The sequence below is a fragment of the Neodiprion lecontei genome, chromosome 4, assembly GCF_021901455.1.
Source record: "Neodiprion lecontei isolate iyNeoLeco1 chromosome 4, iyNeoLeco1.1, whole genome shotgun sequence".
Classification (NCBI taxonomy): domain Eukaryota; kingdom Metazoa; phylum Arthropoda; class Insecta; order Hymenoptera; family Diprionidae; genus Neodiprion; species Neodiprion lecontei.
The window spans coordinates 8,209,236-8,281,324 of record NC_060263.1 but is presented as its reverse complement, the minus strand read 5'-3'; the positions used below and the strand labels follow the sequence as shown (position 1 = coordinate 8,281,324).

The 72,089-nt window shown below is 37.9% G+C and overlaps 3 protein-coding genes across 7 annotated transcripts; 1 reads left to right on the top strand and 2 right to left on the bottom strand.

Moving 5' to 3' along the window:
- Positions 1-17,190: 17,190 nt before the first annotated feature.
- Positions 17,191-35,540, bottom strand: LOC107216661 (vascular endothelial growth factor receptor 3). 5 transcript variants are annotated; one of them, XM_046737188.1, is made up of 28 exons: positions 35,306-35,528; positions 33,480-33,607; positions 33,174-33,360; positions 31,441-31,565; positions 30,914-31,067; positions 30,547-30,692; positions 30,080-30,260; positions 29,781-29,910; positions 28,418-28,623; positions 28,160-28,326; positions 27,890-28,031; positions 26,420-26,547; positions 26,114-26,300; positions 25,273-25,397; positions 24,749-24,902; positions 24,382-24,527; positions 23,915-24,095; positions 23,619-23,748; positions 22,348-22,553; positions 22,090-22,256; positions 21,816-21,957; positions 18,968-19,102; positions 18,678-18,845; positions 18,450-18,589; positions 18,124-18,286; positions 17,941-18,047; positions 17,722-17,871; positions 17,191-17,646 (listed from the first exon to the last, which is right to left on the bottom strand). In XM_046737188.1, the coding sequence occupies exons 1-27, from the start codon at positions 35,412-35,414 to the stop codon at positions 17,749-17,751; spliced, it is 4,077 nt and encodes a 1,358-aa protein (XP_046593144.1). In that variant the 5' UTR covers positions 35,415-35,528; the 3' UTR covers positions 17,191-17,646; positions 17,722-17,748. The 5 variants fall into 5 exon arrangements, with proteins under 5 accessions (XP_046593144.1, XP_046593145.1, XP_046593147.1 ...); XM_046737189.1 differs by having other exon boundaries at positions 17,191-17,589; XM_046737191.1 differs by having other exon boundaries at positions 17,191-17,871; positions 17,941-18,038; positions 35,306-35,524.
- Positions 35,541-51,582: 16,042 nt separating this feature from the next.
- LOC107222870 (DNA-directed RNA polymerase II subunit RPB7) lies at positions 51,583-53,770 on the top strand. Its single transcript, XM_015662395.2, has 8 exons — positions 51,583-51,865; positions 51,950-52,059; positions 52,278-52,437; positions 52,519-52,569; positions 52,640-52,705; positions 53,202-53,273; positions 53,346-53,379; positions 53,497-53,770. Exons 1-8 carry the CDS (start codon positions 51,854-51,856, stop codon positions 53,508-53,510), a joined length of 519 nt encoding a protein of 172 aa, XP_015517881.1. The 5' UTR covers positions 51,583-51,853; the 3' UTR covers positions 53,511-53,770.
- A 99-nt stretch (positions 53,771-53,869) lies between these two features.
- Positions 53,870-57,952, bottom strand: LOC107222869. The gene is made up of 5 exons (XM_015662394.2): positions 57,652-57,952; positions 56,420-56,929; positions 56,249-56,337; positions 55,927-56,148; positions 53,870-54,812 (listed from the first exon to the last, which is right to left on the bottom strand). The coding sequence occupies exons 1-5, from the start codon at positions 57,781-57,783 to the stop codon at positions 54,524-54,526; spliced, it is 1,242 nt and encodes a 413-aa protein (XP_015517880.2). The 5' UTR covers positions 57,784-57,952; the 3' UTR covers positions 53,870-54,523.
- Positions 57,953-72,089: the final 14,137 nt, after the last annotated feature.

The window sequence follows — 72,089 nt, the reverse complement described above, 5'->3', positions numbered from 1 at the left end:
TCTAATTGTGAATGTAGCTAATACAGCTTTAACCGTATATTGATTATGTTAATGATCTGTTGTGACACGATCGGAATTAGATAAGCTCTCTAAATACTCTTTTCTAGACTATTAATTTATATCATGTATGTGTAAATGTATATGTCTTTAGTTTATACAATCACTGCACTAGGATTACCCTTGCCACGTTTTATGGTGCGCTTGTGTAATTTGTATATTATTAACCTTACGTTTTACTCTATTTGCGACAAGTTGTGAGTGTTTCTAATTTCTTGGCAATTATTTATGTACATGTATGTGTATATATGTATATGTATACTTATGCATGCGTATATACATATACATATACAGAGAGGTATACACAGAGGTTTTAGTATATTCATATACGGATTTCTCTGTATAGGTATACTTGAACTAAAATATCCTTATCTCTAATACGGAGTTCTTCGTAATTCGCATTTGTTCTTGTAACCCAATGTCCTACATACGATGGCAAAAATCTAGATCCAACTTAACTGAGTCTCAAAGCCCTGTTGACATAAAACCAGCTATTTGATAGAAATTATAGTTTATAGTTTACACAGCCCATTGCATGATATTTCATTATAAATACATATGTTTCAAAGTATTTAGAAATAATTTATCAAATGTACAGAGGTCATGTGCAAATAATAAATGAATTCGACCACAGTTTGATGTATTCATTGGAGCTTTAACAATAAATTTAGGCTTTGTTACTTCTCTTATTTTATTATGGATAATCAAAAACATTTCCGACTATTCGTGCTGTGGAAGCATGGGGATTAAACCAAATGTAGCAAAAGATTAGAAACAGTGTATGTAGAGTACGGGTATTTTTCTAATAATGCAAACACGTGCCGCTAGCTTAGTTTTGACGTATCTAGAATACCACGCCTTGCGAATTAGCTTTCCAGACGGAGATGAATGATGAATTTTAAGGACTGCATTATCGTTGTTGAATACTCTATGCCTCATGGGAAAAGAAAATCTGTAACGATAAAATTGATGCACCGGATCATCGTCGACTTTAAATTTCGAAATGTCCTACCATTTCCGAACACCTCCAACCATCCTATTTACCAATATTACTAGATTAGCTATGACATGAAAAGAGAAGAATTATTCATTTCGAAATGGGATTCTATTCGACGCGCGCTCGATGTATTCCATAACATTACTATTCATAATTATTCCAACAACTTTTCATTTGCTCTCTCGATCTTGAATTTTCATAGGCATAGAATCGAAACGCTGTTTTAGCTGGTCGCAAGTGAAGTATCTGCGTTGGGTGGAGGAGCAGAATCGTTTTTCGAAAAGTATTCGGATGGAAAAAAATTCAGAGTAACTGTAATACATCACGGATGCACTAATTTTGAACGAGATGAAATGGATGCTTCGTATATGAGACAGTATTTAACGCTGCGTAGTGATTTAAAGACCTAGAAAGGTGATAGGGAGAGAAAGAATGACGCTTCTTAACACTTCGAGTGTATTTTAACACACATTTGAAAGATACGAGCGAAATCTTTCATCATCCAACTGTCGCAGAACGACTGCGTTATTAGCTGACCCGTTAACTGAAGGATATATACTTAGTCACCGGCTGACAATGGAAGGGCCTGGCCGCTTGAGTCTGGAATCGGCAGGAGAGATGAAGTGTGTATTTCTTGTATGAAACGTGAAAACTAAAAGCATTATACATCATATCATATCATCATACATCATACATCATACATCGTACATCATACATCATCATACATAGTATCAAAGTTCGAAACCGTAGTTCGGATGTCGGACGTTCAGAAAGAGACGTCACCAATTCAAAATCAGCTAGCCGAATTCCTCAGTCTGGTAACAACCGCGCAGTAGAGCGGACGGATGAGAGTCGCGCTCCGCAAATTTCGAGTCTCGGGTTCTCAACCTCCCGGATCCCGCGCTTCGGGTCCGCTACGTATTTCGAGTACGGGTTCTCAACCTCCCGGATCCCGCGCTTCGGGTCCGCTACGCGGTGAAACTCGACTTCCAGGATAAGCGCTCCGTGGTTCCTGGTTCATGTTTACAATAAATTATTTCAATTCGTTTTTCGCGCAAGCCGAAATTCGGTAGCTGTCAGTCCGCTAATAAAATTTCTCGACTTCCAGGATAAGCGCTCCGTGGTTCCTGGTTTACGTTTACAATAAATTATTTCAATTCGTTTTTCGCGCAACCCCAAATTCGGTAGCTGTCAGTCCGCTAATAAAATTTCTCGACTTCCAGGATAAGCGCTCCGTGGTTCCTGGTTCACGTTTACAATAAATTATTTCAATTCGTTTTTCGCGCAACCCCAAATTCGGTAGCTGTCAGTCCGCTAATAAAATTTCTCGACTTCCAGGATATGCGCTCCGTGGTTCCTGGTTCACGTTTACAATAAATTATTTCAATTCGTTTTTCGCGCAACCCCAAATTCGGTAGCTGTCAGTCCGCTAATAAAATTTCTCGACTTCCAGCATAAGCGCTCCGTGGTTCCTGGTTCACGTTTACAATAAATTATTTCAATTCGTTTTTCGCGCAACCCCAAATTCGGTAGCTGTCAGTCCGCTAATAAAATTTCTCGACTTCCAGGATAAGCGCTCCGTGGTTCCTGGTTCACGTTTACAATAAATTATTTCAATTCGTTTTTCGCGCAACCCCAAATTCGGTAGCTGTCAGTCCGCTAATAAAATTTCTCGACTTCCAGGATAAGCGCTCCGTGGTTCCTGGTTCACGTTTACAATAAATTATTTCAATTCGTTTTTCGCGCAACCCCAAATTCGGTAGCTGTCAGTCCGCTAATAAAATTTCTCGACTTCCAGGATATGCGCTCCGTGGTTCCTGGTTCACGTTTACAATAAATTATTTCAATTCGTTTTTCGCGCAACCCCAAATTCGGTAGCTGTCAGTCCGCTAATAAAATTTCTCGACTTCCAGGATAAGCGCTCCGTGGTTCCTGGTTCACGTTTACAATAAATTATTTCAATTCGTTTTTCGCGCAACCCCAAATTCGGTAGCTGTCAGTCCGCTAATAAAATTTCTCGACTTCCAGGATAAGCGCTCCGTGGTTCCTGGTTCATGTTTACAATAAATTATTTCAATTCGTTTTTCGCGCAACCCCAAATTCGGTAGCTGTCAGTCCGCTAATAAAATTTCTCGACTTCCAGGATAAGCGCTCCGTGGTTCCTGGTTCACGTTTACAATAAATTATTTCAATTCGTTTTTCGCGCAACCCCAAATTCGGTAGCTGTCAGTACGCTTATAAAATTTCTATAACTTTATAATCTTCTCATAATCTTTCTGGTAGATTATATCGATAAAAAAATTATATTAAACCTTACACATTATTTTTGATTTGTTCTCATGCTGAAAATATTTATTACTATTCAAGGTATAACCTGAGGTGGTTGCAGGTGGTCGGAGGTGGACGAGGAGGAGGACGAGGAGGACGAGGATTTGTGCTGGGTGAGTGAAACACTTCAATAATATTTGATGGCAATTGTAATTATATTTCATCTGAAATATTACAAACTTGTCACGTTTACAACGAATTATTTCAATTGATTTTTCGTGCAAGCACATATTCAGTAGCTATGAATAATCTTATACAATTTATTATATTATTAATTAATTAATTAATATTCTTATAACATTTGATGGCAATTGTAATTATATTTCATCTGAAATATTACAAACTTGTCACGTTTACAATGAATTATTTCAATTCATTTTTCGTGCAAGCACATATTCAGTAGCTATGAATAATCTTATACAATTTATTACATTATTAATTAATTGATTAATTACATTAATCCGTACACAATATTTTCGATGTGTTCCTATACTAAAAATATTCATTACTATTCCAGGTATTACCCGAGGTGGTCGGAGGTGGACGAGGAGGAAGACGAGCTGGACGAGGAGGAGGACCAGGTGGACGAGGAAGAGGCGGGGTGGGTCGTGGGAGAGGACCTCTCCTCTCCTCAGAGGAGAGGAGGGGGAGGGGTGGGTCGTGGGAGAGGACCTCTCCTCTCTTCAGAAGAGAGGAGGGGGAGGGGCAGGGAAGGGGGAGAGGTGGGCGGGGAGGGGGAAGGGAAGGGGGAGGGCGAGGGGGAGGGGGAGGGGGAGGGGTGGGGTGGCGGGAGGGAGGGTGGGAGGGCGGGAGGGCGGGAGGGAGGGAGAGAGTGGAGGACGGATGTCGATGCGAGCCCGTCAGAGTTAATAGAGCAGTACCGCTCCCCTACACGCCCGCCCGCCCGCCCTCCCTCCCCGCTCCCCTTCCCTTCCCCTCCCCGCCCTACCCCACCCCCTCCCCCTCCCCTCCCTGCCCTTCCCTTCCCTTCCCTTCCCTTCCCTTCCCGCCTCTTCCCCTCCCCAACCCCGACCCTTTCCTCCCCCGGCCCTTCCCCCTCCCCCGCCCCCTGCCCACCACGCCTCTCCGGCGACCCACCCCGCCTCCTCCTCGTCCACCTCGTCCTGCTCCTCGTCCAGCTGGTCCGCCTCCTCGTCCACCTCCGACCACCTCCGACCACCTCCAACCACCGCCAGCCACCTCGGGTTACTCCTGGAATAGTAATGAATATTTTTAGTATAGGAACACATCAAAAATATTGTGTGAGGATTAATGTAATTGATTAAGTAATTAATAATATAATAAATTGTATAATCTTATTCATAGCTACTGAATATGTGCTTGCACGAAAAATGAATTGAAATAATTTATTGTAAACGTGACAAGTTTGTAATATTTCAGAGGAAATATAATTACAATTGCCACCAGATATTATAAGAATATTAATTAATTAATTAATAATACAAGAAATTGTATAAGATTATTCATAGCTACTGGATATGTGCTTGCACGAAAAATGAATTAAAAGAATTTATTGTAAACGTGACAAGTTTGTAATATTTCAGATGAAATATAATTACAATTGCCATTAAATATTATAAGAATATGAATTAATTAATTAATAATATAAGAAATTGTATAAGATTATTCATAGCTACTGGATATGTGCTTGCACAAAAAATGAATTAAAATAATTTATTGTAAACGTGACAAGTTTTGTAATATTTCAGATGAAATATAATTACAATTGCCATTAAATATTATAAGAATATGAATTGATTAATTAATAATATAATAAATTGTATAAGATTATCCATAGCTACTGAATATGTGCTTGCACGAAAAATGAATTGAAATAATTTAATGTAAACATGACTAGTTTGAAATATGTTATATAAAATATAATCCAAATGCCATCAAATATTATAAAAGTGTTTTACTCACCGAGCACAAATCCTCGTCCCGCTCCTCCTGAATCACCGCGATTACCCGCAACCACCCCTAACCACCCCCAACGACCACCGCCAACCACCTCGAGTTATACCTCGAATGCTAATAAATATTTTCAGCATGAGAACAAATCAAAAATACCGTGTAAGGTTTAATATAATTTTTTTATCGACATATTTGACCAAAAAGATTATGAGAAGATTGTAAAGTTATAGAAATTTTATTAGCGCACCGACAGCTACTGAATTTAGGCTTGCGCGAAAAACGAATTGAAATAATTTATTGTAAACGTGAACCAGGAACCACGGAGCGCATATCCTGGAAGTCGAGAAATTTTATTAGCGGACTGACAGCTACCGAATTTGGGGTTGCGCGAAAAACGAATTGAAATAATTTATTGTAAACGTGAACCAGGAACCACGGAGCGCTTATGCTGGAAGTCGAGAAATTTTATTAGCGGACTGACAGCTACCGAATTTGGGGTTGCGCGAAAAACGAATTGAAATAATTTATTGTAAACGTGAACCAGGAACCACGGAGCGCATATCCTGGAAGTCGAGAAATTTTATTAGCGGACTGACAGCTACCGAATTTGGGGTTGCGCGTAAAACGAATTGAAATAATTTATTGTAAACGTGAACCAGGAACCACGGAGCGCTTATCCTGGAAGTCGAGAAATTTTATTAGCGGACTGACAGCTACCGAATTTGGGGTTGCGCGAAAAACGAATTGAAATAATTTATTGTAAACGTAAACCAGGAACCACGGAGCGCTTATCCTGGAAGTCGAGAAATTTTATTAGCGGACTGACAGCTACTGAATTTCGGCTTGCGCGAAAAACGAATTGAAATAATTTATTGTAAACATAAACCAGGAACCACGGAGCGCTTATCCTGGAAGTCGAGAAATTTTATTAGCGGACTGACAGCTACTGAATTTCGGCTTGCGCGAAAAACGAATTGAAATAATTTATTGTAAACAGGAACCACGGAGCGCTTATCCTGGAAGTCGAGTTTCACCGCGTAGCGGACTCGAAGCGTGGGATCCGGGAGGTTGAGAACCCGGTACTCGAAATACGTAGCGGACCCGAAGCGCGGGATCCGAGAGGTTGAGAACCCGGTACTCGAAATTTGCGGAGCGCGACTCTCAACCGTCCGCTCTACTGCGCGGTTGTTACCAGACTGAGGACTGAGGAACTCGGCTAGCCGATTCTAGATTGGTGACGTCACTTTCCGAACATCCGAAAATTCAAACTTTGGTTTCGAACTGTAATACTAGGTATGATGATGTATGATGTATGATGTACGATGTATGATGTATGATGTATGATGATATGATATGATGTATAATGAGTTTAGTTTTCACATTTCATACAAGAAATACGCACTTTATCTCTCCTGCCGATTCCAGACTCAAGCGGCCAGGCCCTTCGATGGTCAGCCGTTGACTGAAGATATATCCTTCAGTTAACGGGTCAGCTGATAACGCTGCCGTTCTGCGACGGTTGGATGATGAAAAATTTCGCTCGTATCTTTCAAATGTGTGTTAAAATACACTCGAAGTGTTAAGAAGCTTCGTTCTTTCTTTCCCTATCACCTTTTTAGGTCTTTAAATCACTACGCAGCGTTAAATACTGTCTCATATACGAAGCATCCATTTCATCTCGTTCGAAATTAGCGCATCCGTGATGTATTACAGTTACTCTGAATTATTTTCCATCCGAATACTTTTCGAAAAATAAATTCTGCTCCTCCACCCAACGCAGATACTTCACTTGCGACTAGCTAAAACAGCGTTTCGATTCTATGCCTATGAAAATTCAAGATCGAAAGAGCAAATGAAAAGTTGTTGGAATAATTATGAATGCTAATGTTATGGAATACATCGAGTGCGCGTCGAATAGAATCCCATTTCGAAATGAATAATTCTTCTCTTTTCATATCATAGCTAATCCAGTAATATAGGTAAATAGGATGGTTGGAGGTGGTCGGCGCTGGCGGAAGGTGATAGGGGGTGGTCGAAAGTGGCCATTGATGGTCGGAGGTGGCAGGGGGAGGTAGGAGGTGTTCGAAAATGGTAGGACATTTCATAAGTTAAAGTCGACGATGATCCGGTGCATCAATTTCATCGTTACAGATTTTCGTTTCCCATGAGGCATAGAGTATTCAACAACGATAATGCAGTCCTTAAAATTCATCATTCATCTCCGTCTGGAAAGCTAATTCGCAAGGCGTGGTATTCTAGATACGTCAAAACTAAGCTAGCGGCACGTGTTTGCATTATTAGAAAAATACCCGTACTCTACATACACTGTTTCTAATCTTTTGCTACATTTGGTTTAATCCCCATGCTTCCACAGCACGAATAGTCGGAAATGTTTTTGATTATCCGTAATAAAATAAGAGAAGTAACAAAGCTTAAATTTATTGTTAAAGCTCCAATGAATACATCAAACTGTGGTCGAATTCATTTATTATTTGCACATGACCTCTGTACATTTGATAAATTATTTCTAAATACTTTGAAACATATGTATTTATAATGAAATATCATGCAATGGGCTGTGTAAACTATAAACTATAATTTCTATCAAATAGCTGGTTTTATGTCAACAGGGCTTTGAGACTCAGTTAAGTTGGATCTAGATTTTTGCCATCGTATGTAGGACATTGGGTTACAAGAACAAATGCGAATTACGAAGAACTCCGTATTAGAGATAAGGATATTTTAGTTCAAGTATACCTATACAGAGAAATCCGTATATGAATATACTAAAACCTCTGTGTATACCTCTCTGTATATGTATATGTATATACGCATGCATAAGTATACATATACATATATACACATACATGTACATAAATAATTGCCAAGAAATTAGAAACACTCACAACTTGTCGCAAATAGAGTAAAACGTAAGGTTAATAATATACAAATTACACAAGCGCACCATAAAACGTGGCAAGGGTAATCCTAGTGCAGTGATTGTATAAACTAAAGACATATACATTTACACATACATGATATAAATTAATAGTCTAGAAAAGAGTATTTAGAGAGCTTATCTAATTCCGATCGTGTCACAACAGATCATTAACATAATCAATATACGGTTAAAGCTGTATTAGCTACATTCACAATTAGAGATAATATTTTTTATCCATTTTTATAGTTATTTAATTTCTTGTACAACAATTTTTCAAACTTCACCGCAAAATGCCCAACGAGTTCTCGTAGTGCAAATACGAGTCCAATTACCTTACAGATGGCATTACATTGATTTTTGCCTTCTCGCGTCGAGTTATAAATACAGAGAAATCTCAATGAGAGCTCATTTCTATAAGATTTATTGTAGTGCTATATTCGTAGCTGTACCTGTTATTCTATATTATATACTGTCCTTAATTTTAAACACACACCACAACAATGGCTGAAAGCACAATGGCAAGAAGAGAGGAGCAATCTGCATCTTAATAAATCTTTTCTTCTTTATACGTAGCACAGCGATGTCACGTCGGAGGATATGTACTAGTGGATCACTAGGTGGGGCACAGAACTGAAACATAATTATGTTGAAAATCTTCAACATCTCTTACAGAAAGTAGGTACGTTGCCAGAACTTATATACCAACAATGAATATTCATAGAGGCTATATTCATAAATACTTACAAAAGTAAGCTAATATTTTACCCGCAATTGCTTATTACTGATAACTTGATATGACAATATCCCCTTCCCGCCACTCCCCGCCCCTCTCACGTCCCACCCCGCCCTACCTACTTCTGCTCCTACTCCTACTCCTACTCCTAATCCCACTCTAACTCCTACTATTCCTACTTCTACTCATATTCCTACTCCGAGTCCTATTCCTACCACTACTCCTACTTCTACTCCTATTTCTACATCTTCCCCTGATCCTACTCCTGATGCTGATTCTACTTCGTCAAATATTGTAAAAATGTTAAACTCACCGAGCACGAATCCTCGTCCTCCACCCCGTCCAGCTCGACCACCTCCAACCACCTCGGGTTACACCTGGAATAGTAATAAATATTCTCAGTATAGGAACACATTAAGAATATTGTGTAAGGATTAATATAATTAATTAATTAATTAATAATATAATAAATTTTATTAGCACATTTATATCTACCGAATTTGTGCTTGCGCGAAAAATGAATTCAAATAATTTAATGTAAACATGACAAGTTTGAAATATTTTAGATGAAATATAATTACAATTGCCATCAAATATTATAAAAGTGTTTTACTCACCGAGCACAAATCCTCAGTCACCTTCTTCTCCTAGTCTTCCTCGTCCTCCTCCTCGTCGACCTCCGACCACCTCCAACCACCGCCAACCACCGCGGAACACACACACACACACACACACACACACACACACACACACACACACACACACACACACACACACACACACACACACAGGCGGCTTCTTCACAGGGCTCACGAACTCAACGTCGCACTGCAATCCGTTGTCCGCAGGCCGCTCGCCGTCAAGTCGAAACTTGCCGAACGCATTGTTTGTCTAAAATTCGTTCAAGGCCGTGAGAATCTTCTCGAACCTTCTGGAAGCTTTCAAAACCTGATACACGCCAGGATTCCCGGTCGTACGTTCGAGGATCCACGGGGACCGCTCGAACGCCTGAGGATTCACGGAGTGCGCTCGGTAATGCAGTTATCGATCCCGCTCGATGAGTATGATTTTCTTTACCGACAAAGAATACAACTTATCCTACAAGGGGTAACACCACGACAATTTCAGGCATTTTTTACCGACGATCATGGTCATTTGGAGGATTTTTCACCAACAATCATGGTCATTTGGAGGATTTTTTGGCATTTTCACCGACAATCATGGTCATTTGGAGGATTTTTTACCGACGATCATGGTCATTCGGGAGATTTTCTTACCGACGAACGGTCGGCAGAGCACATTTGATCTTGTGAGAGTGGGAGTAACTTTCAAGGGTTTGCGTCTGGGCTGCGCGGAGCGGAAAAGGGTTTGAGTCTGGGGAGAATGTATAGGCGGACTGGTCGGCTCGGTCGGTAAGGAAGGTGTTTCTACGCAGAACTCTCCTTGCTATACTACTCTCCAGGCATTCTACACGGTGAAACTCGACTTCCAGGATAAGCGCTCCGTAGTTTCTGCGGAGCAGGTACGCTACCCGGTGAAATTCGACTTCCAGGACAAGCGCTCCGTGATTTCTGCACTCTAGGTATTCTACCTGGTGAAACTCGACCGCCAGGACAAGCGCTCCGTGATGTCTGCGCTCCAGATGCGCTGTCTGGTGTAACTCGACTTCAGGGACAAGCGCTCCGTAGTTTCTGCGCACAAGGTCAACTACCTGGTGAAACTTGACTTCCACGAGAAGCGCTTCGTAGGTCCTGCGCTCCAGAGCCGCTGTCTGGTGAAACTCGACTTCAGGGACAAGAGCTCCGTAGTTTCTGCACATAAGGTCTACTACCAGGTGAACCTTGACTTCCAAGACAAGTGCTCTGTGATTTCTGGGCTCCAGGTATTCTACACGGTGAAACTCGACTTCCAAGACAAGCGCTCCGTGGTTCCTGCGCTCCAGGTCTGCTACCTGGTGAAACTCGACTGCAGGATCAAGCGCTCTGTAGTTTTGCGCACAAAGTCCACTACCTGGTGAAACTTGACTTCCAGGACAAGCGCTCCGTGGACGTCCGTGGTTCCTGCCCTCCAGTTCCGCTACGTGGTGAAACTCGACTGCAAGATCTAGCACTCTGTAGTTTCTGGGCACAAGATCCACTACCTGGTGAAACTTGACTTCTAGGACAAACGCGCCGTAGTTTCTGCGCTCCAGGTTCACAAGTCGAGTTCAGGGAGAGAACGAGGAGAAGGAGGACAAGGAGAACAAGGCGAACGGGGAGGACGAGGATTTGTGCACGGTGAGTATAATATTTTTATGATATTTAATGGCAATTGTGATTATATTTTATCTAAAATTTTTTGATCTCGTCATGTTTACAATAAATTATTTCAATTCATTTTTCGCGCAAGCCCGAATTCAGTAGTTATCAATGCGCTAATGTAATTTGTATAATTTGTTACAATTTTCTCATAATCATCTTGGTCAAATGTGTCAATAAAAAAATTATATTGATCCTTACACAATATCCTTGAAGTGTTCTACCTCTTACTGAAAATATTCATTAATATTCAAGGTATAACCCGATGTAGTTAGAGGTGGTCCTTGGAGGTGGTTGGCGGTGGTTGGAGGTGGTCGGAGGTGGACGAGAAGAAGGACGAGTAATACAAGGAGAACAAGGTGGACGAGGAGGACGTAGATTTTTGCTCGGTGAGTTTAACATTGTAACGATATTTATTGACAATTGTCATTACATTTTATTTAAAATTTTTCAAACTTGTCATGTTGACAATAAATTATTTCAATTCATTTTTTACGCAAGCACAAATTCATTAGCTATAAATGCGCTAGTGAAATTTTTTATATTGTTAATTCATTAATTAATTATATTGATCCTTACACAATATTTTTGATGTGTTCTTACACTGGAAATATTTATTACTATTCCAGGTATAACCCGAGGTGGTGAAGGGTGGTCGCTGGGGGTGGTTGGCGCTGGTTGGAGGTGGTCGGAGGTGGTCGGACATGATTGGCGGTCACAGTACGTGGCTGGAGAAGTGGGAGAAGGCGGACAAGAAGGACCAAGTAGGAGTATGAGTAGGAGTGTTAGGAGTTGAAGTAGAAGTAGCAGTGAAAGAAGAAGTAGAAGTAAGAGTGAAAATACCCTATCCTACCATACCCTCTCCGTCTCTCGCCCCATCTCTAGCACTTCTACTCTGACTCCTACTCCTACTCCTACACCTATTCCTACTTCGACTCCTACTCCCACTTCAACTCCTAACTCTCCTATTCCTACTCCGAATTGGTCCTCCTTCTCCATTAGTCATATGAATCGCATCTGGAACCAAAAATTTTCAGCTCCAAGAATAAAGAAAAAAGTATGGCTAACCCCTTTGTATTTTTTGCGAAAAATTTGAAAATTTGAAAAAGTGCTGGAATAAATTTTTTCATGTTCTATTGCGACGTAATTTTGAGGAAGAAATCGATTGGGCGCAGTCCCAATACGCTGTGATCAACGCATCAAAAGTTACAGCCAAAAAACGAGAACCTGTTTTTTCGACATTTTTCAGCAGGTGCTTTTTCTTTCGTAATTTCTCTCCTATTGATCTAACGCTCATTCCGCTGTGTTTCCTGAGTTCCCAAGGGTTCAATTAGTCAGGTAAGTGTCATACAAATTGAATCGGAGACCAAAACTTTTTCGCTCGAAAAAACAGCAAGGCTTACCCCTCTGTATTTTTGGCGAAAAATTTGGCTATTTTGAAAAGTGCTTGAATGAACTCTTTCATGCACTATTCCGACGTGATTTGGCAAGAGGAATCGATTGGGCGCAGTCCCAATACGCTGTGATCAACGGATCAGAAGTCACAGCCAAAAAACGAGAACCTGTGTTTTCGACATTTTTCAGCAGGTGCTTTTTCCTTTGTAATTTCTCTCTTATTGGTCTTACGCTTATTCCGCTGTGTTTTCTGAGTTCCTGAGGGTTCAATTAGTCAGGTGAGGGTCATACAAATCAAATCTAAGACCAAAAAATTTTCGCTCAAAAAAACAGCAAGGCTTTGCATTTTTGGCGAAAATTCTCGCGATTTCGGAAAGTGCTGAAATGAATTCTTACATGCACTATTCCGACGTGATTTTGCGAGAGAAATCGATTGGGCACAGTCCCAATACGCTGTGATCAACGCATCAAAAGTTACAGCCAAAAAACGAGAACCTGTGTTTTCGACATTTTTCAGCAGGTGCTTTTTCCTTTGTAATTTCTCTCCTATTGATCTTACGCTCATTCCACTGTGTTTTCTGAGTTCCTGAGGGTCCAATTAGTCAGGTAAGGGTCATACAAATCAAATCTAAGACCAAAACTTTTTCGCTCGAAAAAACAGCAAGGGTCACCCCTTTGCATTTGTGGCGAGAATTTTCGCGATCTTGGAAAGTGCTGAAATAAATTCATCACGGCACTATTTCGACGTAATTTCGCGAGAGAAATCGATTAGGCGCAGTCCTAATACGCTGCGAAAAAACGTGAACCTGTGTTTTCGACGTTTTTCAGCAGGTGCTTCTTTCTTCGTAATTTCTCTCCTGTTGACCCCACGCTCTTCTCGCTGCTATTTGTGAGTTGCTGAGGGTCCAATTAGTCAGAAAAGGGTCAAACAAATCGAATCTGAGACCATGAATATTTGGCTCGAAAAGTGGAAAAAAAGTAAGGCTGCATTTTACGCGGAAATTTTCGCGATTTTGAAAAGTGCTGGAATGTATTCTTTCATACACTATTTCGACGTGATTTTGCGAGAGAAATCGATTGGGCGTAGTCACAATGCGCTATGAGCAACGGATCAAGAGTTACTGCCTAAAAACGAAGAATTTTCATCGTCATATCTCTGTGGTGGTGGTTGGCTGTCATAGTACGTGGCCGGATAAGTAGAAGTTGTGTAGGAGTGTTGGGAGTTGGAGTAGGAGTAGCAGTAGAAGTGAAAGTAGAAGTAAGAGTAGAATTAGGAGTAGTAGGAGGTGGACTAGGAGCAGGAGTAGAAGCAGGAGTAGGAGCGGGAGTGGGAGTGGGATGACGGAAAGTAGGAGAGGTGGGGTGGGTTGCGGTGGCGTTGTGTCAGGTAGGGTAGGGTGTAGGGTAGGGTAGGGTAGGGCATGGCAGGGTAGGGTAGGGTAGGGTAGGGTAGGGTTGGATAGGGTGTAGGGTGTAGGGTAGGGTAGGGTAGCGTGTAGGGTAGGGCCCCACCACCCCGCTATCTCACCACCCCGACACCCTGACACCACACCGACCCAACACCCCAGTCTACCTTACCACCTTCAATCACCTGCAACGAGCTTCTAGTCCATCTCGTCCTTCTCGTCCTCCTCCTCCTTGTCCTCCTTCTCGTTCTTGACCACCTTCGTTTACCTCCTACCACCGCCAACCACCTCCAACAACCATCGATAACCACCTCCGGTTATACCTTGAACAGTAATAAATAGTTTTCGTATAAGAACACTTCAAAAATATTGTGTAAGGATTAATATAATCAATTAATTAATTAATAATATGATAAATCTTAGTAGCACATTTATAGCTACTGAATTTGTGCTTGCGCGAAAAATGAATTGAAATAATTTGTTGTGAATATGAAAAGTTTGAAAATTTCCAATTAAAATATATTTGCAATTGCCAAGAAATATTATAAAAATGTTTTACTCACCGAGCACAAATCCTCGTCCTCCTTCTCCACCTTTTTTTTCTCGTCTTCCTCTTCTTCCTCCGCCTAGTCCTTCTCCTCGTCGACCTTGATCACCCGCAACTACCCCAACCACCTTCGAACACCTCCAACCGCCAACGACCACGGGTTACGCCTCGCATACCAATAAATATTTTCAGCATTAGAACACATCCAAAATATTCTGTAAGGATTAGTATCATTTTTGTATCGACACATTTTACCAAGAAGATTATGAGAAAATTATAAAAAATTGTCTAAATATTATTAGCGCACTGACAGCTACTGAATTTGGGCTTGCGCGAAATATGAATTGAAATAATTCATTGTAAACATTAAACAGGAACCCCGGAGCGCTTGTCCTGGAAGTCAAGTTTCACCAGGTGGTGGACCTGGAGCCCAGGAGCCACGGAGCGCTTGTACTGGAAGTCGAGTTTTCCCAGATTGCGTACCTGAAGCGCAGAAATCACAGTGCGCTTGTCCTGGAAGTCGAGTTTCACCAGGTAGTGGACCTGGAGCCCAGGAACCACGGAGCCCTTGTCCTGGAAGTCGAGTTTCACCAGGTAGTGAACCTGGAGCCCAGGAACCATGGTGCGCTTGTACTGGAAGTCGAGTTTTCCCAGATTGCGTACCTGAAGCGCAGAAATCACAGTGCGCTTGTCCTGGAAGTCGAGTTTCACCAGGTAGTGGACCTGGAGCCCAGGAACCACGGAGCCCTTGTCCTGGAAGTCGAGTTTCACCAGGTCGTGAACCTGGAGCCCAGGAACCACGGTGCGCTTGTCCTGGAAGTCGAGTTTCACCAGGTAGTGAACCTGGAGCCCAGGAACCATGGTGCGCTTGTACTGGAAGTCGAGTTTTCCCAGATTGCGTACCTGAAGCGCAGAAATCACAGTGCGCTTGTCCTGGAAGTCGAGTTTCACCAGGTAGTGGACCTGGAGCCCAGGAACCACGGAGCCCTTGTCCTGGAAGTCGAGTTTCACCAGGTCGTGAACCTGGAGCCCAGGAACCACGGTGCGCTTGTCCTGGAAGTCGAGTTTCACCAGGTAGCGGACCCGGAGCGCAGGATCCAGGAGATAGAGAACCTGGTACTCGAAATCTGCGGAGCGCGATTCTCATACGTCCGCTTTACAGCGCGGTTGTTTCCAGACTGAGGAATTCGGCTAGCTGATTTCAGATCGATGACGTCAAGAGAGAAAAAATGTTGTGTGACGTTACTTTCTGAACATCCGAACATGCGAACATCCAAACTTTGGTTTCGAACTTTAAAACTATGTACGATGTATGATGTATGATGTACGATGATATGATATGATGTACAATGATTTTAGTGTTTACATTTCAGACAAGAAATACGCACTTTATCTCCCCTGCCGATTCCAGACTCAAGTGGCTTGGCCCTTCGATGGTCAGCCGTTGACTAAAGATGTATTCTTCAGTTAACGGGTCAGCTAATAACGCTGCCGTTCTGCGACAGTTGGATGATACAAATTTTTGCTCGTACTTTTTAAATGTGTGTTAAAATCCACTCGAAGTTTTAAGAAGCTTTGTTCTTTCTCAAAAACAAATCGCCAACAATCACCTTTTCAGGACTTTCAATTAGGACACTGCGTACAATACTGTCTTGTATACGGAGCATCCATTTCTTCTGAATCCAAATTAGCGCATCCGTGATGTATTACCGTTACTCTGAATTTTTTTCATACGAACACTGTTCGAAAACAATTCTGCTTCTGTACCCAACATAGATACTTCACTTGCGACTAGCTAAAACAAAGATTCGATTCTATGCCTAAAAAAATTCAAGATCGAGAGAGCAAATAAAAATTCGTTGGAATAATTAGGAATATTGAAGTTGTGGAATACATCGAGCACGTGTCGAATAGAATCCGAGTTTTCATTGTTTTGTGTACCGTCAGGTTTCAGTGATGTCTACTTTCGTCTGAGTGCGTCGAGTGCCCATTTTATTAATCTTTTCGCTGATTTTCGGCAAATGCGGTGGTGTGGAAACGAGTAAAAGTGAACTTATTTTCACTGGTCCAATACTAACATATTGTATTTTTTCAAATGACAATTGTATTCTCGCGTAAATTTAACTCATTTTCAATAAAACTTATGGTTCGATAATGTGTAACGCCTGTGAAATCGTAATACGTTCGGATTTCTCTAATTTAGTCAGCGTGAATTCCACGTAAATACATTTTTCTTCTTGATAAATTTCGTTTCATAATTAAAGTCAGCAAGGTGCACATACCTTTGGCAATTTAGAATTTGGCAATTCAAACATCTTTCTTCCCGCTTGACCTTTCGCAGTCGTCACAAGTTGTCACAATAAAACAGGATATTTGCATACCAAATGGGCACGTCTCCCGTGAAAAACGACAAAGAACAAAAAAAAAACGGTGTTCATTCAAAACCAGCTACTAGAAACGAACGATGTTCAAATTTTGTACATTCGAGGTACGGGTGATCCGCCTAAAATACCTATTGTATAAGATGGAATACAGTAAGAAATTAACTCCCATCTTCGCTTTTAAATCTTTATTGTAGAAAATTATTTTAAAATTTCTATAATAAATGTGTATATTCGCTTGGTTTCTAGATTACTGAACAGAATCTACTGTTAAATACTTTTTTCAAAAAATCATTACATTCATATAAATAAATAGAAAAAGCATGAAAACAAAAATAAGAATAATTCAGGGGGAATAACGGCTGATCCCCGCATCGTCGCCACCCCTAGGCCAGGGCTTGTTGATCTGGGCGTAAATACGGGCCTGACTAAAACATCCATCAATATTCAACACGAATCACCGCTTGACACGTGTGATGTCCACCATTTTGCTCGACAAAGTATCGTATACGGAGTTTAGATTCGTATTGCAAAATATCGTACTTATGGTTTTTTGACAGTGACTTGTTATTCTATATTTTGGTTAATGAAAAGCATATTATATATTTCCCACTTGCTTGCCTGTTAAACTATAATAAAATATCATAGAAATACATATATTCCATAGGTATGCCACTTCAGTTGAGACAGTCGAATGTACGTACCGAGTTTCAAGTTTTCTCGAGGAATTCTTATTTCTTATCTTCAGATAATAACTTGGCTTGATCATCGATGTTCAACTTGGGGTCTCGGCATTCGACCGTCTTTTTCACAAAATAAACTGATCCTGCCTTGAGCAGCTTCTTACTCCAAAGCTATGAAACATGCACAAGATTAATATTTCTCCACGGAACAGCGGTTTCATTCATTCTTTTGATACTCACTCTCTTACGGTTCGCTTTAAGTCCCATGCAAGCAATGATTATGACAATAATTATGACAAGCCCGCAGATCAACCCAAGATGAATTATGTGACTTTGTCCTGAAAACACTACAATTGTTATAGGTCGAAATAATCGTCGAAGATTGAATACATCACATTCGTAATAGGTATTGCATAAGTTTACCTTCATTCACTACAACATCCACGGATCTTTCATCGCTGCCAAAACGATTCACAACTCGACACGTATATCGTCCACTATCTTGCTCGAGAAGGTATCGCATCTGGAGCTCAGATTTGTCTTGCGAAATTTTGTACCCATTGTGTTTCGGCAGTGACTTGTTATCCTACATTTTGGCAGAAAAAAAGCACACATTTCTCGTGGTAGTTGACAAAGACATTCCTAATACTTCCGTAGTGTGATAGTACACATATTCATGAATTAGTATTTTGCAAGACTTCGACGAAGATAATATCAACAAGTTTAAAATGCACTGTGCATTACGTTACCTTCAACCAGGTGATTTCTGGTTTTGGCATTCCGTCAGCTAAGCATATGAGAATTACGTCGTCTTTTCGTTTTTTGCCAGTGTCAATCACTAACTGAGAAGTGTTCATATTCCATTCGTATATTTTTGGTTTACGCCCAGCTGAAACAGTCAAAAAACAGAAGTAATTCATTTAAGTTGATTCGAGTATAAATTCTTTTCAAGCCATGATCAAAGTAATTTTACATACCCGCCACCGACAAGTTATACGCCTGGGGTTTGAAGCCCTTACTCTTGTCGAGAACATCACAAATGTAAATCCCATCGTCCGATCGAGTCACTCTGCTTATTTGAAGTATTGAAAGATGCGTAAATTTTGTTTTCTTTTTCAAAACTCTCATTCTTCCTGTTTCAAGATCTACAAAAATATGTTTGTGTACTTCACGGATTCATGTTGATATTCGTACTGTTACTGACTTCATTCGAAGAAGCAGGCTTGACTAAATATTATGATGAAAAATCAAACAAAGTCATATTTACCCGAACGATTAACGTTCCATTTAAGAATCTCATCGCTACTAAAATTAAGATAACTTGAAATACCACACGTGATATTGATGCTATCACCTTCCGCGACAGATTCAAGAGGCATTATAGCGAACGACGCGTTGACGTCTGAAACAACCACAAATTGATGAAATTATTTTGTTTTTTGATAATAGTGTACTTTGGTATTTCATCATCTAATTTCCTGGCCAAATTAACTGGAGTAATGTACTACGGCAGACGTCTCTACTTCCACATTTGGCTGCAGGTCTCACATACATTATTCGAAATCTTGCATAAGTCTGTTGTCAGATGGCAAAAAGTCACTGTCAGCGAAGATTCTGTATTTCACAAATTTTTGCAACCGAAGACAAAGCTTCTAGGGTAGATATATATCAACAGGGGCATGAAACTCGAGGGGAGCAGTAATTGGAGTGTGTGAAAGTTTTATATAACAGTGAATTTGCAAGCTATGGGATTACTCGAGTCCCGACGGATACCAGGACTGGATATCCAAGGATAGCAAGGCACCAAGAATCACACGCAGGAAAGGCTTGTTATAAACGTAATAACCAACAATTCAACTCCGGAAATGTGGAGTAAATTGATGTCAGTCTACGAGTGGAAATCGGCAACAACCCTACACCTTGAGCAAACGAAATTCTTCTCTCTAAAATGCGAAGGTCATCAGGTATCCGTCTTTTCCGGAAAACTGGAAAAAATACGGTGAAAAATAGCTCAGCTGGAAGAAGTAGTTTCAGAGCGGATGATCATAACAAAGGTGTTAACGTCGCTGTTGGAAAAGTATAAGCATTTCGTTGCGGTGTGGGAGTCTGTACCACTCCAGAGTCAGAGCATCAGGGTCATCACATAAGTAAGTTTAGAACCAGAATACGAAGAGAGTAACCAAGAAGACGACAAATTTGATCACCGATCAGGGAGCAGCGTCTTCGAGAAGTGTTGAGTGTAAGTAATGATTCAAGTGAGTCTCAAGTAGATTTGAATACTACAATTCGTGAGCCGGAAAAACGTAAAATCACAAAACCTAAAAGGTATACCGATTACGAAACAAGCTTCGTAAGTGTACTAAATGAACCAATGACATGTGGATAAGCAAATCAAAGCATCCACTCCGAAAAGTGGAAAGAAACAATGAACACTAAATTGAGTGCATTATGTAAAAACAAAACTTGGACTGTAGTACCTACTACAATAAACAAAAAAAAAAAAAACAAATAATAGATAGTAGAGGAGTATGCATCGGTTGCAGAAGGTTTTTCTATATGGCGAGATAAATGAAAAAGTATATACATGCCCATTTATATTGAGAACAAACATAACATTGTTTGTAAATTAAACAAATTTATTTATGGTTCGAAGAAATCTCCAAAATATTGGAATTCCAAGTTTGACAAAATAATAACAAAAAGAGGTTTTATTCGTTCTCAAAATGATTTTTGCTTTTATACAAAATGTAATTCTGTCTCAAAAATATATCTGCTATTGTTTGCAGATTGACATTCTCGTTGTTGTCACAAAAAATGAAGAAATCTGTGAGTTGAAAACATACTTGAGAAATATATCTGAGACAAGTGATCTAGGCCTGGTATCGAACTATTTAGGAATACGCGTTACACAAAACGTTCGAAAGGGAATTACTGAGTTGACGTGAGCAGTCTATTTCAAACAAATTTTGAATAAATTTGGTATGCAGGATTCTAAATCCATGTCGACACCCATGGAAAATAAGTTTCAGATCATTAAGCCAGATATAAGCTATCCGATACTAGAGACAAAATGTCAACAAATAATAGGCTGCGTTATGTACGCTGTACTGGCAATAAAACGATACTTATGCACTAGCGTAACGTATTTAAGCGGATACTAAAATTATGCCAATAATGGCTATGTACATGGCGCTAAAGCGAATACTCAGATATGTGAATAAAACTTTGCGATATAATTGTGCAATTGCATAGTTGCTTGGTTATCTCGCAAGCAGCAAAGTGTTAGCTGATCGTCAATAGAAGCTGAGTGCATAGCTTCGAGTTTAGCAACAGTCGAAGCCTGCGGCTGTCGAGGAGGGTGTTATAATCTTATTGTATGTCAGGTCGGCAGATCAAACAGCTGGGCTATTTACGAAGCCACTACCAAAAGTAAAATTCGAAAAGTTCGTTAAGGATTTAAACCTACGCTGAAAAAATATTTGTGCAAATAAAATGAAATTCCTGTTAAATCATGTAAGTAGAAAGAGGGTTAAACTAAAAAGTTCTCAAGATTCAGGGGGCGCAAAGTAACTGTAACAGAAATATATACGTACTATGTGAATGGAATTGGCTGGAAAGGAAAGTAAAAAGCTTTATTGAGGGGGCGTATTAAACTGTTAGTACGCAATAAAGCTTGAAGAAAGTCGCAACTTCTCGCTTTGCAATTTTGATTTATCATCCATGATCGATACATCGTACTTCGGATATAACTTTGAATTTCCGCTACTTGATTTCCTTCTTCTTCCCTCTCAAACCTCGCGTGAGAGCAGTCGTGTAAAAATTAAACATGTTTTTGAGGCGAAGCTGCAAATAAGACGTGAATATAAAAAAAAAATCTGTCACTGTACCAAACTTCAAATCCATTTTTTTTAACAATATGTTTGTTTCCCTAGACTGTTCTTAGGTATCTGTACCATCTTTTGTTAGAAATGCCAGATTCCAATAACATTCAATTCGACGCGTTTCAAATCTTGGAAATCAGTTAGTCGGATGATTCTCGAGAAAATCATGATACTATCAGTCTATGTTCAATAACCAGAGTAGATTCTGCGATACATACAATGTAAGGAACATACCAGAAACGGAGATTAATTTGGTATCTTCAACACAGCTAATATAGTTGCAGCTTCTGCATGTCAGATGTCCTGTGTCGTTAATCTTTATGTTCAAATGCGACACCGAAGTCACCGCATCGTGGTTTGTAAATTCCCCAAAATCCTAAGTGGGAAATACGTATTTAAGTATTGCGTACGTCAAACGTAGCGGAATAAGTATTCGTAGGGCTATTAGTGAGTATACATGAATCTCGAGGAAATCTGAAATCAACCAGAAAGATTTATAAGTACTTACCAAAAGAGATGCAGACCTATTTCCATTCAGTGATGGATAGTTAGGCAATTCCATATAACTCCACGTCACGTTTGCCAACGGATGACTGACCGTCATGCAGAGAAAATTTGTCGACTGGCCCGGTGCAACGTATGTCAAGGATGGAATAATTTTGGGAACCGGCGAGGCTAAGAAGTATGAGAAGTAATTAGTAAAGCGATGACGTGAACAAACATACTCAATTGTACGATTGGAAATGTACGATAGAAAATATCTTACCATCAATTGTCAAGTGAAGATTTATTTCACTCATGTCATGTTTCGTTCTCACGCGAATGACATATTCGCCGTTATCGTGCACGTCCGATTTATGTATTTCGAAAAGGTGGTTTAGCCTTCCGTCGATCCGGAAGGTGTCGCTGACCGAGTATTTGCTGCTATTGTTGAAATCGATTTCCGTGGTTTTTTCACCGTTATTCTTGTACCTACATAAAACCAACGTAACGTTTTCCGCTTTAGAGTGACAACATTTAAACTGTGAAATGATCCTTCGCTATCTCTGCAAAGATGTCATGCAGCCCTATGGGAAACGGTGTCCATACAAATACGAGCCGTGGCCACTGCTGTGTTCTACATACCGCATACCGGGACAATCTCTTGAAGCTTGAAAATCAACTGCGCATGCGCCAAGTAATTCAATCTCATTGGTCGGCGAAATCTTCCCGCAGCGATATTTTTGTCTGCGATGCACGCGAGCCAACATACGCAAAATGTGTACATTTGAATTTTCAAAGAGTATAAGCATCAAATTCCAACCGTTCTTTGAAGAATCGACTTTCCGACCCAATAACAAATACTTCCCAAACCTTTCCGAGTCACTACCTCAATTATTTGAGATTCTAACCTCGAAAATTCGTATCAACTGCATCCCCGTCAGAAATAGTTTGACAGCTAAAACTCGGGATCGCCAGCCTGCACGAACAGCCGATGAAACTCGCGCATGCGTAGTTCATTTTCATCAATTGATATGAAACGAGGAACGTGTTTATGTAATTTTTTTTTTAGAATTTGCGTTCATGCAGGTCGTAGTAAGAAATCCATCCAAATATTTATACCAATAAGAAAAGGGTTTCCTCACAATGAAGGGAAATAGATGTACATGTCCGAGGGGAAATTTTATTAGCTTTAAAATTAGCGACATCTGGGACCTGTGCGCGAAGCAAGTCCAGAGATATGAGTGCTCAGCCGTTTTTTTTTTTTACAAATTTCCGTTCAAGTGTAACTCCAAAAATACTGACACTAAAATTTAAGAAAATTGCAGGAAATCTTTCGGTGGCAACACATTCACTAACTCTTGTGAAATTTAGAAATATCGATGGGAATGTTTTCCCCACATGTGTGCAGTGTGACGTGAAATAACTATCCTTATTATTTTTTTATTTACTCTCACAATATAATTTTACAAGAACTACAATTTTTCTGATCGATTGTCTCGACTTATTAGAGCAACCAAATACGGAACTGTTCAATTATATAGAATGAACGCTCACCAGTGCAGCGAGTATTCGGGATATGCGTCAATCTTAATATTCCATCTGGAAGTCTTTCCCTCTTCTCCTACAATTGATCGATAATCGTCACCTTCAACCATCCTTACGTCGACAAAAAAGTGGTTCGGATCTGCGATTGAAAAATTAATGCATTAATGCATTATTCTGTAGAATATGTAAACAATCTCTTCTGTGCAGACCGATCGAAACACTACACCATATCTAAAGACCTGACAATACGATATCGGTCTCACTTTGTGGTATGTACAGCCAGCGTTGACGATGGTGATGCTTACCCCAAAACTTAATATCACACGTGTCTGCTGCTCCATCATCATCGAGAAATTCTTGTATGAAACAAGTGTAGCTACCGCCATCATTTTTCGTCACATTCTTAATTGTCAGCTTGGAAATATAAGATGTATACATAGGATCTGCTGTATCCGTTGTGGACTGTGTTGTGATTAGCCGCTGATGCTGGAATGTCATTGTTATCACATTTTTCTGATCAACACACTGAATGAATCTATGCAACAATTATGTGCATGTACAGCTACACTTGAAATTAAATGAAGTGCCATTATCACGAAGATATATTTCTCTTTATAGATATTGTGTCAGCGGCGTACAATATTAGGTAGTATAATTCGTATTGTTCCTCAGTTACAATAAACCTTGAATTCTTCCACTGAATAAATATACGGCCGAAATTTTACAAATATGCATGGTGTTTATTACTGTAACAGCGTTGTTGAGTACTTACATGGACTGATTCTGGGGCTTTCCATTGAAGTGTAAGATTTTGAGAAGAAGGTACGGTGATTGTGCAATTTATATTTTGATCCCTTCCCCAGACCATGTGGTGTAACGCGATTTTATCAATCTCTGGTTTGGGAATCGGAATATCATCTGCATACGACAAAAAATTATTGTTGCAACAACCAACCACTTGCAGTAACCTAACTTGTTTACTCCTTAAATACTGTCGTCCAAATTATACGAATACAATTCGATCGTAAATGAGTGTGAGACAAAGAATGTTTGAAATCCTTTATTAGAAATACCGTTAATATATTTCAGTACAACATCTCCACGTAATGAGGTCTGAGACAATAAAAAGTTTGGCTTACCTTCCTGATGGGCGAGACGATACGAAACTGACTTCATATCACGTAATGCCCTGGGTTCGTTGATTACGGAACAATTAATTTCCTGAGTAAGCAGGTGATTTACACCTTCCGTCGCAATGAACCCGATTCTTGGATCGAAGTGTCCCGTCAAGTTCTTCGAATTTGATACAAATGTTTAAAAATTGTTACGCTGATATTATCAATTTGTAATTTCAAATTTTCAAAAGATTGATACTGCCTATTTTATGTCAAATTGACTGTTAGTTTCCTAGGTTTACGTTGAGAAAAGTGATATCGCAAGCCTTGTTACTCAAAATGGTGTAAAATTTAACGGTTCGTATAGTTCATAACACCATTTTTCATAGTCAAGTCAACTATTTTCTGGCGTCAATGTTGTTAATTTTGCTTGCATACAAGGAAAATATATCCTATCGCTGTACTAAAATATGGTTACTTTTATTAGGGATCTCTTTGAGTGCGACTATGAAAATTGCACCATTGATTTTGAGTGCATATTCACTTACTTCGTTGCGTGTATGAGCCATCACAATCCAATGAGGTGACGTTGTCCGACATGGAAAGACTGCTGGGCCTCTTTTCGTTACTGGTAACTCTCTGCCCGTGGCCATTTGGGCAAACGGTTCCGTAGCTAGAATAAATAGGGTAAATTTAACAGTTTTTTATCGATGGAAGAAGGTTGATTTAATTAAAAAAATAGAACTTGTTCTAAATAAATGTTTAAAAATGAAGAAATAACACAGAAAAATTGAAAAGTGAGAAGTAATAAATTTTTTTATGAAAATCAGCGTCGCCAACACAATCACTACAGAAATCAAGTTGATATTTATCACAAGTCGTTTGATTGGAAGATGGACACGTTTCTAACGTTTTTTTTTTCTTTTGCCATCCTAACAAGTATAAAACACACGTCTCTGCCTTTTCTGTAAGCATTGTCTTGTGACGATTTGTTTCATTACAATTTATACGTACGTTGAAGGAACTATCGACTTTTTTAATCTCACGAGGAAATCGTCAATTTCAATACAAATCATAAGTACGTTCAACTGAAAGAACATTCGTTCTTGTACCAAATAAATAAATAAATTAAGGATGTATAATTGTAAAAAAATAAGATGTGAATATAAATCATTTGAAAAGAAAATCATTCATTCATCCATCCATTCATTCCCACTCGTCGTTGAATATTACACTGCGATATGTGTTATTTCAGATTACAGCTGGCCATACTGGTTTCCAAGCACGACATGTAAAAATTGGACACGTTAATCTTTCTGTGCAGTTTTACTTGTTTCATCAACTAAGCGCGCAAAAGTGTAATATTTAAACGGAAAAAATCTTGCTTACAATTTACGTAGATATGAATCCAAGCGATGTCTTCGTCAGGGTGTTCGATAGTTTGGTCGGTGTTACGGATTACGATACCCTCCTCCGCACAGGCATACCATCTCGTGTCGCTTCTAGTTGCATTATGGCAAACGAAGGAGGCGTTATTCGGACCGTAATTTATAGTATGATTGCACGAATCTTTATCCTGTAAGGTGTAAAGGTAAGAGTAAAGTTATTAGTGGCAGATAGATACTTGTAGTTTTTCTACAGCGTTATCGAAATATCAGCGCGCGTATAGGCAAGTTGGTTAGAATTGATACTTGCCGATGGAACGTCCATTACTGAAAAATGGAGCTTGCCGTCACCCTCACAGAATATTCTCAGCTCATTTCCTTCTTGGATCATGCCATCTTTCGCGTTGGAACGTATCGTTGGTTTCCGTGCTGCAACGCCTACATGAGTACACGTAGATACGGAATGATTAGACTTGTATAATATAAGCATGGTAGTTCCGTCAGTAAAAAAGTTAACATTCACAGGACCGACGTGTATTATCAGCATTTCGCTATGTATAACGTATCTTCAAAAATGTTTTTCATTAATCAGGTGATCACTTATGTCTAATTCTAAGTAATTGACATCGCTTGCCCTTCTTTCCAACTATCGCCGAGCATTAAGAAACAAGAACATATTCGCAGACTGAAAATGTGTTCAAAATATTTTTCAACCATCAATAAATAACGCGAGTGCTACATTTTTAAGGTAATACAGGTGATAATAGTTTTCGAGGTAATAGTAGTATACGTGCAAAAAGTCTTTTATACTTATACTTCTCTGCAATCGTCATCCAAATTGAGTGAATTGATTCTAAATGTCTCATATGCTTGTGTGAAACTTAAATCGATTTAAAGAGTTTTTGAGGAACCCAATTTCATCGAATCAATCATAACGTTTTACATAAGATATAATATGCAAACCGATTATTGAACGACTGATCAAAAAAACTGGAAACTGGAAATCACACAATTCAATTATTGTGAGAAACAAGTATGGACGAAAAATTCTACGCCAATGCAGGAATCTCACAATAAAGACAACTTTCCGATGTTGCTATTTGCAAACTTTGTACATTCATACATACACAAGTAGGATGTCATTTACCTTTTTTGGGAATTAAATTATTATACGATTTCTTGAAATAAGCGAAATATTAGGAAAAAAAATATCAGTTGGACACAGTTTTATCGAACAACATTACGATTGGAAAGAAGTCTCGGTACGATGACTCAAAGTCACGTGAAAACAGCAATCGCAATCAACACTTGAACATTTCTCTTAAAGCCATTGACTGTGAGATGCGAACCGTGGAAGAAGCGACTGCACGTTAAAACAGCGTTTCCAATATCTGTTAGATCATCATTCGCAAGTGGTACAAAGTAGCCAATCGCGATAAAAATGTGTGAAAATTATTCAAAAAGTGTTCCAATTTTCGCTAAGCGGTTATACAAGGGAAAGAAGAGTATTATATTTAATCAGTTAAAGTTGTTCTTTTCAATTAATTGTGAAAATAATAATAAGCCTTGCGAGAAAATTTTTTTTCCACTCATTATTTAAAAAATTTTTTATCGTTGGATATAGTTTCCACCAATTCAACTGCAGTAAATTCTAAATTACTACACGGCACTTTTAATTCCTATTGAAAAACGAAGAAATTGGTGAATGTCTGTATCCCAGATGGTCGCATTAAACCAAAATCATGATACTATCTGTCTATAGTTAAACGGAGGAACATACCAGAAACGTAGATCAACTTGGAAACTTCAACACAGTTTATATAGTTGCAGCTTCTGCATATTAGATGTCCTGTGTAGTTAATCTTTATGTTCAATTGTGACTCCAAGGTTACCGCATTGATGTTTGGAAGTTCCTTATAATCCTAAGTAGGGAATAGGTATTTAAGTATTATGTACCTCAAACGCATTCGAACAAGTATCCGATTATTTGTGAGTAGATATAAATCTCGCTGAAACCTGAAATTAACCAGGGAGATTTATAAGTACTTACCAAAAGAGTTACAGATCTATTTCCATCCAATGATGGATAGTTAGGCCGTTCCATATACCTCCATGTCACGTTTGCTAACGGATGACTGACTGTTGTGCAGAAAAAATTCATCGACTGGCCTGGTGCAACGTACTCCACGTAAGGAGTGATTTTGAGAATCGGTTGTACTAGGAAATATGAGAAATCATTTGTTCAGCGGTGATATGAACATACATACTGAATTGTACGATTGGAAATGTACGATAGAAAATATTTTACCATCAATTGTCAAGTTAAGATGCAGGTCACTCGTGTTATATTTCGTTCTCACGCGAACGAGGTAGTCGCCATTATCGTACACGTCCGAGTTATGTATTTCAAAAAGGTGGTTTAGCCTCCCGTCGGTCCGGAAGGTGTCGCTAACCGAGTATTTGCTGCTATTGTTGAAATTAATTTCCTTAAGTTCTTGATGATCGATCTTGTACCTGTATAAAAGCAACGCAAAATTTTCCGTTTCAGTATCTAACTACGTAAAGTTTTCATCCTGCATTATAGGAAGCAGCGTTCATACGAACAAGACCCGTGTCTACTAGTATATTCTACATATGAGTCGAAGAACACACTCTCGAAACGGTCAGTTCTTAAAATTCTATCAAAGTTCGTGAATATATTGTATTTGACCTCAGAGAACTTCTCTAATTTCTATTTTTTTTTTTTTATTATTCCAGCGTGAGTGTTTTTAGAGTTACCCGTGATCAAAGTCTGTAAAAAAAACCTTCCCAACAGTCATGCACGGTGATCTTCAAACCAGCTAATATCTCCGGACCTATTTATCCTGGAGCGTCCTGACGGAGGTCTCCTTTTAAGTTCAATAAAACTTCACTCCAGAACCTGGTAATTAATTACGCTTTTCTTGGAATCGAACATGTTTTTCAATTGGTAAAAATATTAAAATCGATATTTCACCCTGATCTACGCGATTTAAAAATTTTTAAAAAATACCAGCTCGTTCCTTGTTCGATTTCCAATAAAAACTAAACCGTTTATAATGAAGAGGTAACGGAGTGCATGCGAAAAAAAACGCGGAACCCGAATATTAGTTAGCGTGCCTTAAACCTAGAAGCGACAGTACGAAATGGACCGTTTTCAAACACTATTTATGACGAATACCGCATTATTTCTTCATCAGTGGACATTAAACGAAGAAAGTGTTTGTATATTTTTTTGAGAATTTGTGTTTATGCAGATTATGGTAAAAAATCTATCCGACTATTCATACCAATAAAAAAAAGGCATCTTCACAATGAAAGGAAATAGATTTTCAGTGCTCAGGTGTTTTTTTTTCTTTTTCTACAAATTTCCGATCAGGTTTAACTCCAAAAACACTGACATTGAAATTTAAAAGAATTGGAGGAAATCTCTCGGTGGCAACACATTCACTAACTCTCGTGAAATTTGGAAATATCAATGGGAATGTTTTCCCCACATGTGTGCACTGTGACGTGGAATAACTATCCTTATTATTTTTTTATTTACTCTCACAATATAATTTTACAAGAACTACAATATTTCTGATCGATTGTCCCGACTTATTAGAGAAACCAAATACGGAACTGTTCAATTATATAGAATGAACGCTCACCAGTGCAGCGAGTATTCGGGATATGCGTCAATCTTAATATTCCATCTGGAAGTCTTTCCCTCTTCTCCTACAATTGATCGATAATCGTGACCTTCAACCATCCTTACGTCGACAAAGAAGTGGTTCGGATCTGCGATTGAAAAATTAGGCATGCATTAATGCATTATTCTGTAGAATATGTAAACGATCTCTTCTGTGCAGACCGATCGAAACACTACACCATACCTAAAGACCTGACAATACGATATCCGTCTCACTTTGTAGTATGTACAGCCAGCGTTGACGATTGTGATGCTTACCCCAAAACTTAATATCACACGTGTCTGCTGCTTCATCATCATCGGAAAATTCTTGTATGAAACAAGTGTAGCTACCGCCATCATTTTCCGTCACATTCTTAATTGTCAGCTTGGAAATATGAGATGTATACATAGGATCTGCTGTATCCGTTGTGAACCGGGTTGTGATTAGCCGCTGATGCTAGAATGTCATTGTTATCACATTTTTCTGATCAACACACTGAATGAATCTATGCAACAATTATGTGCATGTACAGCTACACTTGAAATTAAATGAAGTGCCATTATCACGAAGATATATTTCTCTTTATAGATATTGTGTCAGCGGCGTACAATATTAGGTAGTATAATTCGTATTGTTCCTCAGTTACAATAAACCTCGAACTCTTCCACTGAATAAATATACGGCCGAAATTTTACAAATATGCATGGGGTTTATTACTGTAACAGCGTTGTGGAGTACTTACATGGACTGATTCTGGGGCTTTCCATTGAAGTGTAAGATTTTGAGAAGAAGGTACGGTGATTGTGCAATTTATATTTTGGTCCCTTCCCCAGACCATGTGGTGTAACGCGATTTTATCAATCTCTGGTTTGGGAATCGAAATATCATCTGCATACGACAAAAAATTATTGTTGCAACAACCAACCACTTGCAGTAACCTAACTTGTTTACTCCTTAAATACCGTGGTCCAAATTATACGAATACAATTTGATCGTAAATGAGTGTGAGACAAAGAATGTTTGAAATGCTTCATTAGAAATACCGTTAATATATTTCAGTACAACATCTCCACGTAATGAGGTCTGAGACAATAAAAAGTTTGGCTTACCTTCCTGATGGGCGAGACGATACGAAACTGACTTCATATCACGTAATGCCCTGGGTTCGTTGATTACGGAACAATTAATTTCCTGAGTAAGCAGGTGATTTACACCTTCCGTCGCAATGAACCCGATTCTTGGATCGAAGTGTCCCGTCAAGTTCTTCGAATTTGATACAAATGTTTAAAAATTGTTACGCTGATATTATTAATTTGTAATTTTAAATTTTCAAAAGATTGATACCGCCTATTTTATGTCAAATTGACTGTTAGTTTTCTAGGTTTTCGTTGAGAAAAGTAATATCGCAAGCCTTGATACTCAAAATGGTGTAAATTTTAACGGTTTGTGTAGTTCATTACTCTATGTTTCATAGTTATGTCAACTATTTTCTGGCTTCAACGTTCTTAATTTTGCTTGCACACCTAGAAAATATATACTATCTACGTACTTTCAAAATACTGTTATTTTGTTTACGGATTTCTTTTAGTGCAACAATGAAAATTGCACTGTTGATTTTGAATGGATATTTACTTACTTCGTTTGTTGTATGAAGAAGCACTTCCCAATGAGGTGACGTTGTCCGACATGGAAAGACTACTGAGCCTGTTTTCGTTACTGGTAACTCTCTGCTTATGGCCATTTGGGCAAACGGTTCCGTAGCTAGAATAAATAGGGTAACTTTATCAATTTTTTTCCACCTGAGTAGCAGTTGTGGCCATTCTGCTATCGCGTTGTGACCATCTTTGTTACGTACAATTTGATGTTATAGCTACAGCCCATACAGAGGTGTGTTAATCTGTGTGAAGACTAATTAAGTAGAGTTATTAAAACAATCAATTCGATCGACGCGTTTCTTTGGCACTTGGGCCGCAAAAAAATTTGTAATTGAGTAGAATAAGCCAGGGTAGGAAATGTCATTAGAAATGGGTTCCAAGGACCTGAGAAATGCTCCTCAAATAGTCTGGGAAGCTGCGTTGTAAAATTTCGAATGAAAAAGTAATGCATCAGCCGGTCATTCTGTAATGGAAGTAATTTATATTAGAAATTGAAACTTCATGGTTCTTGCAAATTTTTTCCCATTAAAATTGAAATCGTATGATTATTAGTAATTATTTATCCTTGAAAATTGAATGATTATAGGAAATTATTTACTATTGAAAATTGAATTAAGTGCGAGCAAGAGTAGAGCGTTTGATACTCCACAGTGCTGGCCAAGGGTTAATGGGAGTTATTTTCCATCGAAAATTAAAATTTACCTGCTGAGGGATATATTTTGCATTAAAAATTAGAAATTGTTGGCTAATAAAAACTGTGGTGCATTAGAAAAAAGGAGTGCGTTATTTGCAACCCTGCCAGGAAGCGATCGGGCATCGAAACCTCAGGGGTCGTAAATCTTGCAATCCTCTGATGGCCTGGCCAAATCGCCGGGCTAAGTACGTGGGCGCGGCGCCAGCAACACCCCGAGACGAAGCCCTTCTGGGTGCCTTGGAAGGCGCCTCTCCCACTCGAGGTGGGGAACATTGCTGGGCCCTTGGACCCCTCAAATAAGACAGAACCCTGCCAGCAATGAATATCTGTAAGCATCCCTCAAATAGCTCACGAGTTCCCTCGCATATTAAACGAGTCTTCGTTAATCAGTTTTCACCTTCAATTATTCCATTGTTTGATTATTTTCACACCCCATCAAGCCCCCAACAAAACACACTTCCACCAACCCCGAAAATATGTTTGAAAGTTTACCAAGTATTAAAAACTTCTGTTCGAAACTTGCTCAAAGTCAGATTTTAGTCACGAAACGAGTAATTAGGGAAATAAAAATTTCAAATCAGCGAGTACAGAACTTTGTGACAATGGCTAAAAATAGATGGCATTCACGAATTGCGCATCGATGCTCTCCGCTTTGAAGTTCTCGATGCAATCGAAATAGGGTGTCTACTTTCTGCAAATAATCGATGGACATTACGTCGGTAAAACGAATATGCGTTTCGGATTCTCAAAGGTATTAAATTTATAAATATATGCAGTTTGCAAATAAGCGCATGAAAAAAAAAAACAGATCACATGACTGGTAGAGACACGCAATTTTAGATCAAGCATAAGTCGTTAAATTATACCGCAATATGTGTTATTTCAGATTACAGCTGGCCATACTGGTTTCCAAGCACGACATGTAAAAATTGGACACGTTAATCTTTCTGTGCAGTTTTACTTGTTTCATCAACTAAGCGCGCAAAAGTGTAATATTTAAACGGAAAAAATCTTGCTTACAATTTACGTAGATATGAATCCAAGCGATGTCTTCGTCAGGGTGTTCGATAGTTTGGTCGGTGTTACGGATTACGATACCCTCCTCCGCACAGGCATACCATCTCGTGTCGCTTCTAGTTGCATTATGGCAAACGAAGGAGGCGTTATTCGGACCGTAATTTATAGTATGATTGCACGAATCTTTATCCTGTAAGGTGTAAAGGTAAGAGTAAAGGTATTAGTGGCAGATAGATACTTGTAGTTTTTCTACAGCGTTATCGAAATATCAGCGCGAGTATAGGCAAGTTGGTTAGAATTGATACTTGCCGATGGAACGTCCATTACTGAAAAATGGAGCTTGCCGTCACCCTCACAGAATATTCTCAGCTCATTTCCTTCTTGGATCATGCCATCTTTCGCGTTGGAACTTATCGTTGGTTTCCGTGCTGCAACGCCTACATGAGTACACGTAGATACGGAATGATTAGACTTGTATAAGCATGGTAATCCCGTCAATAAAAAAGTTAACATTCACAGGACCGACGTGTATTACCGACATTTCTACATGTAAGTATCATCAAAAGTGTTCTCTATTCAAATTACTGATATTGCGATTGGCAAACTATGTTTTTTCCAGTACGGAGGAAACGTTGCCATCTTAAAAAAAATATCATGCCAGAATGTCCAGTGGATGTTTCATTGGTTTTTTCTTCAACCAACAAGTTTAAACTACATGTCGTAGCTTTGATGAGGTAGTCGACACGTAGTTTGCAATACGTCTTATCACTCATAAATGTACAGGAAGGAAGTAGACGGTGGTTTCCTGGCAGCAGTATGTGAGGAAATTTTAAGTGGTTAATCAAGTGACAGTAAGCCCGAGTCATTCTGCGTCACATAATTATGGGTGACGATAAAAAGTTCTGTGGCGAACTTCAGACGTCAACTGCCACATCTAATAAAATTCCACTGTAAAAAAGTAGTTCATTCGTCATGCAGTATGTTCATGTTTTTTTTAATTTCAGTATCTTCACCAATGATTGTAATTTCAGCATGTAGTTTTCAACCTCAATAAGTTGAACTTTCCAAATTACAGGCATTATAGATCAGTACGAAATCATACATCTGGATTGTTCAATACTAAAAAAGTTTCAAATTATTAGGCTTTTTGTAGAAAATGAAGAAATATCAGTTAAACTCGGTTGGGCGAATATTTTTTTTCATCAAACTGGCGATTTATTTTGATGAAAAGGTTTCAATAAAATACTACGTCGAAATTTTTAGATTTTTTAAACGCTGAGACATATATGTATACACTAAATTACATCGCTTCCAAAGGCTAGCGGATAAATGATTCATAAGTCTGTCTCAAAATCTCGAAAAAAAACGTAATCATTCAAACTAAACAATACATAATCGGCAAGTAAATGAAGTATTTTATTGTTTTTCCTGACTGTCCACACAAGACCTGCGGATCGAAAATTTACATGACACCAAAAAGATAACATTCATATTCCCAATATCATGGCATATTGAAGAATAAGTGAAAGATATTCTAGAAGTAGTTGAGCAACGTTAAAATAGTTCCGATTTTAACTTTTCCGTGCAATCTCACGTTGATATCGGAAAACGGTTGATAAAATATCCATCACATCTCTGAGCGTATGCAAAGAATGTAAAAGCGCTCAGATTGGATAAACTTTCTTCAGAATTTGTCAGTTTCCAATCTAATATATCGTAATTTTATTTGAAAATATGTCAGACATTTTCTCCCACCTGCAGAGTAGTCGATCTAGCACGGTGACCAAAAATATGTACAGTAGCGCTCAAAAGTATTTTGATAATATGAAATTCGTTATTACTTTAACCAATCGTTTTTCTTACTTTTCTTTATTTTAACTTCATTTTCGAGTAATGGAGAGTTAATTTTTAAAAATTATTTAGAACATCGAATTTGTTTCAACAAATAATATTATTGATTTTTGTAGTTTATTCTTGCATGTAATTAACTCAATTAATATCTTTGTCAAAATACTTTTGAGCGCTACTGTAACTACGTACTTTACAGTTTCCTCCGTACGGTACGTAACAGAAAACCAAAAGACAAGAGTAACAAAAATGTCTTTCAGCATTTGCAGTGTGGTTCGCAATCTTACCTTCACGCAGTCCTGAGACGATGAAAACAACGAAGAACGTCAAAGTGATGCGATCCATGTTGTGCCAATGATTTTGTTTCACAGGATCAGGTACAAAATCGAAATTCATTCCTCTTCTGGCAAAACTGTCTGGTAACAGTGCGATTCCGATTTAACCCCGAAGAAATCACAACGCACGCTTATACCACAAGTTGTCGTGGCTTAATGATTCTGATACAAAATGCTCGTCATATTATATAACAAGAAACGGATGAAACTTGTCTCATTAAAACTCTCCGATGCGATAAGTAATTTGTTCAAGTATCCTCATTCCCCCTCTCTCTCTCATTTAGAAATGGAGAGGACAAACAATCTTGTTCACATTGCGACAATTCAATATTTGTCTGTGAGTACACATACTGATCGTCAGTTTCACGATTTATTTATCACAAGTGAATTTATTCATCATCGCGTTCTCAATCCACAAGCAATTACCCGTTTAGGATTTTCGTTCATTATATGTTCAGAAGAATGTAACAAACATATTACCTACCCTTTTATGGTTTAGTAATGCTCAAAAAACTGTTCTGACTCTGTCGTAACGGTTGTGGTCTTGTGGGACTTCTACAAGATCAGGAAACAGCGGGTTCGCATGTGATTGTGAGTCATAGCCTATGAGCAGTGATTGCTAAGCTGCAGAAAGTAGAAAAATTACATTCCTTGTAACGTTTTATTTCATATTTCTTACTACATTTGGTCCTGGAGATGAAGCTTAAACCAGGTGGAGGAACCAGACAGCTCCAGCAATCTTGAAATTAATGCTCTTCACTCGATTGACGAAGAGAATTAACGGGTCGTAGCACGTACGGTACATCTACGGTCGATAATATTTGACGAAGTTCGTTGAAAGGCTGGCCTGTTGGCAGGTGAACACAGAATGATTCTTAGAGGTACTAAAATTGAAAGAAACGTGAACTTATGTGATGAACGAACTACTTTTATACAGTGAAATTCAATCAAGTGTGTGCAGTTGACGTTTGAATCTCGTATTGAACTTTTCATATTCAGCCATAATGATGCGATGTTGGAAGACTCAAGCTCACCGTCCTTTCGTGAACCATTTCAAATTTCCCCGTTGACTGTTGACAGCAAACCGTCGTGGACTCCTCTTCTATACTTCCATCACTCATTTGTTTGAAAAATTCACAATTTTGAAACAAATAGAGAAGCAGAAATAATTCTTCCTGAATCTTATACTTAACACTGTGAACTTTCAAGAAAATATACAGTCATTGGTGTGGGCTTTGAAAAGTTCAATTGTTTTAAGACTTGAAAGTGAAGAACATTTTACTGGACTAATGCATGCGATAAATATACAGAAACCTATATAGACATTGAAATTTAACATATATTCATTACGAAAAATACGAAGTACAGTGAAAATTTATATGAATTACGCACAAAGAAGAAAAAACAAGCAGAGGAAGTCGGTAAATTACATTAGTCGTGAGGAAACAGCAAAACGGTTACAGATACATCAAAATTACAACAAGTAAACCTGTTTTAGCATTAAAAATACCAAAAAATGATAAAAGACGCAAAAAAAAATCATTCACTTACATAAGAAAATACCACCGATGAGTGAACACAGGGGCTTGTAGTCCGGGAGTTAACGACAGAAATTTCCGGGTCATTTCCGCAAGCTTCATTTTTTTTGTATGAGTTATGTTTGTAACGTATAATAATAATCTGAACGTCTGCCGGCGCACCCCCGCGACAGGGGGTTACAGGAGGGTTACAATTGCAGCAAAAAATCGACAAAAAAAATTTATAACCGCATACGCGAAACTGATTTTACGTATCAGTTGAAACATAAGAAGCTTAGAAATTATCGTCTGCCACATAAATTCCGCAACAAAATTCGTCTGCCACCCACACAAGTAAGCGCAAAAAAAATAGTAAAAAAATTTATGCCCGCAAGGATGAAATTGATTAAAATGCTTCTTTTTATATCAGCAAACACAAAAATAATAGTCTGCCAAGCGTATGAAGTTGCGTTCGGCATGCAGCGCGCGAGCACCGCGGCCGAGATCGCGGCTACGACGCTGTATCTTTATCGGCCTGAAAGACGATCATTATTATAAATTATTGAACGGCTATCATAAAGTTGTTTTTTTTTTTTGTGTTATATGTATACAAATGTTTGTTCAGTGAATTAATTTAAAGTCTGGTAGAGACCTTTTAGTTTAAAAATTAAAAATATATTGATTTGATAAAATGCTTTAAGATAAAAATTAGATATTACTGTTTTACAATGACATTCGGAGATAATTATTTATCCGCAGGTATAAATAGTCCTAATTTTATAGCCACCTTTCGCCTACGGAACTATTTGTTTCACGGCCAACGAGCTTGTCCAGAGATGAGTAGAGAGGTGTAATAAAAGAGATTCATATTGCTTAGTTTATAATGTTAAACATTTTTGCGAATTTCATCACTATATTTAAGCCTCCATTTTCACGGAAAAGATCTAGCGTAACTATCCACGAGAATTTATTAAATTAATTATATTAAACAAATGTATAATATAAAAAAACAACTTCATGATAGCCGTTGAACAATTTATAACAACGATCGTCTTTCAGGCCGATAAAGATGCAGCGTCGTAGCCGCGATCTCGGCCGCGGTGCTCGCGCGCTGCATGCCGAACGCAACTTCATACGCTTGGCAGACGACCTTCGCCGTATCTTATTAGTGGCAGACTATTATTTTTGTGTTTGCTGGTATAAAAAGAAGCATTTCAATCAATTTCATCCTTGCGGGCATAAATTTTTTTACTATTTTTTTTGCGCTTAGTTGCATGGGTGGCAGACGAATTTTGTTGCGGAATTTAGGTGGCAGACGATAATTTCTAAGCTTCTTATGTTTCAACTGGTACGTAAAATCAGTTTCGCGTATGCGGCTATAAATTTTTTTTTTCGATTTTTTGCTGCAATTGTAACCCTCCTGTAACCCCCTGTCGCGGGGGTGCGCCGGCAGACGTTCAGATTAATATTATACGTTACAAATATAACTCATACAAAAAAAATGAAGCTTGCGGAAATGGTGCAATGAAATCTGTCGTTAACTCCCGGACTATTGGATGGCATGGACACAATTAGCGTTGACTGAAGATTATACAACATCTGTAGCGAAATTTATAAAAGTATACATACTTTCTCCAATAACGTTAAAAATATGTTTGGAAGCTTAATTTCTAAATCTTTGATTCAAGATAACATCATTCTATTAAATAAAGTTGGGCAATAACTCATACACATACGTATATGTAGTCTTTATTGGAGAACAGTATATCACGAGATAGATGAGATAGATGACTTTTCATCCAATATGTACACAAAAATATGAAATTAATAAAATCAGCTCGTGGCTTTTTCAAAAATAAGAGGACGAAGAAGATAAAATGGTGTAAATAAATAATGAGTACGACGAGATATAAAAAATGGTATAACGGTGCATTATACCCTGAGATTTCTGTACATTGGCCACTATAAACGAGCAGATCGATAAGCGAAGCTACATTCCGTAATAATGTATATCACTAGAACTACCGAAATTAAGACGAAGCTATTTCAACCAAAACCAGTGAAAAATTCATATCATATTGATGTAAACATATTCTCTTATTAAATATTTTTAAAGACCAGTAATTTTGACTGGTGTGGTAGTTCTAGTGATATTCGTCTTTTAGCTCCGGTTGCCTATTTTCTGGCGCTGAGTGGCTAGGGAGTTTCACAGAATCCTACCGATACACGATTGTAGTAATACATTAGATTCGTTTTTTTTTTTAATTTTACTCGCTATGACGACGATTCATACGAATTTCTGAATACTTCATTTGAACTTTCGAAAATCTGCTTCAGTTATTCAACTTGCTTCTCACGTCGATCCAGGCTTTTCTCTCTACCGCCAGTGCGAGTAGAATGCACGCTGTGACTACGGTTGCGACTATGACTGTTACTGCTTTGACTTCTGCTGCTGTGCTCGCTTCTTTCGGCGTTCATCTCGTTTCTGGTTCTACAGTCCAAAGCCAAGTTATCGGGCTCGAGAGTCGGGTGGCGTTTGCCGCATCGCCTTCGTCGGCTTCTCCTCCTCCTCCCCTTTTTGCCGCACTTTTCTTTCCGCCGCCTCCGGACACAGCCACGGGCGCACCGCCGTGTCTTCTTGCACTTCCGGTACTTGCGTCGCTTCCTTCCGCAGCTCTCAACCAGCCCTCCTTCACCCCCCATCGTCATTGGAACCCTACAGGCATCAGTGCTCAGGGTATAGTGGCCGTGTTGACGCGTCAGTATTCCGTACTCTACTCCTCGCTTCAGCGCCGCTTGCAGCTGTGTAGATTTTGGAAAAAAGTTGCCGTGAGAATTTGTTGTGAAAATTTGGTGCTGTGGCATCTCGTTGCAAAAATACATTGCTCTAACTGGATCATATTTAATTTTGAAAGACAACTTTCACCCTAGTTTTTGCAGTATATTGATCCCATGTAAAAAAACTAAAGCCTCTGAGGTTTAGCACTATGATGTCTGTACTTTTCTATTCCCATAGTTGACCCACAACCATTTGCCAGTAGTCTAGATCTCGGTGCCATATTGCTTGGCCACGATTTCACATTTTTGCCAATAACACAGGTCTGCAACCAAAAAACTACACATGTTTTTTTTTTATACTGTTTCTTATAGGATTCTACTCACCGAAACCGGGAAGAATAATTAAAAAATTACATCACGTCAAGTTTTTTATTAAAACTCGTTTGTAGTTTCATTTAGCGTAAAACTCTCGTTCAACTCGAAATCTGGTATTCTATTCTTGATTCTAAAAAATCCATGCAAAAGTAATTTCTCACTTCGTTTTAATATGTATTAGAGTGATACTAGAGAATAAATACAAACAGGGAAACAGAAAATAGAGAGCAGAAACGTTTTAGGAGGAGTAACAAAGAGATGAAAATGTGGAATAGGCAAAAAGAATGAAAACGAAATGTTGCGAACATTCCATGAAGAGATATTCTTTAGTTTATTGTGATGAAATGGTAGTTTTTGATTATTGTTATGCTTTTTTGATGCAACCACCTTGTATTTTGCAAAAATACTGTACGCAATGGACCGAAATGGAAGTCATTTTTGGATTCGGGACACTCGAAAACATAATATTTATCAAAAACATCCTCTATGCAGCTGAAACAAAATATTTTTTAGCAAGCCTGTGTAATAAGAAACAACTTGAGAGAAGGTAACCGAAATAACTACCACTGTAATGACATTTTTATTTTCTGCCGGCAAATGACTCATACCTCGGGCTTCCGTTCATCTTCATGATATATGACGAATGTTCATTTTTACGTAAAAATAAGAATTTTTACCCTGATTATTTCTTCTTTCAAAGTACATTTCTAAATTCACGAAAATTCACTCACTTGTCGTTTAACTGTCGGCTTGATGACGTCATATTCCGTGGTTATGTAATTCATTATCTCCCGCGAAGTGGAACCTTGGGCCTCTCGCAGTTTTCGGATTGCCGAAACGACGAGCGCCGAGGTTCTTGGCACTGGTTTTCCCATGATTTTAAAAGTAATACAGAACCGCTGGTCAAATTTTTATCTGCAATATCAAAACACACATCGCCTTTATGAGTGACTGTGAATAAATCTACTTGCACTCGATTTTCTCACAACCTCAACTTTATGATAAAGCGCAAACCATTGACATAAAACACAACTTCATGCCATGAGATATTTTTTTTTTTTGAATAGAACTTGACACAGTGCAGATAAAAAAATAAAAGCAAAAATTGTCTCACATTAATGCCTACACAAGATGATACTGCATTATCACATAAGTTCTGGATTAAAAGCGTTTATAGCTATACATATGCGTTGTATTTACCAATTTGTGCAATGGTGGGGAAGTTCCGCCATATCCGACAGCAGTTATTAATATTATACACGAATTAATTTTTCTTTACATAAAAGAAAACTGTACATTATGATATTTGAAAAAATGTTTATCGGTTGAAGCTGTTAAACAAGGAAATAGTCACATAGAGACGATTGTCGTTTCTACCGATTGTTTGTTACTTCCATAAATTGATTTCCCTGTCTCTCTGGTGAGTCATACAGTTCTGTATGCATAGAGACAAGTACGAACTTAATTATAGAAAATTTCCCACCTCGTAATGTTAATAATTGGAGTTCGCTCGGTGTATTCAAACTCATTGAATGGCATCGATTCCAATAGGAAAGTGTATTTTTAAATCAAGTGAGAAGTAGACTTGTTCAACATATTTAAAAAAATATCAATCCATGCATAGCGACACCACTTGGCGCTATATTTTTTATTATTTCTCGGTTTATTTACTGATCTGTAATAAAAATCATGACATGAACGACTGTCTAATCGAAATATCATTGAAATTATATAGGAAGTAGTGTGAAATGCACTAATCGCAATGTATATATTTAAATTTTTTTTCAAATGATAGCACAAAGATTCGTATGAATTTTCGTTTCAAACGTTCCAGTGGTTCCTTAGGTACGCAACTTAATTTCTTCTTGCTTCAACACTAATTTCTATTGCGATGTGAAGGGCATAGAATTCGTTTAGTGCTCGTTCAAATTTTATGACTATAACAAACAAACATACCTCGACTCTCACCGTCAGCTAGAGCTGGCTGAGGAACCAGTGCCATCTCACCAGTTTCGCTTGAGTGTGCGAATGGAAAGGTTGTATGTCCGCGCTCATCGTAAGTTGACCGCCTCGTGTTTACGACGCCGAATTTACATCCGAAGATCTCTCGTTAGGGCTCAGTTTTGTATTTTCTTTCAAATTGAATAAACCATTGATCAAGGTATCTCAGTTCAATTTAATACTTCCCGAACAGCATGTAATCATGTTTCTCCGCGTCCGCGTCGGAGAAACATGATCGACTTTACCTACTTCGTGTACAACCTACTATTCAGCCGCAAATTGGGTTTTATTTCGTTACATTTTGACGTACAAACTTAACATAATCTTCATATCGTAACTAAATTTAAGGCAACGTAAACTTAACGCCTTCTAGCCCAAAATCATAAATTTAAAAATAAATAGCATTTAAGGACTTGTCATTAATACCTTGCGTATGGATTTTGTAGGATCTTATTTAGTTTGTTAGAGAAATGTCAAAAGGGGCTACAAGGGGTTCAAATTATCGTGACTGAATCACTGAAGGCAACTCGATAACAGCTGGATTTGGTGATCACAGTGCGCTTAAACGTTTCCAACAATCAACGATTTTTTTATTTTTTTTGGATAAAGGAAAAGCTTTGAAACCGTTATGCAGCACTAGAAAATCTAGCCATCTAATTCAACGACTTATATTAAACTGATATAGCGAATACGGACTGCAGTATATAGAATCTATTCATAAAATCGCACTGAATTGGGAACATAAATAATATATCATTTATATTTGCTTTGAATTCGAATTAACATATAACGAAGAACCTGTATAATCATTGAATTGAACGGTACATCATTCTTCTTGAGGCAATAACTATAAATTAAAGGTAACTGAATCGTTAACATAAACTATTTTCTTAAAAAAAAAAGCTAAATTCTGCATACGAGAGGAAAGGGGCACACTGCCTTCATACGTTGTTTCTAACAGGCTTTATGTCGCAAAACGTTGGTAACATACCGTCATCATCGTGAAATTGAATAGTTAAGAAAGTCCCGTTCAAGAAATATGTACACCGAAATTATACAGCGAAAAAATGAATTTCAATCAAGTACGTGAACGTGTATCGTTTATATTTACATGAATACATCAAATCTTTTACAGGCAACAGTAGCATCTCTAAGACGTTTAATTGAGTTACTCACGTAGTAAACTTTGAGCTGCAAATATTTTGGAAATATTTTAAAATACTTCATTTTCAGTTCTAATCATTTGAAGAATGCTCCTATGAAGAATTTTTGTTAGCTTTGTTGAGCACTAAGATTATGAGTTGAAAAAATTCGATATCTCAAGTTTTTAAAACATGTGAAAAATTCTGAAACACTTTTTTCTTTGCTAGAAGCACGTTGAAAATATGTAGAACGATGAATCTATTTGATGAGTTTTTTTAAAATTTGGAAGCGATAATTGGGTTTTAATTGAGAGAAATGATACAATTTCTTGATTAAATATAAAAATGTATAATGGAAATTCATGAGGATCCTTGCAAATTAATTTTAATAAGGAACAAAAGTCTTGTGAAATTATTTGAAATTTTGATAGGTGTTGAAGAATTTCGAAAGACTTGATTTCCAGGAGTTAAGATGTGCAAATACATCATTTTGTAAACGGGTGAAGCAAGGCGAAAAACTATAGCCCAAACTTATCAAAGAAATTAAAGCTATTCAATTCAGTTAACAGCAAGTCGATCGTGTTACTCGACTCGCTGTAATCACTTTTGGAGTTTTAGAATTTCATCGAGGCTCTTGCGAGCTCGGCCTCGGCCGCTGCAGCAGGTTCAATTCCCCTATATTTTCAGCAACGTTCTCTACAAGTACATAAATCTATTCCACCTCTTACAAATATGCTTTTATTCCATATTCCAACAAGTCAATTTATAACTCATTCTTTATCAAGTTCCACACCTTGTATTTTCTAAGTTCTAATGACTTTGGAAGTAGCGATTCCATCATTCATCAAGTCTGTGAATCAACTTTCTACGAGGAAAAATTTCACACTCAATAGTGATTGATATTAATTTAAACTAGTTTTGCCATTTAATATTAACTAGCTGTAAAACCCTCGCTCGCTAAACCTCGCTCGGGGGCGAATGCCTAGTGTAGCTGGATGTTGTACTCGTACGCTCGCTGCGCTTGCTTACTCTTATCAGTGTTTTACCAGATGATACAAGATTAATGAGATACCTCATGCCCTCACTGTTTACTGCACTGAGTAGAAACTGCGGAGCACTCGTCCTGGAGGTCGAAATTCACGAGGTAAAGGACGTAAAACGCAGGAACCACGGACCGCTTGTCCTGGAAGCTGGGTTTCACCAGATAGCGGACCCGAAGCGCAGAAACCACAGAGCGCTTGTCTTGAAAGTCGAGTTTCACTAGGTACCGTACCTGAAGCACAGAAACTACAGAGCGCTTGTCCTGGAAGTCGAGTTTCACTAGGTAGTGGACCTGAAGCGCAGAATCCACAGAGCGCTTGTCCTGAAAATCGAGTTTCACTAAGTACCGTACCTGAAGCGTAGAACTACAGAGCGCTTGTCCTGGAAGTCGAGTTCCACCAGGTAGCGGACCGGGAGCGCAGGAATCACGGAGCGCTGATTCTGGAGGTCAAAATTCACCAGGTGTAGGACCTGGAGCGCAGGAACCACGGATCACTTGTCCTGGAATTCGAGTTTCACCAGGTAGCGGACCTGGAGCGGAGGAACCACAGAGCGCTTGTCCTGAAAGTCGAGCTTCACCAGGTGGTGGTCCTGGAGTGCAGAAACTACGAAGCGCTTGTCCTTGAAGTTGAGTTTCACTAGGTAGCGGACTTGAAGCGCAGAAACCACAGAGCGCTTGTCCTGAAAGTCGAGTTTCACTAAGTACCGTACCTGAAGCGTAGAAACTACAGAGCGCTTGTCCTGGAAGTCGAGTTTCACCAGGTAGCGGACTGGGAGCGCAGGAACTACGGAGTGCTTGTTCTGGAAGTCGAGTTTCACCAGGTAGTGGTCCTGGAGTGCAGAAACTACGGAGCGCTTGTCCTTGAAGTTGAGTTTCACCAGGTAGCGGACCTGAAGCGCAGAAACCACAGAGCGCTTGTCCCGAAAGTCGAGTTTCACTAGGTACAGTACCTGAAGCGCAAAAGTTACAGAGCGTTTGTCTTGGAAGTCGAGTTTCACCAGGTAGCGGACTGGGAGCGCAGGAACTACGGAGTGCTTGTTCTGGAAGTCGAGTTTCACCAGGTAGTGGTCCTGGAGTGCAGAAACTACGGAGCGCTTGTCCTTGAAGTTGAGTTTCACCAGGTAGCGGACCTGAAGCGCAGAAACCACAGAGCGCTTGTCCCGAAAGTCGAGTTTCATCAGGTACCGTACCTGAAGCGCAAAAGTTATAGAGCGTTTGTCTTGGAAGTCGAGTTTCACCAGGTAGCGGACTGGGAGCGCAGGAACTACGGAGTGCTTGTTCTGGAAGTCGAGTTTCACCAGGTAGTGGTCCTGGAATGCAGAAACTACGGAGCGCTTGGCCTTGAAGTTGAGTTTCACCAGGTAGCGGACCTGAAGCGCAGAAACCACAGAGCGCTTGTCCTGAAAGTCGAGTTTCACCAGGTAGCGGACCCGGAGCGCAGGATCCAGGAGATAGAGAACCCGGTACTCGAAATCTGCAGAGCGTGATTCTCATACGTCCTCTCTACTGCGCGGTTGTTTCCAGACTGAGGAATTCGGCTAGCTGACTTTCGTCGTCGACGATTACTATAGATCGATGACGTCAAGTGACAAAAAAATTGTGGCTGACTTCACTTTCTGAACATCCGAATATCCAAAATTTGGTTTCGAACTTTAATACTATGTATGATGTATGATGTATGATTCTTTTGCCGACCGTCCATTCTCTGCGCAGAGAATTAGAGAGTAGGCCAGTGGCATGTAATTACATGGAGATGAAACTCCAGTTCAAGGTTTAGTTCAACCCGTCAGTTCGACAGCCGCTCGTCGCGCGTCGGAACTAGTTCACTTGCCCAAAAACACAAATTCAATTGCGAATTTATTTGCTCACTTATTTACTTATAAATTTACATATTTTACGAGATAAAAGTCGTTTTCACATGGAAAGTACAAATTAGCGTTGATAGGCAAGCCAGTACCAACTTGAATGTAGAAGTAAGATATCAATTCTGAATTGTTTTTTATTTCTTGCTTCATGAAATTAGACGTGTGATTATTTTTTTGTTCTCCAAGAAATTGAAGTAGGAATTACTTTTAATTTTCAGAATTATTTTTAACTCCTTAATTCGAAAAATTACATTCGAGATTTGTTTTCATTCTCTTGGTTCGAAACATTGAATAAAGAATCAGTTCTTCATTTCGATAATTAGAAAAGTTTAACTGGGAATTAATTTTTCTTCTTCGATGAATAAATTCGTATTACTGCAATTACTTTCAATTTTTTAATTCAAAAACTCGAAATAACAATTTTTGTGAAAATTTTTATTTCAGTTGCTAGTTAAAAATGAATGCTGTTAAACGTAATTTCTAGATTCAAACTAAAAAATAGCCCTTTACTATTACGATGTATCACGTAATTGTGTAAACAATCTGCAGGCACCGGGCTGCAAGGGCGGAGACTCGAAAATGTCAACAAACGCAAACCGAGGTGTGTCTCGACACCTCTGATGTTTATGTACAGCGGAATTTAACTGTGCGCAGCTTAATTGTGAAATTAATTCGATTTTAAACCGTAAATCGACTCTACAATTTTTTAGAAACCAAATACGCTTTATCAAGAAATTTGCCCACGAATTTCGAGTTCATATACTCTTTGACACGTGAATTAAAAAATTTCTAACCGTTCGCTACTTTATATTCCCTCTGAAATTTACTCACAGAATTAAAATCAGCGCTAATTATCGCTCCGTAGCCACACCAAAAAGCTCACAATAACGTTTTCGGCAATCTGCTTCCTTACTTCGAGAAAATTCTTCTTTTGTTTAGTTTTTGTATTTATTTTTGGAATAGTAAGAACGAAAATTCCTCTGTTCCACTTCACCGCTGTCGACTATCACTCCGCTATCAAGCCGGTGCGTTTGCCGGTCCAAGTGAAGGTAAAGTGGGGTGAGGCTACGGCTGAACATCCTAAGGAAGTAAGAAACTCGCGAAAATCTACGCGCAACGGCTTAACCGATTGTGAGTTCCGGGATTAGCGGCGCAGTGACGGATATTATGCGTCGTTTATGTGAGCGCCGTACGGCATCAGTCGTTTCCAAGGAATCGGAGCGAAATCACGTGCTTTCAGTATCAGTTCAACATTCAGATCGCGTCGTTCGGGTTGTGTCACATTGTTTGATCAGTGCATTTCCGTCATACTCATGTGTATATAATACGCGAGGAGCAGCGTCTAGCCTGAAGAAAACCTAGTTACATAAAAACATCCTGTGCACATTGAAGGTCAATTTCGTGTCTCGAGTTTTCATTGTTTTGTGTAACTTCAGATTTCAGTGATGTCTACTTTTGTCTCAGTGCGTCGAGTTTCCATTTTATTATTATTTTTCGTCGATTTTCGGCAAATGCATGGTTGCATCGTTAGCAAGTTGATTCACCGGTTCAAACAGACAGCTACAGCACAAGAAGTGAGTGTAAAATCGAGTGTTATTGCGGTGCGGATTTTTGGATTATAAGAGATCAGTGGAAATCTGAATTGTGTAAAAAATGCGTCGCTTCACCAATAAACCTGAGATTCTACAAGAACTACTACACGTAAAAATGTGGAGCAGCCCACAGTCGAGGTAACGATACTTATTTTATTGTTGATTGATAATTCAAGGCGGTAAATTTAAAGCCGAAATTTTATTCTTGCATAACATGCAATGCATAAATATGAAACTAGACAACGGTAATAATTAATTTGAAAACTGAAAAGCCAATTTGCTAAATCAATTCAAGTGTTCTATTTTGTTTTTCACAGATTTAAGCAGAGACTTCCGAGTAACTTTTCCATTTCTCGGCAGCGTTGGTGAGTTTGCACGTGTTAGGTTACGGGTATTTCCCTGGGATTCCTCTGTCACGTGGCGTGACGGTAACAATTATTACACAAATCTTCGATTTCTTAGCTGCATGGATAGGCTCATTCGCGATCGCAATGTGCTTGACTTTTAGTCGAATAATTTTTGTTTAGCAATTTAATTTACCGTAGTTTATTTAATCTTAGAAATTTTGCACGTTGCTAAAAGTGGAATGAGCATCGCGACAGGTAACCATCGCTTACACGGCACTCGCGAGATCGAATTGTGTTTCATAACTGTTGTAATAATCTACGTTTGAATTTACCGATGATGTCGTTTAAGTGGTGTGTTCACCTGAGGTTTGAACGTATTCAATTATTAACATTATTCTTGAATCAATAAAATTACAAATTCTGGCATAACGTAACGTAATCAAATTGCATTTTATATTATATATCATGTTCAATCATTTAACATCCAATAAATATCGATCAGCTGCAGGCTTAGCTCGCTTAGAAAAATGCTAATTGGCATACAGGATGTTTTTAATCAATTTTACAAAAGGTTGATGTACCGATAGTCTGCCAACATTTACTAGAATAATACCTACAATATTAGGGTTGAGGGGATACAACCGCGATACCATATTCTGAGTAGGCAGACTACGATACAAAAACATTTTACTCCCAACAGGTAACCAACGAAAATGTAAGTCAGTGACCACGGCGCAAATGATGAAGAATGATGTGTGTTGGAAAAAATGGAGAATCGTTTAGATCGAATATAGGTAACAGGGTAGGTAGGTGGACGATTTGGGATCCGTCGCGGGGTTTATACATGTGTGTGCGAGAGTCTGCTTCTCCGTTGGGTGGTTCCGTTGGAAAACAGGCAAGGGTAGGAAGGTCGCGATGTACCGTGATGTTGATAAATTTTGTAATCCACAGCGTCAAACGATCACAGAAAGTTTTTTCTCAAAAGACTCCATTTGAGTCTCTCGATCATTTGTAACCATTTGAATATTAACGAGATCGAATTTCCCATTTCTTGTCAGTATGCAACCACTTTTCAATTGTTATTCAATTCAATTATTCAGTCATTACCGATCATTGTTCTATTCAATTGATATCTGTGATCGTCTGAATGGGCAAATCGCATCTCTGGACTATTTATCGCGTTCCGTGGTACGGTAAATAGAGAGAGATGCTCAGCTCGAAGACTTCGCGTCGAAGAGGACCGCCGACCGTCACGCCACACAATAATGCATACCCTCCAACCCCCCTTGCGATTTCGATTTGTAATCTGAGAACAACAATCCGCATAGAAATATATTTAATTCAAAAAAATGCAGATGTGGATTGGGTATCTACAGAATTTTTCGGACCAGTCCCAGATAATACAAATTTTTTAACAGTTCAGTCTGTCGCGCCTTTTTGCGCGTAGATTTATCACGGGAATTGAACGCAGCTTTTTGCGCGTAAATTAATAACGATAATCGGTCACGTTTTGTTGTTCGTCGATTTTGCAAACAGTATATAAAAGAGTTACGCACTCTCGATGTGTTGATTTTTCAGCTCCTCGTCAATTTTTTGACGAATAATAAAGTTTCCAATTTCGACGCCACCTTTGGCACGTGGACTTGATACGTTTCAGTTATGAGGCAAAGCGCGGCATTTGAAAACTAGCGCTCAAGGCGCAGGACCAAAAATTTCGGTAGTGTATACTAGTAGTGGAATGTAGATAGTGACGTTAGCGTAAGTATTTATGAAATTTATCCAAAATTTACAGATATACTCGTTCAACTGATCGTTTTATTTGTTGTTACAGGGCAACAAAACCATTTTTTCAACAAACGCATTGAGAACTGTAGAATGTTCAGTCGAAAAAGATATTCACTTTAATGTTTCAAAGCAGAAAGAGATATCGATTCAAAAAACTTGGACTGTTTTTTATTCATCAATACAATTAATAATTGAAGCAACGAACATTAAAGCGAATATCATGTTGGACTCAACCCATTTTTTGTCAGTGTATGAACTTATGTGATTGTGCTAATCATACCTTCGTCTGTTTTAGCTAATCAAACATTTTATCTGTTTTAGCTAATCGAACACTGTGTTTCTTTCAGCTAATCAAACTTTTTGTTTGTTTCAGCTAATCAAATCTATTGTCTGTTTCAGCTCAACAGATTTTCCGTCTCTTTCAGCTAATCAAACTTTTTTACTGTTTCAGCTAATCAAATCTTCTCCCTGTTTCGATTAATTAATTTGCCTCTTTTTTCGTTAATTATATTTTTATCTGTATTGACATATGTCACTAATTATATCTTCATCTGTTGCAGGTAACAGCTTTATTGACTATACTGAAAAATCAACGTTTCATTGTTTAGGCTTACGTCTGGTCTAGGTCTGGTTCAGGGTCAGTCATCTTGTTTTCACCGATGCATAGATTTAGCGATGCAGTTCAGAATCATCATGATCACAATGTGTGGTAAAATTTATCTAGCTGTAGTTTATTTTTCAATGGTTTTACAGTCTTTTATTGCGATCGTTTTAGTGCCAGAGTTTTTTTTCTCAAGTCGCTCATAGGTCATGTTCGGTTTGTATTTTGCGGTAGAATTATTCAGCTCTCTCGTATTTTGGTGGTTGTGCTTATTCTACTCCGATTTGTTTTCATTTCTTCAAAGATTTCTGCATCGTCTTCCGATAGGTAAATGACAACATTTTACAGCTATTCGTGTTTTTGATCTTGGTTTAGTTGTAGATTGTTTTGCGTATTCACCAGGTTCTCCATTTTAGTGATTACCTCGTACCTCATAAGAAAAAAAAACCGTGCGCGAACTTCCAAAGTTAATTGCCGTTTACATATAAGATAAAAACGATCACCCTTCATATATAATTAAAACGACCATCATTCATCTATAATTAAAGCAGTCATCTTTCATCGATAATAAAATCACGGAACCCTGATGTCAGTTAAGAAATTATTTTTATATTTCAGCTGCATCTTTTTTTGAAATGAAAGTATGAGCGTTGACTGAAGATACATATTATTATCTTCAGTTAACGGTCCGAGTTAAGTATTAAACATATTTACAAAAATTACATAAGGTACATATAGGAACAATTATATATCTCTATTCTTTGATTAACTTCTTCGACTGTTTCCCATTCCTTGCATCAAGAAACGGTTTCCAACTCTGTCAACAGTAAACCAAGTGCATGTTTATTGTGCATCTATATACATAGCATTATTTTTGTCGATGCGATGGATTTAAATTGATATTGCTGAATTTGGCCTAAATGAATTTGCGTAGTTGAAAAGTAGGTATACGGCGTCCACACGGAGTTGTATGAAAATTTCAGTCTGTTCCCGTTCGTCATTCCATAGGCATAATTATATTCGACTATTCGATGAGCGATGGTAACATCAGCTACGCTGTTGAGTTGCGCGTACAAGGTAGGATGCAGGTGGCGCCGCTTGAACATGAGTTTATTTCTTCCATTTTCGATTAGGAAAAGTCTCATAAGGCTATCAGTCTTTATATATCTTCAATCATGGGTTTTCCGTGAAATATTACGTTCCACAATTTCAAACGTGCGCTATTTTTTGGGCATGCGCAGCAATTTTCCCGCGCCTGACTGCCGCGTTACTCCAACGGTCACTCGCATAGTCACATTTCGCGGCGTAATTCTGTACGAACATAACCCCAATGTGACAGATTCTGTCAGACTTAGTTTCTGAAAAGTAGGGTATCGATTTCAAGAGATTCTGTAAATACAAAAAAAAAGTAATAAGTTGGATAGCTGAAGACCGTTAACGGAGGTAAAAAACAACATGTTTTATCACGTAAGTTAACCTCCTCTTATCTTATTCGCATTGAAATGTGTTTAGTTCGAGTTGATTTGACTCAAAATTGCCATCATATTACAGATATCGTTGGAGCATGAGATCTTGTTGCATCCGAGATACTTTGGACCTCAGCTACTTGATACGGTTAAACAGAAACTGTACACTGAAGTCGAGGGAACGTGCACTGGAAAGTATGTGATAATTAATAACTGATTGAATTGCTTTTGAAAATAGGTATTGAAGTCAGGTATAGCGATTGAAATTATGCAAATCTTATTTCTCATCGCAAAACATTACGAACAGAGTGGAACTGCCTTTATTCTTATACTTTAAATGTTATAAATGACAACATTTTCCATTACGTCAAGCATTTCACTTACAAAACATTATTCACCTCGAATTTCTATAGGTATGGATTTGTCGTCGCAGTGACAACGATAGACAATATTGGAGCTGGTATTATTCAGCCAGGACAAGGTTTCGTTGTATATCCCGTAAAATATAAGGCTATTGTTTTTCGACCTTTCAAAGGAGAGGTTCTGGACGCAGTCGTAACGCAAGTCAATAAGGTATAACAAGTTGTTATGTTGATATGTGAGTTTTGATCATAATCGTACAAACATTACTCTGTGTATGTCTTACGGTTGTAGGTTGGCATGTTCGCTGAAATAGGACCATTGTCTTGTTTCATATCTCATCACGTGAGTATTTTTTTTGTTTCCCATTTATCATTTGATGTAAACCTAAATTTTTCGTTTTCTTTTATTTCAGTCCATTCCAGCCGACATGCAATTTTGTCCAAATGTCAATCCACCTTGTTATAAGTCAAAGGAAGAGGTGAGAAATTTATTATGAAATTCGATATTGGATTGTGATGTTCTGTGGAAATAATATTTTTGCTTATACAAATTTTAGCTAGTTTTAGAAAATTATGAACATCGCTTTTGATAAACGATAAAATAATATTTAGCCTTGATTCTGAAATATATATTTTTGAATTCGTGTTATTATCTATCTTCTATTAAAATTTGTCATTGAGAACAAGCCATTGTTGTCAAAGAATATGAAATACCTTTTATTGATTATAAAACAATTAGCTAAATATTGCAATGGCTTTGGTACGTTACGTTATACAAAAAGATGAATTTATCGTGGTACAATCATAATGATAGTAAAATTCATGTCAAAAAATAACTGAACTAACATGTACACGATGTTAGTGCTTCATAGAAACATTTCCCAAAGTTATTTCTTATCGAACATCGAAGGTTGTTTCGAAGGTTTCTTCTGAAACAATCTAAGGATAATCAATTTGTTATTCTTTCAATTACAGGATGTAGTAATTCAAGCAGATGACGAAATAAGATTAAAAATTGTCGGTACCAGAGTTGATGCGACAGGGATTGTAAGTACACAGATTTACAAAGAATTTTTTTAACGAACTTATTTCATTAATTTTCCTGTGAATCATTTTCAGTTTGCCATTGGTACCTTAATGGATGATTTCCTTGGTAAGATTCTGTTTAGATTATTCTGTATACATTTTTTTTTCATTTTCGAACTTACATATCTTTACTGTTAATTGAATGTTAGATTTTAACATTTAGTTTTGAATGCATGGATTCTAGGCTTGGTGATGTAATGGGAACTAATTACTGTACTTCGAAAATGTAACATATTATCCGATCCATGGACTGACATAATTTATGGCACGGAAGGAAGTGGCGACCAATGTAAAGTGTGACAATTGATCCTGGGATGTTTGTACATTCATCTAAATGACTAGTTTGTGACAAGTTCAGATGATTAATCAATGGCCCAAATCGGTTATAAGATAATAAAAGATACTTAAGTTAGGAATTACGTTTGAATTCTATGTGTAAATAAATTTTTATCTTGGGATACGTTTCTTCATTCATATGTGCAGGACTTGAAATTGTTTCACGGATTAGGTATATAGGATTGAGTGGAGTAATATAAACCAAAGGCACGGTGTACAAGTATGTATACATAATAGTTTTATTTTTTCACGGGCTATAGATGACGCTTAGCGGTGGCTTCGTTTTTAATTTACAAGCAAGTAAACTCTCTTACATTCAACGTCATCTCGTGGTTTAATTTGTCAATGACTACATTCAATCATCTGACCATCACAGTTTCTTAATAAATTATGTAATCTACGTAATGAAAATCTAACAACAAACTGCATTTGTATGTGATACAAATCAATCGTCGATAATTGTTGAGAACATCACTCACTCGAAAATTTGAATCTCAGACTGATTAGTTACACTTTTGTATGTTCCAAGTATTTGGTGTACCGGTGACTAAACTAAAACTTACCTATTCACTAGAGCTTTACTTTGTCAAATCTATCTAGAAGCAGAAGTTAATGTCTTTACTATTGAAACACCCAATTTGTCATCACATAACGCCAGTTGCTCTTTTAATTGAAAATCGTTCGGAATTGTGTCAGGTTATCATTGTTTTACATTTGGTAAATGACGCTACTAGCCACATGAATAAAATGCTAGACAACATTACATAGAAGTCGTTAGTGATATTTCGAATTTAATAATTTTATTTTCAAAGCATCTCAGGGCTGGAACAAAATTGGACAAATTTGAGATTTAAATGTTTTATTACAGTAATAAATTATTTAAGTTTTTCTAACGGTAACAAATTTGTTGCTAAATGCTCTGTATCTCCTTGTAACTTTCTAAGTAATGAATCATGTCGTCTTGACAATGGTCGCAAGAGGTACATTTCAGGTATCGTTTCACCTGGCACTAATAAGCCCAAAAACAGGGCTAGTTTTGCCGCAACTGCAGATGAGTCTTTGGTTATTGGAGTCTCATCTCGATCAGGCATCATTTTGTCTGCTACATGTTTGTAAATCAGACCCTCACCATTTACATAAAATGTAGAGAATCCGTCATACCAGCTGGAAGAAATATAGTCAAAATGTGTCTTTCCAGGTAACAGCTAATTCAGACTTTATAGTGTAGATGTTATGCTCATTTCTTTCAGAATTTTCAAATCGATTCCTGATGCAAAATATTATACAAATTTTTTAAAAATCTTCTTCAGGAACTTAAAGGTGATTTTTTTCATAAATCTCACTTCGGAAGTAAATAATGAATGACAAATCAAATATTTAGCCTAGTGTCGCTAAAAAATAGATTAATTTGTATGGCTCAAATTGCTTATTTGAATTGATTTGAGAAAGACTTAGGGGGAGGGGGGGGGTATCGTTACTTTTTTCAACATTTTTTTACAAGATACAGGCAATGTATATTAAATTAACTAATTATACCATCGTAGAGTAACATTTCAAGAATATTTTCTGAAAATTTCAGTGGAAAATATTAATACCCAAGCCTTCGGCAGCAAATCTCCGGAGACGTCACGAAAAAAAGTTGTTTTGCGGTGACGGTTGTAACTCATCACTGGGTCGTTTGAAATCAAAAAGTAAAAATGATTTTATTAAATTATTAGTTTCCCCAGGTAAAGCTGTAGAGTTTTTTTATTTAATTTGTTGTTATTTTTTATTTTACAATAACAAATTTGCCGATTTTTTTAAGCGAAAATCGCGTTTTTAACTTTCCAGTGTTACCAAAGTTGAAAAATCAATATATGTTATTGTAAAATAAAAAATAACAAGAAATTAAAAAAAAAAACTCGACAGCTTTACCTGGGGAAACTCATAATTTAATAAAATCATTTTAACTTTTTGATTTCAAATGACCCAGTGATGAGTTACAACCGTCACCGCAAAACAATTTTTTTTCGAGACGTCTCCAGAGATTTGCTGCCAAAGGCTTAGGTATTAATATTTTCCACTGAAATTTTCAGAAAATATTCTTGAAATGTTACTCTACGATACTGTAATTAGTTAATTTAATATACATTGCCTGTATCTTGTAAAAAAATGTTGAAAAAAGTGTCCTTTTTTTCACCGAATTAACGATACCCCCCCTCCAAGTCATCGGAACCGACCGATTGATGTCAGTGATTTGTCTTGCCGATTAAAAGTTGTAAATATTTCCCATGCTTACATTTCCTGTTGGTCAATGGTTTCCTTTATGTTCCACAACCTTATTTTCCAAAACGTAATAAAAGTCCTGATTCCTGAAAGTCCACTTATCCTCCATCGGACTTTTATAGAGTTATCCTTGGGATCGATGGTCATTTTTAGTATTTCGAAATTGACACAAGCAAACCTCATATTTCCGATTGTCCTTATTAAAATCACTTGTTTAACATAGCGTACAAGACCTCTGAAAAAGAATGCGATCGAGGATTCAGAATAAAGTGATATTTTTTTTACATGTAGGGAACAGATATTTGTACAGTATCATGTTACAGAGTATCACTTACCGAGTTACAGTACCTCTAATGTTGTTGACAAACTGTAAGTCAGAATGATATACCGTAAAGTCCATTGAAGAATGAAATAATTTTGGTAACTGCAACAGGGTAACAAAATTTACATCAAAATTCCGTGTGTACTTAATCAAGATGAATTTGTTGTAAAAAATTATATCCTACCTCTTCTCGAAGATTGTTAAAAACATGCTGTAATTGCTCATCGTTTGGCCTGCCATCAGTGTTGGGAGATTGTTGTTTAGTCGCTCCTGTTTCTTCTAGGTTCAATTTACTGTCAGAAAGAAGGATCATTCTTTTCTCATACTCTGAGAGAATGGATTCGTTGGTTTTGAGCAATGTAATGCCACTGGATAATCTTGTGTAAGTTTTTTCTAAAGACTCAATTTCATATTTCAACAACGAGTTCGAATCGTTCCGACGATTGCCAACTGCTACGACATCGTCCGGCGACATTTTGTACCGCTTCGTGCTAGAGATTATAGGACTCAGGGAAACTGGAGTTTTGTAATTTCCATGAAACTGACTCTTTCTTTCCACTTCCTCATCTTTTTGGCACGCATCTCGCCAAGCATCGCAAGTATTTAAAAGCTCCAAAGACGATGCCACCGGACTCTGCGGTTTATAATTCGGACAATCTGCTGCGCGGCTCGTTATACTTCTTGTGTTTAGAAACTGTGGAAAAATGAGCAGATAGTGAAATTTTGGTACATCAAAAATGAAAGGTTTTAGATTTATTGTAAATGAGGAAAATAGAACGTCTGTAAACATTGTTGGACAACTGTATGTACTTTTGAAAACGGATTTTTTTCTTTCATAAAAATGGGATTGTATGTACCTAGCGAAGCCTTAATACTCAACCTATACATCTATCGCCGCTGAGAAAATTGGATGAATTTGGATGGAATCTTTCGCGACGCATGATGAATAAAAATAAATCACATTAAAACGGGGATGAAATACGATCCACGGTTATGAACAACGGAGGTTAGCTGACGTAATTTGTATACGTGCTGTAAGTCAAATACAGTTATACTCAAGCGGTTGCATTCGTTGATTTTGAGGTTATGTCTCGTTTGATTGGGGCGGAGACGCTCGAATTTTTTAAAGTAACGTCTAACCGCTTGAACAAACTTCATTTCACGAGGCACAGCCGTCGCATGAATTGCGTCGAGAAATTGGCGAGTATATATTAACCGTACAAGATGGTAAATAGAGAATAAAAGTTATGTAAGATGAGTGAGGTTAAAATTTCGGCACCGAGTCTTCGACTCGCTTCAGCTTCAAAGCCGGTTCTGTCAGGGAACAAAGCATGGGTAAAACCGGCCTGGATTTATCGATTAAGATGCCAGCGAAGATTCGAGAGGTTCTTTCGGTGCTTTAATCGGTTTTCTCACCTCCTCCAAAAACGTTGAAGGTTTCACTCGGTGCGGCAGTTCCTTGTCGAATTGCGTTACGTGCTTACGCGTATTTAACAGAGAATTAACAGTTGTGAATTTGTTGGATATATTCCTAAAGCACTGAGACATTGTTATTTATTCACATCGGCTTATGACAGACGACAATACACACGCACGCCTATTTCTTTTTCCTTATCCGCCGCCTTCAGTTATCCTCTACCTTTTTGTTTCGAAGAACATTCGAGGCACAGAATGTTCGAAACGAAGTTTTACCCAATGATTCGAGGTCCGAGCGGCAACAACGATTAACGAATAACAATTCATTCCGTATCGATACAGCCGTCGAAACTCGCCTGCGATATATCGAAGTGTTGAATCGAGTACGATACTATCGACTCTCAGAGCGCGGGACGAGAATTTTGAATTTAAAATTCAACGTTCTTTTGAAATTGAACGTTAATCGAGGACTGTTGACCACTTCAGTCATAGAAGCCACTGTAGTGACACCTTTGGTTATTTTCTTTTGTAATGTTTTTTTCATATTCCATGCTGAATCCGGATTTTTTTTGCATTTTCAGGTAAAAAAAATACTTAAAATTTGGAATGGTTGCGACATTATGCACGAATGTTAGGAGTTTTTTGTTTTTTTTTTTAACTCAACGGTGAAATTAACAAATTTAATTTTAGTTGGATACGGGTTGAGTTTAAGCAATTTATTATAAAGTCAAGTCTAAAATATTAGCCCGTCTCAATCTGTCGACAGTTTTCGCAAGGCTAAAAATTTACATACCTATGTACCTTATATTTGCTGACGACTGTATCGTATCAGACACGCGTCACAGAATGTTACGTATGATTAAAGAATGCGACAAAACACAATAGTCTTATCTGTTATTTTCGTGCTCTTCCATTTTTTTATTCATACATTCTATAGTATCGTGCGTTTAGAAGATTCGTATACTCGTCAAACGATAGAAGAAATTCTTACAAACATCGCCTATTATCTATTTTACAAATTTCTCGAGTGATTTACTGCTCTGGGTGAAAAGATTAGACGCATAGGTACAGAGCTCGATAACGTTGTCAAAAAAATTTGAAAATTTAGTTCAAAGACAACTTAAAAAATACATTACTCACCAGTTTTTGTGATAGTTTGGAGTTTATATAAGTACGTGTAGTGGATACACTCAAACAGACCTTAAATACAAACTTGATATGAAATTGTATTCAGAACGTTAGAATGAATTTTCTTTCTCTTGACAAATGTAAGTTACAAAGCCGGTTCCATTGTTATTTGCTTCACAGTTTGCATCGTGCGAGCAGAACGAAGACTTCAACATTTGTTATTACTTTTATTGCTACCAAACTTTTTTTGCAGACAGAGAGCAACGTGGGCGATTCGACCCTGTTCCTTCTCGAAAAAACGAGCAGCCTCACTCAGTGTTCGGACTTTGGATGTCGAATTTATTCCCTGCAGAATTCGTACGTCCCGAGATCTTGTACACCGATATCATCTCATCAATTCCATATCCACAAACTGTTCCGTCACGTGGGCGACCTGTTTTTAACAGGGTACGAATTCGGTACACGGAAACGGTGAACAGTGAGGATCACACGACAACGAAAGTAGTCTCGTTAATTCCTGAAATCGAGATCTGTATACCTGTACACTACACCCAATTAGCGAGATCTTTATTGCTTGCGGTTTAGTCGTTTTGAAAGAAAAAACCGTCGCACGGAAAAATTGACAAATACAAAACAGAATGTTCGCGGTTTTTGAAGAGGGTAATCAATCCAGTCACAGAAGAAGTGCTAGCGAATTTTTGAATGAACCAAAAGCCCTAATTGATTCTCCTACTTTCGCACTCATAATTTACAGAATATTTTATCAAATTTTCTCGTTGAAAATTTCTTTAATTTGTGTTAGTGTGTGTGGTTCGTTTTTTTAAAACTAATCTCCTCAAGTTACTCTACAACTTTCTATAATTTTATATTTTGAAGTTTTTCCTGTCATTAAGCCTAAATGTGTTCTTACAAAACGTTTCGTATTTACTATGTAATTTTTTCATCAATGTTGCTCAAAGTTTTTACTGAAAGTTTACAAATTTATCTCATATCTGTTTTTTATTTTAGACTTTCTTCGGCTCTCATATTGTTGTCCTCGGTGAAATGTCGAATTTTCACGAATGTCGTGCACCTCATCCTGGAACCGTCTAACGATCAACATTAAAATTCAAATCATTCAACTAAATTCTCGAATCATTCGAAATATCTTTTATTTTGATCTAAGTGATTTTGTTCGTACCTCGAGGGTCGCGAGGCGCGGAAGAAGCTCACATGTCTTCATATTAGTGGCTACGTAGACTCTGTGCTGTGATTTTTATACAATCTATACAATAGGTGGTTCTTTTGTTGTCAAACGAAACAAACATCTCTCTATTTTCTCATTAATGATGCACGAGTCACGTTTTTCGATTACTCCTGCAAATAAAACAAATAAAAAAAAAATTTTTGCGTTTTTGGTGCTAGGCTGGCATTGTTGGCTCATAAAGCTGTTATATATTTCAGAAGCTATGATTCCGACTTTTCCGCTACGAATAATAATTCAAAATATGTATTCTACGCAGAATTTCTTTTCACCGTTTTGTCGAAAAAAAACCTTGAGAAATTTGACAAGAAATTATTTTCAATCGATGTAATATCGTCGGATTATTGTAGAAATCTGAAAATCACGTTTCATGCATTGAGAAAATAATTTTACTCAAAACCGCAGGAAAAGAGGGACGCATGTAAGTTTTCGGTAAAAGAAAAAAAAAAAATATATACCCATGTCGAGTGTATTTTTTACTATAAAGGTAGGAGATTTTAGTTTGCACATAGTGTTTTTCACTGTCTTTAGAGTAAATTCTGCATTTCACGAAGTATATTTTAAAATGAAACAGCAGATCTGAAATAGAATCTGCTCTTTCATTCTCTCCGTCTAAAGAGACCATTATACCCAGGAAAATTTCTATAGTTGTCGTTACCAACTATTATCATTTTTTACCATAACCGAAAAACACAGTTCTCGGTACAAAATAAAAACTATTTCTGTTGTTACATGATCAGAAAATTTAAAACATGTTACTCGTACGCTTTTCGATCAAGCAGTCACAGATACTCTATATTTTCGTAACAATTGCAATAATTCGATGCTGGTGTGACAATGAATCGATATTGCAGTTTCATTTAACTAAATGAATCTAGGAAACTAAACTTGACCACATTTGATGTTGTAATAACCGCAAAATGTCCTATATCGACAACCATTATTACCGTAAATATAATCACATACTTGTACGACATTTTATTTCAATTTTAACAAAAATTTAAACGGTTGTTGTATAATAATGTGAAATCTTTATTATCTTTTCAGTGCGACAAATAAAATGCGTGTATTTGTCATACACAAGGCTGCAAAAAAATTATAAAAATCTGACCCGTTCCATCGGGAACGACAATTTCAACGCCTCGAAGTTATCGGTTGCAGTCATCAGCTCCCAACGCAGCACGTGCCTTCCCTTCTGCATTCGATGATCATCGGACACGCTGTTACAGGCGACAAAGGGCAGGGGGGCGTCCACGTGATTCAGGCACCTACCTCGGGGCTGCTCTTTCCCTCGAATTATTACAGGTGAAATAAGTTTTTTTTTTGGGGTCGCACGTACGTCTCGTACAGATGGTTGTTGAAAAATGTTGGACGGAGGCGTCGGAGGAGGGAAATAAAAGCAGAACATATCGAGGGCGTGCAAGAAGAAGAAGGGAATTACGTGGATCGACAGTTGCAAGGAAGCGATGATGATACTTCTAGACCAGAAGTTGGTTCATAACGCTGGCTAATAACAAATTCAAAATTTTTAATGCACGCGGGTAACGGATTCAGGTATTTTTCTGACGTTTACTACACCTTTTTAAACATATTTTTCTTAATTTATTGCAATGATTGCTGGCAGTCTGTTTGATTTAGTTATTATACAGTTATCTCTTACTGAAACTTAATAATAACGATTTTCTTTACTTTCGAGGTACAAGAAGTAAAATTAAAACTCGGTCGGAATTCGTTGCAAAAGAATTTCAATGCCCAGAATTGTTCCGATGTTTTTTTCAATGGAATTTAACAGAGGAAGTTTTTTACCGTTTTTTTCTAGATTATATACCTACAGAACAATTTGAAAGGCCGGATTTAAAAAGTTGTATTTATATGTAAAAAAAAGAAAAAAAAAAGTATAACGATAGTAAAAAAAGCACAAAGAAACGAGATACAAATAATGATAATAACGTGTAAGGTATAATTTGTAAAACTTGGGCATTTATTCGTCAGAATCAATAGACGTGGTTAATACAAAAGCGATCACGTAGAATAGAGAGAAAAAGAAGAGTTACAGGAGTAAGCATGGCAAGAGAAGAGAGCCGAGACACGCGTTATGCGAATCTGTTGTGATCGTTGCAATCCTTCAGTGAATTTGTTTAAAAAACATTTATTAGTATTTCTATTGAACAAGTGAAGTGTTTAAAATATTTATTTCGGTAATCCCAACCACATTATTGAACATTCCTCCCTACTGAAGACGATCATGTGTTATGATTGAAATTCACGTGTAATTTATTACATGATTTATCTTGATTGATCTAGTGTATCTGATGATTCGTGCTCTTGTAATTTATCATGTGATTTTTGAAATATATTTTATTCGAATTCAAAAGATATATCGTGTAATAAATTACACTCATAACGTTTTGTAATTCAACACATTATCATTTTGAGTAGGGCTACGATTACATAGCCCGGATGGGGGGTAAGAAATGAGAAAAACCGAAAATCATAATGGCCGGAATACCGAATTTAATAAACTCGAATGACAAATATGAGAGAACAGATACTATCAGAAATTTTAAGTCCCGAATAGTGCCCAAGAAAAAGCTGCAGTTTACCTAAAATGTATTTAGGAGAGGGCTCTATTATCCGAACCCACTTAGTTCAGAAAACGTTAATCCAAGAATTCAGAGATGCAGAATTTAATAATGTATAGAGTCAATATTCCAGAGAATGAATTTGTAGAAAGTTTCATATTCTCAAATTTCCAAATATTATGAAAATAAAAGTTAGAACCTCATCGTCTAGTAACGGCGGAAAACAGATATCCAGAATGTAGAAGGGTCATTATTCGGAAAGATCAGTATTCCGAAAGTAACCGTATAGATGGCTTACCGCCAGAATTTCACATTCCGAGTCCATCCAACTAATCTATTTTGACTTGTAACATGATTCATATACGGAATCAAACAAATTCTTCACTCGGTACTTAATAAAGAAGAAAGAACGCAATGCAAATAGACAACTTTGAGTTGTTAAAGCTGTTGGGTTAGGCCTTCAGAGTGTGGCCAACGATGTGCCTGACTATTCAGATATATTGCGATTCTTCATTCCGACGATTCTGATATACTGCAATTCTATATTCCGAGCCTTCTACGAGACAACTACTCGGAGTTCTAACCGTTCTGATTCTTGATCCTTGGCCTTTATGAATTCGAATAGACGAAAATTCTACTTTATGATCCATCCGAAGGTTACTCGTTTGTGTTTGCGAAAAATTGTATTTTCCTCGTTCTGCTAATCGCCTTTCGGAATTTTCACCAGCTGTGTACTCTAATTTCTATAACGTCAAATTTCGATAGTTTTATATTCTATTTCCATTATTTCTGGCTTAATGAAGATTCGCCGCTTTGTTCTTTCGTGATTGTGAGTTTTCGATATATTTATACTCGGAACTCTGACCATTCTGATTTTTGGTTCTTCTGATTTTTTACCCGCCCCCCATCGCGCTGCGGATGAATAATATGATTGACAATGAATGTGCGAAAATTGAAATTCAAAGGTGAATAAAGTTTCGCCCGAGGGGTGTCGCGCTGCGTCAGCTACAACATCGGCGAGGTTCATGCATTGCGCCGCAACGCGCACGATGATTGCCGGGTATTTACGAGCTCATTACCGCCCGCGGAGGAACGCAGAGGTCGCGGTCGACGGTTGGGGCGAATCCGAAGGCGAAGAAGGCGAAGAAGGAGAAGGCGCGACGCGGAGGACGAGGACGTGCTTTATCGACGCCGGCTGCGTGGAAGGCGATGACTATGCACCGCCTCCTCTTCCACCCGCGCCAATTCAGCATTTTAACTTGTTTGTGGTTCGATTCGCGACATTTTGCAATTCTATGATTAACAAGTTGGCCACGAATCTGGAAAACCTCAATAACCTGGATTTATCAGGGAATTTAAAGGGGGTCACGGAAAACGAGGATATTTTCAGGGAATTTTTATTTTGGCTGTGGAGAAAAAGCGAAAATATCAGTCTTGTATCGTAGGAATTAGAAATGATTTTTTTTAGCTGACAAATTTACTTTTTTCCGTGGCGGAAAAAAATTGGCTTGAACTGGGTTTTTCTGTACATTATACTTTTTTCTCGATTTGAATTGAATTTCAATCGAATATAAAGTTAATAAGCTGAACGATTTAGGTTTTGGTAACTTGATAGAAGTGGGAAAATTTCAGGGAAAACTGGGTCTTTTTCTCAAATATTTGTGACAAGCCTGATGAAATGGATGTTAGCAGCTTATAAAATTCTCTCACCCATTTACTGATTAAAAAATTGAAAAGATTTTATCTCGCTACTCGAATTAACAAATTAGCAAAGGTTTCAATTCATTAAAGTTGTTAATTTTTCTTAAATCGATGAAGAGTTGAGCAATTTTTACCGTGACTCCAAAGATTCATCGTTCTCGGTATGCTGTAACAAAGGATTTAGAAAAAATTCATAGGAACCTTCGATTAATATTAAAGGCAGTGATAAATTATAAAAACATATGTCAAAAGAGACGGCTATTTTCAATTTTTTAGTAGGTTTTGTGTGGTTGATATTTCATAAATGGAAGTAGTGAAAGATTGAAAGGGAATTACATAATTGCATCACAATTACTATGAATAAATTTTCTGAATTTTTCACTAGAATTTCACCTAAATCAATCAAGTCGTGTGAAATTTGTATGTGATTGTGGTTCCTAACTCGGTTTATAATTTAAAGCCGTAACGACATTTATACGCATCGAAATGGGTTGGATGGAGAAAAACAAAAATTTCATTAAGGAAAACGTGCCAAACAATTTGCTGAAAAAATTGGCCAAACGCGGTTGTTACAGAAACATATATCACGACAAAACATTCCGAACAACCCAAAACGTGAGAATAGAAAAAAAAAGGAAAAAAGAAATTATCAAAAATATAGAAAAATAATAAATCCAGTCGAGATTTGTTGAAGGATTGGTTATTATGACCTAAACCATGAAGAAAAGTCAACATTGTATTTGATAACGATAATACTTTGTCATCGTATGTTTCACTCTCTGCCAACTCCCGATAACAAAACAAGCGTATAAAAGTTTGCGTGAAAACTTTCCGTATCCTGAATCCGTATAATTAATTTAAAACGCGATCAGCTGATCGGTCTACCCGGCGCCATCTTGCTGCCCGAGCCGCGTAGCAATTATACTTTGGATTCCAATGGAGTTGGCAAAGAGAAGTAAAAAAAGAAAAAAATAAAAGCAAACGCGACGAGGGAAGGGGAGAATCGTGGGATTGAGTGGTACGGCCTGGAAGATGGAACGGGTGGTGGAGGGTTCCCGGATTGCGGTAGAACCCAGACACGGACCGAGGATCGGAGAATCGCGAACGCCAACGCAACGTCGACCTACGCGTAGCGTCAGCTGCGTAAAGAGCAACAGGCTGGTATGTGGTGAGGTATTGCAACTATACATAGGTACGTACATAGGGGGTATTCCGTGTCAACTCAGCGAACGATTGACCAAGACACTTTTCATTTCTACCATGGATTCTCCCTGTGATGGTATTATATATTTGTTTTTTTCACTTTCTTGTTTGCACTCTACGAATTGTTCTAATTTCAAAACTCTCGGATGAATTCCAGAGCGGATTTGTCAGGAAATTGGACAACAAATAGATTTTCGGTAATGGTATAGTGCAAATTAATCGAAAAAGGATCACTCAATTGAACATAAATTTTATGCCACACGCATTAGGTTAGATCGGACGAAGACACTGAGAGTAAAACAGACTTGAGCTATGTACAGAATAGGCATGACATTACTGTAGCAGATTATGGGTTGTGTAAACATTGGTGTAAAACTGGAAAGTTCGATAAAAAAGAAGAGGTCAAAAATGATACTATCGATTTGAAATTTATACGAGAGTTTACAAATTGAAAAGCGAGTATTTTGATTTTTGGTTTTTCGAAAATTAGATGGGTACGTTGTTTGAGATACAGATTTAAAAATTCCTATACCAAAAACTGGTGTTCGTAAGAAGTGAAAAATTTCGTCTGAAGAGCTTGCAGAGTTTATATACGACGACTGAGAAAATCCTTGATAAAAATGAAAAACTTCCTGCTAAATCTCTCGCTAAATTGAGATAGAATACCCCATAGATTCGCATGGGTATGCCCGATGGTCTGACGTCTCGGTATATGGTCGAGCAGGCAACACCCCCGTGCTCTTTGTCAGCGCGTTAATTAGCCCCGTACGCATGATAATCAAGGTCCGCGCCCCGGAATATTGCAGGCATATTAAAATCCGACACACCCCCGCCGCTGGTTTGTTGTAAATCAATTTCAATCCCCGAACGCTCAAGGCGTTCGACTTGTTAAGCGTCCAATTGCAGTTGAGTCAGCCAATTAATTATTAGACGATGCATCATCGATGCGCACCCGCAGAAATATATCCTGACTCTGACTCTTCGGATGATCCCTTTATACTGCGACTTGTTAATTGCTTGCATCTCCAAGTCGACAAATAAGTTGAACGGAAAGAAAAATAACGTAGATTTTACTATGTTTAAAATAATGTAGGTGGTAAAAATATCTGTGGTAGACAGACACAACCGAATAAGTCCACAAATTGTGTTTTCGAGAAAACGCGATTTTAAGTTATAGATATTCTGCCGCATCGGAAAAATCGGTTCCAGAATTAATTAATGTTTGAAGCTATTCTATTTTATAGAAGATCGAATGTAGCAATATCATTAAGATAATGGAGTCATTATTTTTTCGCTGCCAAACTGAAACAATTCAACTTAATCGGTTATGCCGGGAAAATGGACTTATTTGATTTTAGAAAACCACTATATTTTCATTCGGATAAACAAATGTCGACAATTATATATCTTGAAATAAAATATGGATAATAAAGTTCAAAAATCCGGCATAAACTCATTTTTCCAAAAAATGGACTTATTCGGTTATGCGTATCAGCCACAGATATATCGTCAGCACTTTTTTCGAGTTAAATTTACTGCAATTGTGGCAAGATTTAATAAGAGTTACAAAACCAATATTAAGCGTTACAATATGCTTTGGTAGATCTATACTACAATTAATGTAAGTTTGATTCCAAAATAGTGCTGTCCACACTGAGAAAAATTTCATTTGTTGCAGTAACTAGAAAAATTCAGTACGACATGTATCGTTAAAAAAACTGTTTGAAAATTGTTGGAATGACGAAAAACGAGATACACGTAACCATTTCGCGCTATTGGCGATGCTTTTTTGGTAATTGCAACGCAAAAACAGTTCGTTCGGTTGACTCTATCTTTTTAGTTAAACAAGGCTTTAACGTCAATTTATTGTTGCACAAGCATTAAATTTTCGCAACAGTTACAAGAAAATATAGTAACAGTGATCGTAATGAGAAAGAATAGTAACGCGTACTAGACTTTTCGGTAACAGCTGGCAAACTAATTTTCATTTTCTACCTAGAACTATATTTTTCGATCGTGGTGAAAAATGAAAATAGTTAAGGACTGAATGGTAACCGGAACAAAAAATTTCTCTCATTGCATATATTCACCACAAAAGATGTAAAATCTATCCTAAATTTTTTTCCGTGATAGAATCATTAAAAAATGTTCTAATATTTGTACCGATCGTTTTGTTCGTCACTTTTTAACATTATGTTTTTACACCTGATCAATGTATGGCGCTATCTCTACGAACGAATTTGGGCTGATTCAAGTGGCTTTGCCCTACTTCACCCTAATTACCTTAATGTGACCGATGTCTGCACCTAAAATCACCGCATGTCACGGTATAACCTGCACCGCTTTACTAGTTGTTATTTAACTAGCTATTTAACTATGTACACCGGTACACAGCTGAAGCGAAAGTTTGGTAAAGTTATAACGTTGCTCACAGGTGGTCAAATATATATATGTTTTATCTATGTATATTATAAATATATTACGAATGCGATATAGCTTGCATTTATCGAACATTTCGAAAAGTATCAGAAGATACCGTCAACGATGAGAATGTAATTTTGATTGTTGAATTCATTTTATCATGATTTAGTTTGCTGGTATAATTGATTCAAGATTGTACAGGACGTAAAGTTAGGCAAAAAATGTGTTATAATTAAAAAGTGCGAGAAAAGAGGTTAAAGAAGTGCAAATAGAAGTTAAGTTATATTTGATGAAAACAGGCCCTGAGATTGAAATCTTTCTTTGTTTTTTTTTTTATCACTGACCAAAAGTTCAACGGTATTTTACAATGTATACCCTACAAATTTTAGAACAATGTGATTTCTTTAATGTTGTTGATAAAATTTATAGGAGTTGATGTTCGAAATTCAGTAACGTAAAATGTTCACTCCGTGTTAATATCACGCATGGAAAATTATATTTCAGCCTTGTAATCCACGCATGTTTAAAAATAAAAACACTTATTTGTCATTCCATTGAGAATCAGGTATGTGTAGATAGCGACTGCTTAATAACTGAAGTGAAGAAAGAGAGTAAAAAATGTAGTACTTTCAATACAGTCTTTAATGTACAATTATGTAAAATTTCAGATCTGTAAGCAGCGTTGGAAGCAACCAATTTATTTTTTAACGTCTCAATCAACCGAGTTTGATTGGATTTTAAATTCGGGTTCAATTTTCTCTTTCGTTTTGTTATTTTTACACCTTCATGCGCTGGTTTCAAAATACTTTCAAAGATTCGTCGCAGTTTTCATACTAATTTGAAAACGGACTTATCGATTTCAAGATGGTTCCTTCCAAGTTTGATACTGTTCTCAAGCCATAGTTGGTGCAATTAATTTGTGTGAAATTAAGTTATTACAACGTTGAATAACTTTTACTACAGTTGTTAGATAAAATTGATTGCCAAGTAGTTGCGATTCGTGAAAACGTGTTAACGTTCATACGCAGAGTGGAATTAACAATTTCAAAAATTTATTGCACTGTATGATTTTTGAAGAAAACATGTCTCGGGAGTTGAAAAACTTAAAGACGAAGGATCTCGTTAGATCTTTTAAAAATATTTGAAAAGGATACGCCCAAAGTTTCACTTAATCTCGATAATTTATGCGATATTTGATATTATAATACAAGTTTTCAAAACACTGTGTACAAAATTTCAAACGGGTTCAAAAAATTTCTCGAAATTACAGGAGATGCGGGCAGCCTTGACGATCAATTGTAAATTCAAATGTCGATAAGTTTATGCAATCTTAAAAGATCTCACGAGATTTCGAAAGTCTTCGCTTGACTTCAGACGATGACAATGTTGAATATTTCGAACGATTACAAAGCTCTGAGGTCAAAAGAAATTTAGCCAACTGGTGCGTACTCAATTTCGAAGGTCCAGCTTTACTCCCATCAGATCCATGCTTAGCCGCTGTTTCAATTAGGCGTGGGGCGCAGCAGCAAAGCCATGGACTCGCGGGAGCAGGTTATCGGTTTCCGGTGCCGGTTTTAAGAGTTGAAAAATTGAAATTGGAAAATGGCTGCCGCCCAGCTCGGAGCTTGGGAAATTAATTAAAGTCTGAGCGATTCTGTGGCGAAGTGGCCATGCCATCGGGCTAGCAAAGGGGCGGAATGTCGGAGGGTGGGGACCGGGGATGAGGACGAGAAACCTTCGCCGGCCCCTCACCTAACACGACGAGTCCCTCCAGCCTCGGACCAATACTCGATAATCGAGCAGACGCATCCCATACTCGCCGCTTCATTCACGTATGCGCAAGCCGGACGACGAAATGCGAAGAACCGAACGAGTTCGGCTGCAGCCTGCTGCCAATAGCCAATTCACGGGGCACTGCAGGCCCAACTGCATTACTGCATTTCCTACAATCTGCGAGCAATCATCGGATAATTAAAGGGCTCAGAGTTTTCCTTCGGTATCGTACCCCCTCGTCATACTTCAACCCTTTCAGTCACAGTGGGATGCTCAACGTCCCGAGTGAAAAATTTCGATATCCTACTCGCAGCACAGTTCATTTATAACTTCAAATGATCTTTGTTGTTTCGTATAACTCCAAAAATCCCCAAGCAACAAGTTTCGGCCAGAATCATCGAATTTTTATATGGTTTTTTCAATTTTACATCAGTCATATTGGATCCGCCATATTGGATTTAGAAATTATCAAATTCAGACTTTAGATCCCTGATCGCCGACCCCAAAAACCCTCGGGCTACGAGTTCCGGCCAGAATCATCGGATTTTTATAGTTTTTTCTATTTTACATCCGCCATATTGGATTTAGAAATCGTCCAATTCTGAATTCAGATTCGTAATCAGCGACCCCAAAAACCCCCGAGTTACAAGCTTCGGCCAGAATCATCGGAGTTTTATGGTTTTTTCTATTTTACATCCGCCATATTGGATTTAGAAATCGTCCCATTCTGAATTCAGATTCGTAATCAGCGATCCCAAAAACCCCCGAGTTACAAGTTTCGGCCAGAATGATCGAATTTTTATAGCTTTTTCAATTTTACATTCGCCATATTGGGTCCGCCATCTTGGATTTGAAAATCATCAAATTCAGACTTCAGATTGGTGATGAGTGATCCCAAAAACCCTCGAGTATCAGAATTCAGGCCAAAATATTAAGTTGCAAAATGTGTAACTGACGGAGTTAAGCTACATTTTTGCATTCTTCAAGACAGACCAACTCGACGTATGCGAATGCGAGCTCATTGAGCGGAAATGCACTTATTTTATAGGGCCGAAATTTCACGACGAAAGAAAAACAGTTTAAATTATTAGTAAAATTCAAGTTGGGTGTAATACGAGGGATTTACCACCCTTGAAAGCTGGTATACCTACTCATTAAATCCTCTAAAGCCATTTAAAATCTCTAAAATCGCTTAAAATCTCTTGTGAAATTTTCTGAAATCGTGCTATCTCAACCAATCCAAAGTGGTACCAAAGTATACTCATGGGGTATAATGCACAATTTTAGAAGACCAAAACCACGAACGATACCAAATACTGTCAAAAATGATATCGCAGAAATGAAGAAACACTTGGAAGGAAACAATTTTAATTAATAGAACCAAATTATTCGCACAATTGCGATGAGTTTGCAGCTAATTGTAAGTGTAAGATATTCATTATAAAAGTACTGCTTGATTCTCATAATATTTTTATCGCGTCCAAAGACACTGTGACTTTCTTCTCGCGTAATAAATTTTACACAATTACTGTACATATTTAATTACACTGATCAGCAGTAATTTTTTTACCCTTGATGTTTGAGTGGTCTTCGAAAGATTTTATGTCAACGATCCTAGGAGTAAACGTAGTTTTTCACAAATTGGTTCTAGTTATTTATTTTATCGATATTTTCTTCATATATGACTCAAAAATGCAATATTTAGATGGAAATTTCTTTCTTTTTTTTTTTTGGATAAACTTTATTTAAGAATTTACGAACAAAATCATCATTATATTTAGAAATCATCCCCCCCCCCCCTTCCCCTTTAAAATACTACAACAACATAAAAACTAAAGCCAGTCTAACATAATGATGATTTTTATTCGTAAATTCTAATTTCTCAAAAACGAAAATTGACAAACAAATTCAAGTGTTCAAATTAAAAAAAATGTTATTCTTATTGAGCTGTGAATTGTCATTAACTTTTGCCACGTCAAAATGTGTGACAGCAAGGGCGAACGAAATGGGTAGAATACGAATGTTTAAAACTTTGGACACAGATTCGCGTTTCCAATTCTTGCCATTGCCGGATTGAATCGGTCGGCTTGTCCCGCGTTAGAGGGAAAACCCCAGAGTTTGTGACATGCCATTGATACTCGTGACTTCTTGACAGTTTTTTACCAATCCTCTTCTTTTTACAGACTGTCTGCCAAGTTTTTCATTACTTATTGCCGGACTAATTCGTTACGCACGAGTCTTCTCAACGCTCTGGTATTTGCCCGAGAACTTTCAACGCTGTCTAACGCGAATTCGCAGACGTATAACGTACCTTATCTTTATATATCTTCACAATAGTTGCACAGACACACACAGACGCGCGTAACCACGCCAGAATTACCTGTGAA

Bases quoted from the DNA above. Each gene is read 5' to 3' on its own strand.
- LOC107216661 (XM_046737188.1), bottom strand. From the start codon at position 35,414: ATGAATTTCGATTTTGTACCTGATCCTGTGAAACAAAATCATTGGCAC. The intron at 26,548-27,889 runs GTATGTTCCTCC...GTACTCATGTAG, and splicing joins CAAGTTGATCTACGTTTCTG to GCGTTGCAGCACGGAAACCA. The intron at 22,257-22,347 runs GTAAGATATTTT...CATACTTCTTAG, and splicing joins TCTTCACTTGACAATTGATG to CCTCGCCGGTTCCCAAAATT.
- LOC107222870 (XM_015662395.2), top strand. The intron at 52,438-52,518 runs GTATAACAAGTT...TTACGGTTGTAG, and splicing joins TCGTAACGCAAGTCAATAAG to GTTGGCATGTTCGCTGAAAT. The intron at 52,706-53,201 runs GTGAGAAATTTA...TTTCAATTACAG, and splicing joins GTTATAAGTCAAAGGAAGAG to GATGTAGTAATTCAAGCAGA.
- LOC107222869 (XM_015662394.2), bottom strand. From the start codon at position 57,783: ATGTCTCAGTGCTTTAGGAATATATCCAACAAATTCACAACTGTTAAT. The intron at 56,930-57,651 runs GTGAGAAAACCG...ATTTTTCCACAG, and splicing joins CTTCAACGTTTTTGGAGGAG to TTTCTAAACACAAGAAGTAT. The intron at 54,813-55,926 runs GTAAGCATGGGA...TATTTCTTCCAG, and splicing joins ACCATTGACCAACAGGAAAT to CTGGTATGACGGATTCTCTA.